General features: G+C 40.9%; 4 protein-coding genes across 4 annotated transcripts; 2 read left to right on the top strand and 2 right to left on the bottom strand.

Annotated features, from left to right (window-relative positions):
• Positions 1-1,113: 1,113 nt before the first annotated feature.
• LOC310928636 (F-box/LRR-repeat protein 3-like) lies at positions 1,114-7,663 on the top strand. The gene is made up of 6 exons (XM_083891265.1): positions 1,114-1,374; positions 2,727-2,931; positions 3,345-3,509; positions 3,644-3,766; positions 4,543-4,714; positions 5,977-7,663. The coding sequence occupies exons 1-6, from the start codon at positions 1,358-1,360 to the stop codon at positions 6,615-6,617; spliced, it is 1,323 nt and encodes a 440-aa protein (XP_083747391.1). The 5' UTR covers positions 1,114-1,357; the 3' UTR covers positions 6,618-7,663.
• Positions 7,664-8,520: 857 nt separating this feature from the next.
• On the top strand, positions 8,521-18,647 carry lims1 (LIM and senescent cell antigen-like domains 1). The gene is made up of 10 exons (XM_083891623.1): positions 8,521-8,660; positions 9,931-10,087; positions 10,235-10,301; positions 14,458-14,578; positions 15,406-15,555; positions 15,659-15,809; positions 16,885-16,977; positions 17,083-17,131; positions 17,223-17,298; positions 18,209-18,647. Exons 1-10 carry the CDS (start codon positions 8,632-8,634, stop codon positions 18,321-18,323), a joined length of 1,008 nt encoding a protein of 335 aa, XP_083747749.1. The 5' UTR covers positions 8,521-8,631; the 3' UTR covers positions 18,324-18,647.
• LOC310928554 (tripartite motif-containing protein 16-like) lies at positions 11,597-13,273 on the bottom strand (the record flags this gene model as incomplete). Its single annotated transcript, XM_083891134.1, has 1 exon — positions 11,597-13,273. One exon carries the CDS (start codon positions 13,271-13,273, stop codon positions 11,597-11,599), a length of 1,677 nt encoding a protein of 558 aa, XP_083747260.1.
• Positions 18,648-19,192: 545 nt separating the features above from the next.
• Positions 19,193-32,059, bottom strand: nkpd1 (NTPase, KAP family P-loop domain containing 1; the record flags this gene model as incomplete). The annotated part of the gene is made up of 5 exons (XM_083890869.1): positions 19,193-19,486; positions 21,633-23,071; positions 24,030-24,356; positions 26,776-26,892; positions 32,041-32,059. 5 exons carry the CDS (start codon positions 32,057-32,059, stop codon positions 19,193-19,195), a joined length of 2,196 nt encoding a protein of 731 aa, XP_083746995.1.
• Positions 32,060-60,948: the final 28,889 nt, after the last annotated feature.

Here is a 60,948-nt window from a genome sequence, read left to right as displayed (position 1 = left end):
TGGACATAGTAAAACCTAAATGGAAAACTAAGCCACACACAGAAAGAGAACAAAACCCATTCAATAAAAACTATAGGGAGGTAAATGAACATAGTTTTGTTTTTGTCGTTCAGAATTTTTTTCATTTCATTTCACTTTATTTCAGACACGTAAGAAAACACAACAATAAATAATAATAATAGTTATAATAATAATAATAATAGCCTTGAAACTGGATCTGGATCCTGCAACCTGCAAGATGAGAACACACTTAACTGAAGGGTTTTAACAGACTTGTTGGAACATCCTGATAATAATAAGTAATCTAATCTAGATGTAACAAAAACATGAACTAGTTTTTCTGCATCCTTTAAGGACAGAATGTTTGGCCTATGATTCCATCTACATTTTACCTGCTAATGACCTAATTACACAGATTTCCCCCCATGCAACTCCTATATTTATTATTATTAGTAGTAGTATTTGGCTGGAATAAACCTCTAGAACTAAGTAGTTACCTAAAGGTATTAGGTGGAATAACATTTTACTTGTTAATGCAGAAATCCAGAAAGAAACTGCAAACCCTTTTGATTTGATATAATTTTATATTTATATTATATTGATAATTTAAAAAATATATAATTTGGGTTATTTTTTGTATATATATATATATATACAAATGGTTTGCTTTGTATTTGGTATTTGACATGGTCTGACTTGTATACGATGCCATTTACGATGTCTGACATATCAATTAATAAATAAATACAGGAATACAGGAATACATAAATGCGTGCACCAATAAATGCATAAATAAACAAATAAATACAGAAATAAATAAATACAGGAATAAATAAATACATCAATAAATAAATGCTTTATATTTATTTCTACATTTATGTTCATCTACATTTATTTATTTCTGTTCACCTACATTTATTTATTTATTTATTTATGTATTTATTTATTGATATGTCAGGTTTCGTCCTCCATAGAAACTGCAGCCTCTGGTCATTCACGTCATTGGGGGGCGCTGTTGAGGAAACGTCAGGCCGCCTGAGACAACGGCCGCCTGTGTCTCCGGTACTGCAGAGAAAATACTTTTGGCTAGCTCACACCACAACATATAAACGCCATCTTTATATGTGACAGAGGGGGAAACTACAAACTAAACTGGAGAGACCGCAGAGTTGTAAAGACAAAGTGTGTCAGGCTCTGTGGACACGAACGCGCTGTTAAATCAGAATTTAGTGAGGTTTGTAGGCGGATCGTGCTGCTCTATGGTCCAATGTGTTTGACCGCTGCATCTCCACCAGCTCGTACGCAGTTCTCTTGTGTCGGTCCAGGCTGACGTTCAGCGATTTTTGACAAAAACAAGATGAAGGCGACAAACGGGTAAGAAAAGAGCCGAGTGCTGAAGTGCTGACGTTGTGGAGAAAGAGAACATTTGTTTAAATTAAACATCTGTTTCGACTTTACTGTCTCCAGATTTTGCTTGCTAGGTAGTTAGCAAGTATGTTGTGCTAGGCTAACTCTTGGTTTGGTTGGTTCGCTGGGTTTGTGTTGTGTAAAGTTAACCATCAAAGTGTGTATGTCCACACATACGCAGTGCAAATGCATTTGTTTTCACGTTATAAACGAACTTCTGTCCGTCGTGTGCGGCGGTAAGTTGAGGAGTGGGGAAGGAGGGAGGCGTGTCCTCCACTCTTTTACGTCACTTGACCCCTAGGAGAACTCAGAAATCAAAACACGCTGGTGTTCTATGGACAGTAACTATGGAAAAGCAAATGTGTCTCATATTCTAAATTCAAATGCATTAACAGAAATGCTTTTTCCTTTTCAAAATGTAGCTGCATTTTGTGACTCATAATCAAATTAATAATCAATATTAGGGATGTGAATCTTTGGGTGGCTCACGATTTGATTCGATTCCGATTCTTAGGGTCGATTCAACCGATTCGATTCATAATCGATTCTCAATTCAACCGATTCGATTCATACGATTCTCGATTCAAAAATTAATACAGTGCATAGTGTGTTAAGGCAAATTATGGCATCAAAACAATACCGTTTGTGTAAGATAATGTGATAATGTGATCACACAAAGGCAAACTTGAGACGAAAGTTAACTTTTATTCATTCAAAACAAATAAAAACTTGATTACTGTACAAGAAAATAAATTGCGTAAATAAAAGCTTAGGCTAGCTGCCCTTTTCTCCTAGAAGTTACAAAAACGAACTGTACACAAACCACACAAACTGGTGTTTGTGTGGTTTTTCAAAATAGAAACTTAAAAAACAAACAAACATGTTTTTTGAAGTTTATGAATCGATTCAGAATCGTGGATGATTAGAATTGCGATTGTTATGTGAATCCATTTTTTCCCCACCCCTAATCAATATTTCAAAATGCATTTTCATTTTCAACTTCGAGACTACTCATTCTGTGACTTCATTAAAATGATAAAGAAAATGACATTTAAGATTTCATTTACAACACATCATCCAGCAAAAAGGTAACAAAATCCAATTTGAAATGTCAAATTTGAAAATTTAAATGCATTAGCATAAATGCCCTTTCATTTTCAACTCATAACTCATTTTGACTCATGAGTCATTTGATACATGAAATTATAATCAATATTCCAAACTGCATTTTCATTTGCAGGATAATGACTGCGTAAAAGTAGGTTCAAGTGAATTAACAAATGCTGTCGATTTAGTCGATTCACCTTGTGTTCAAACAGGATGAAACGAGTTCACCAGGTGAATGAGCAGAAGGATGGAGGAGGCACCAGCGTTGGTTCTCAGGATACTCTTAAACGGCCCTGTAAGCAGAGGACTGACAAAGAAGTGGAGCAGCAAGGTTCCTACTGGCTGTGTCTGCCTCAGGAGATCATGCTTCACATCTTCCAGTACTTGCCTTTACTGGACAGAGCTTATGCCTCTCAGGTAAATGTGTAATACTTTTTCATCAGTGCTTACACATAGTGGATAATATTTGGCAGTATTATATGTAGTATCATATGTAAAAACACAATCTAAAAACAGGGAGAAGAAATGTAACTGTGAGGAAACTTACAGTAAAGCTCGAAAGTCGCGTTGGGTGTGAAAGCACGGCCTGGAGGGGCAGACCCCTTCAACAGAGGAGACAGGGATCTGAAAGGGGTGGTCCTCAGATATAAATGTTTAGATCTTGCCATGCTCTGGGTATTTCTTCATCTTGAACCACTCGTGTGTAGATTGACCTTTTCTTTGCAAAGAAAATAAAACCAAATGTTGCTGGTGAAATACAAATAATTTATCTTTGATTGTTTTAAAAAAACATTATTCTAAATAAGCAAATCATTGTGATGTCACTGCAGGTGTGTCGAGGCTGGAACCAGGCTTTTCACATGCCAGAGCTGTGGCGGTGCTTTGAGTTCGAGTTAAACCAGCCTGCCACGTCCTACCTGAAGGCCACACACCCAGACCTCATCAAACAGATCATCAAAAGGCACTCCAACCACCTGCAGTATGTCAGCTTCAAGGTATCAATGATAGTAAGACGGAAAGTGTTCAGTGAGGCTGTTTAAAGTCATGGAAATCTGCAGTGCTGTGAATTCTTATATCCTGTTCAAAATTAAAGTGGGGATTTTGATTTTCTTTCCCCTGTCCTCTTCAGGTGGACAGCAGCCGAGAGTCTGCGGAGGCAGCGTGCAACATTCTCTCTCAGCTCGTGAACTGTTCCCTAAAAACACTCGGGCTCATCTCCACAGCCACGCCCAGTTTCATGGAGGTTCCCAAAGTAAGATGACTCTTTCTTTGCACTTGCAATGTTTACACAGGGTTCCAATGTGCTTCCCCTCTTGTATTCTGCTCCACTTCACTATGTTCCACTGCTCCTCCCTGTCTTATGTTACTTGTCTTTTACAATAACATAATACATTAACGTTAGATAATTTACACTCACGTCACATCTGATTACGTGTCAACAGTAGTACATTAGTAAGTAGTATGAGTCAGTAAGAGGCTAATACCTGACTGGCGTCATCTTCATCAGGCGTCTTTCTCTTCTTAGAGAAATATGCAGTCAGCAGTTACATCATGGCATGTACAGTAGATATTAGCTTAATGCTATCAATTAGTTTACTCATGTTAGCGACACCCAGTTGGCACCGGGGCCCAATTACTTAACTTAAGCTACCGATATGTTACGTAACGTTAGCTGGCCTTCGATATTTTGCAAATGTCTATTTAACTCGTAAAATCTATTATGAGTTCTTCAGCTAATAAGTCTAACTTTTATCCGGTAAGTTGCTGCAGTCTCGCAAGTAATTAAATAAATAATGGCTAATGTCACGATATAGATAAAATATCGATAAATTCAGATATGAACTTTTATTGAACCTTTTATTTTACTAGGTTACATTGAGATTAAAGTCTCTTTCATTCATCAGTTAATTAAAGCAGCTGTAGTTTACAGTAACTTCATTTGTTCTATGTTTAAAATCATATAGGGAAGTGGATTTCTGTGGGTTAGGGTTAGTTTTACTCACTGTTTCTGTTTCTTCTGTTCACCAGTCTCACTTCATCTCAGCGCTGACGGTGGTTTTTGTCAATTCCAAATCCCTGTCCTCCCTGAAGATTGACGACACGCCTGTGGATGACCCCTCTCTTAAAGTCCTGGTGGCCAATAACAGTGACACACTCAAGCTGCTGAAAATGAGCAGTTGTCCTCACGTTTCACCTGCAGGTACATAACTGACAAACGGCTCTTAATCTTTTTATTTTGCTCAGCCCTAAGACTTTTGTCGTAATTTCTGCGTCAACCTGTCCACAGAGGTCTACTCCAGTCCATGTGATATAAATCCTAAGTCCTCATCCACCCATGTCCACATTCGTGTGGAACATACGAGTGCCTTCACATTTTGGGACCTTGGAGATCCTAGTCCTGACTGCTCATGCCTTATATAGCACCTCTACTTGGACACAGTTTTTAATTTTGTCCCCCTCTGTATTTGAGTTTGACACCGCTGCTTTAGCACAACACTTTCCAGTCCTGTTGCTGACTCACTATTGTTTCGAACAGACACAAAGAAGAAGACTAACAATGGACACTTGCTTGAAGTTATGAGAGGAGGTCAAACCTGTCCAAGCCATTGTTCAAAGAAATACAATAACATCAACACCTGAAATGGAATATGAGATTAAGTGCGCATGTGGAACACTAGACCAGGGTTCAGCAACTGCCGGCCCGTGGGCCAAAACTTGTCGTCCTGCATTAATATCCGACTATGAAAAGCAATTTTAAGACATTAATAATATTCCCTGGCAAATTTAAGTTATTTTTTAAACCAATTTTCAGCAATATTGATTATTTTAGATTAGACGGCAAAACGGCAGCAGAAAAAAACAGAAAAACCCTACCGGTTCAGAGGTTTAAAACGAGCTGAGAAAGAAATCTCAAATGGCACGGATGGTGCCAAACTGTGCCAAAAAAAGAGAACGCCTAGACATCTCTTTACTAAAACCTCTGTCATTTTATTCTGCTTCACTTCAGCAGCATCAGACTTTGCACCGCTCATGTCCACATGTTGTTACACAACCTCCATGTGTTTTTAAGATCCTACTGCATATTTTAAAGGTGATATTTGCTTTAAAATGCAATATTTTATTATCTGGTGGAATCTCACAAGTGTTATCTTTATTTTGATACCAAAATAATCCACATAGAGCTTGTAATTGCAGAGCTTTACTCTATTTAGTTTGGACATGTCATTTTCGAGCAGGGACTCCAAAAAGAGGGTCAGGGAAGAAGAGGTTACAATATGATGATTTGGCCTGGCATTAATTTGCTTAGGAAAACGTTGGTCAAATTTTCTTGCTGTCCCCTAATGAATGAATTTAATGTATGTGATTGTGGGCAGTATACACTCAAGTGGAAATGGAAAGGCCCAAAAAGGTTGTGTGGATCTATCACCCCCTAATTTAGATTTTTTTCTCTCTCTATCCTAGGTATCCTGTGTGTGGCCGATCAGTGCCATGGTTTGAGAGAGCTGGCACTCAACTACCACTTGTTGAGTGATGAACTTCTCATCGCTCTGTCCTCAGAGAAACACGTTCACCTCGAGCACCTTCGCATTGACGTGGTCAGTGAGAATCCGGGCCAACACTTCCACACCATCAAGAAGAGCAGCTGGGATGCCATGGTGCGCCACTCTCCTAAATTTAACTTGGTCATGTACTTCTTTCTCTACGCGGATGAATTTGGCCCGTTCTTCCGCGACGAAATCCCCGTCACGCACTTGTACTTTGGCCGCTCTGTCAGCAAAGACGTTCTGGGCCGCGTCGGGCTCACCTGCCCCCGTCTGGTGGAACTTGTCGTGTGCGCCAACGGGCTGCGGCCTCTCGACGAGGAGCTGATCCGCATCGCCCAACACTGCACGCAGCTGTCGGCCATTGGCTTGGGGGAGTGTGAAGTGTCCTGCAGCGCGTTTGTGGAGTTTGTCAAGATGTGTGGAGACAGACTGACGCAGTTATCCATCATGGAGGAAGTGCTGCTCCCAGATCACCGCTATGGGCTGGATGATATCCATTGGGAGGTGTCCAAGCATTTGGGCCGCGTCTGGTTCCCAGACATGATGCCAACCTGGTAGAGCTCTGGATGACTGCGTGGATTGTGCGCGTCTCCCAGACGCCATATGTACCACTTATCCTCCCCAAATACATGAAGAATTTACATCTCTGAATTTTGATAAAAACATACATGTTCACTGATTTAAACTCCACTTTGTTGTTCTGTGTAAAACAATATTTTTATATGGATATTTATGTATACATTTGTTTGTCTTGTTAGCACCTTGTTCCCTGAGCTAGATTTTATGGGGTTATTATGGGTCGTATGTTCAGAGTTCATAGTTTTCCATTCAAATTGACTCTGGGAATGACTTGGAAAGAATTGGAGGATACTGAATAAGTTGCAGAGAGATTTATGAAGATGTTTGACATCAAAATTAAAAATATAAATAAAATATACAAATTCCTTGTGTAGAAATTTAATTTGGAAAAACCTGACGTGAATAAGCAGCAGATTGTCATCATCACACATTGGTATTGGTCTTTTTAGTGATTTGAAGACAATCTAGTCATGTAAAGAGTGCAGTACACCATAAAAGCTAAAGTGTTTAGTTTAATTTTTGTCCTTTTAACCCAAATAATGACACTTTGTGAAAGTATGAGAACAACAAACACTTTATTTTAAAGAGACAATCATCATGTGTGTGAAGCTTGTTTTAGATTGCATTAACACTGGCAATAATACAGAGAATCCATGTTGAATCCCTTTTTTAAAGGAGAGCATTTCTGAATATGATGTCACATATACGTTATATAAGAATGATGTTTAAGCAGTTTTGTAGCCTTGTATATAATATATATATATTTAAGTTTTTTCCCTGGTAGTTTTTCCTTACTATGGTCGAGGGTCTAAGGACAGAGGATGTTACCAACCCTGTGAAACCCGTGAGACAAACTGTGTTTTGTAATTGTGGGCTATATAAATACAATTTGATTGATTGATACACAGCTACAAAACGTACAGTATATATTATTTACAGTATATATCTGCATTACATTACGAATACTAATTTTATATATTTATGTCTCAGTCGTGTATCTGTACAAGTAATGAATCCCATGAATGCGCCTGGATGCTTAAAAGAACTATCATTCACCATGCAGTACAGAAGGAAGATATATTCTGGTTTAGCATTGAAAAAATGTGTATAATAAATAATTCTGTGTCATTTGTGGCACTGACACTGTTCTGACAAATCTGTTTTATAATTGTTTAAATTATCACTTTTTGTTGGCACATTAGAGAGACAAAAATCTCAAAATTATGACTTTAAATCTCAAAATTACGACTTCATTTCTCATAATTATGACTTTCTATCATATAATTATGACATAATATCTCATAACTTTGACTTTTTATCTCATAATTATGTTGTATCTCATAATTTTGACTTTTTATCTCATAATTTTGACTTTTTATCTCATAATTTTGACTTTTTGTGTCATAATTATAACTTAAAATCTCAAAATTATGGCTTTAAATCTCAAAATTACAACTTCTTTTTTCATAATGACTTATCTCATCATTTTGACTTTTTTTTATCATATAATTATGACGTTGTATCTCATCATTTTGAGAAAGTATATCATAATTTCGACTTGTTATGTCATAATTATAACTTTTTATCTCATAATTTTGAGATTGTATCTCATCATTTCTACTTATTATCTCATAATTTCAGTTTATAATCTCAAAATTACGACTTAATTTCTCATAAGTGTGACTTTCTATCTTATAATTAGGGTTCGAGCACGACTGTGCAATAACTCTGTATTTCTCTATTCTTGTACGGGACTGTCTGTTCTTCCCAGGACACTTCCTGACTCTCCTCCCCGTGTGTGGGTGGGATGAAGCCGCAGCCCCCTGCCTGTGCCTGCCTGCCAGCTCAGGGCTAGTCTCCGGCTGGGAGGTGACAGGCGGGGGGGTGAAAGAAGAAACTTTGTTCGCTCAACAAGAAGCTTTAGCCCTCTCTGCTAGTTGTAGTCCCAGTTCGTCAATTTGTTTGGATTATAATCCCGTGGTGCTGAGAAGTGATGCTGGGTGTGGCGGGAATGACGGGCAGGTAATATCCGCGTTGCTAGTTTTTGAAGCAACATAAACAACCGATGCTAAATGGTCAGCTAGCTGTGGAGCTAATCAGCGAACTAAAGCTAATGTTATGTTAGCTTGTTAACGTGGTTCACGCATGCTAACCACAAATTAATGCCACATTTTACGGTATTTTTCAATATGTGTCTAGATTCAGGACAACATGTGATAGGTTTGCTCACATTTGATTTGATAATATCTACTTAATCAACATCAACAGGTAATACGGTATTGTTATTCGTCATTTTGGAACTTTATGTAAAGTGCGTGCTAGTTACCTCCAACTTCCATTTAAATCGCTAAACTGTTTTGCGAAATATCATTATTAACTTTCCCACGTCTGCAGCTTTCAAAATGTATTTAAGTGAGTAACGTTTAAGACTCAATATATGGAATGACATTAATGGGTAAAATTATTAACACACTTAAAAGTACGATTGGTTGTTATTCAATATATATATATACATTCAGTTGTGTTACTGTATATTTGGTTATTGATGACTTAATGAGATTTTTGTGTAGTTGTGTTTGTGGTCCTGCTGCAAATAACAACAACAACATGTTTTCAAATGAATCAATCTTCTTTTGGTCTAAATGCAAAGAATATCAAGATTATGGTCAGATGTAGGGGTGGGAAAAAGTTTTTATCAATATCAATGCCATTGTCGATTCTGCCTTTCAATCAAATTCCTTATCAATTCTCTTATCGATTCCTGAGTAGTTAATCGAATGAAAAAAAGGACTTCTACACAGTCTTCTGCACCAAAAGCAATCATTTTATTTTCAATCATTTATATTATAGTTTTTAAGACTGATATAATAAATAAAAAACAGGAATAGAAATGCTAAATTACAGCTTAATGCTCCCTCTCTATATTGTTATTGTAAATGAAGTAACAGTGTTGGTAACTGTAACAGTAACTGTTGGAAGTTAATCATAATGATAGTCATAATAAAATAATAAGGTATCTTGCAGCTCTAGTGTGTGATTGCGAAGGAAAGACTGCATATACTGTAGACTCTCCGCTAGTTTTCAGCTGAGAGACTCTATGTATTTACCATATTAGGTGATGATTGTGCAGTGTGCAGCATGTGTTACTAAGTCACCCCCGCACAACAGCAGCTGATATAAGGTCGGTAGGAGTAATGTGAGAATGAATAAACATCAGTCCTGCTTTGCATCCCAGTTATTTGTCACAGGGACTCATGTCCTTTTATGTATTTTCTTTTTTTTTGTCTAACAGCATTGCTAATGCCCTGGCCAGCGCGGCCTGTGAGCGATGTAAAAGTGGCTTCGCCCCAACCGAGAAGATTGTAAACAGTAACGGAGAGCTGTACCATGAGCAGTGCTTTGTGTGTGCCCAGTGCTTCCAGCAGTTTCCTGAGGGACTCTTCTATGAGGTACTGCGCTGACATTGTCGTCGCCATAAATTATTCAACAAAACATTGCAATCATGGGCTGCATGTGTGGTGATGATTTCTCTGCTTGTCATGCAAAATGAATCATTCTCTGCCAGTGAATGCACCTCAACCTTGTTCCCTCTACAGTTTGAAGGAAGAAAATATTGCGAACATGACTTCCAGATGCTCTTTGCGCCTTGCTGTCATCAGTGTGGTGAGTGGTACACACTCTCATTTATTCAGTTCCCGTCAAGGTTTGTGTTGAGCCCGTTGCCACTTAGTGGAGAAGAACACGTTTTGTATTCGTATCTATACAGACTATGTGAAGATTTAATTGAGTTGAACCGCAGTGGTGCTAGAATACATCAGGGTTGTGCGTCAAGTAATTATTTGATTAAAGTTTCCTTCTCATTTTTTCTGAGAGATTGAAGCTACACAAAAACAACTTTTGAACTCAGGCTAAATTAAAGAGAAAAGGTTTGCTTTGTGGGGTGAATATGATTTTCGTAAGAAAGCTTTTCTTATCATGATCTGAGGTCATTTATTGAACACCTAACGTTGTCACCATCTTTGCTATACCACGCTTTCACCTTCTTGTCACATCCACCGCAGTCAAACTCATTATGGCGTCACCCCTCTCCCCACGAGAGCTGAGTATCGCTGCTGATAAAAATCTTATCATGGTACACTTTTTTTTACATCACTCAATAGCACAAATCATATCAATGAAATCAATAATTATGTATGGCATGAAAATATGGCTTATAAATATGTGATACGAACGTTGATATTTGTTTGTTGTTTTTTATTTAGGAAAAAGAAACCACTTTGTTTTACCTTAATCTCAAACATAGATAAAATAAAATAACAATCTGATTTATTAAAGGTGAAGTAAGTAGTTTGTAGTGACATCTAGAGGAGAGGCTGAAATTTACAACAACTGCTCCTCTGCTCACCCCCTCCCTTCCCGGTCAAATGTCGTCCTTCTCGTCTTTCTCCGTGGTTTTGGGGGCGTACGGTCTCGTACTGGTGTTCCTTTATCCGCTGTAAAATACGTGTGGTCCTCCATTCTAAACGAGTAAAAAGATCCGCTCTCAGCCTCGTCTCAACGCTCGATTTGTTCTCTCAGGTTTGTCTATACAGGCTCCCGTAGAAACATGGCGTCTCGCTGCTAACAGTGGCAATGCAACAGCGGCCCGCGACCATGTTATTTTACATGACTTTTTGAAACACTACGAAAATGAAACAAAAACTATTATACGGCGACTAGACAATGCATGAGCACATAATATGTATAAAAAAGTGTATTTTGGGTCATATAAACCCATAAATACTACACAGTGTCCCTTTAAGACGATGAGAACATGGTGATATAATAAAATCATCAACACTGGATATTATGTTTGTTTGAATGAGCTCCTCGTTCATTGACAAGTTCACCAAAACATCAAAGAATCTGACTTGTACTTTGATACGGAAAACGACAACATCATGAGGCGGGTCCATTGTCTATTTGAGTTTACAGAACTCAGCTCTGTCTCCAGGGTAATCATAAAGAAGAACTCCAGCGTAGAGAGGCTGAGTAAACGTGGTCTGGACTCTGTGGAGCAGAGTCATGGTGTCAGAGACTCTGTAGAAGCACAGAAGACCTGCGCTGTGGTCCAGGTAAACTCCAACTCTGGAGGACAAACCGTCTGAGACTTTAGTCCAGATGCTGTTGTGACCAAACCTACAGCACGTTTGGTTGCACTCTAAAGTCCAAGATTTGTGATTTAATCCAAATACACATTCACTTGAATTCCCTGATCTGCTGATGTTCTTGTACGTCACTGCTACACGAACTCCTCCTCTTCCTGTCCACTCCACCTCCCAGTAACGACGTCCACTCAGACTCTCATTACTCATGACCTGCCAATTATAATCAGTGAATCTGTCTGTGTGGTGAGAATAAGACTGATTTCTCCTCATTATTGTTACGTTTCTGTTTCCCTCGGATAAAAACAGACGTTTGTGAGCTGTGTTTGGATCCAGTTTGATTTCCTGTGAATATCTGAGGAATTCAGCTCTGGTCCCTGGTTCTGGTTCTGTCGGTAAAACATCTACTCGAGCCACAGCCAGTGAGATGTTTGTCCACGTCTCGGTCAGGACGTCCTGCAGTAGATCTCTGAGCTTTGCCACAGCCGCTGTCACGTCCTCAAAGTGTCTCAGAGGACGGACGTTGATGGTGGATGAGTGTGTAGATGGACTGAGTGCTGACAGTGAGCGGTAGTTGAGGAGAAACTGTGTGTGGTCATGTGTGAGTGAGAGCTGCTTCAGTTCAGCTTCTCTCTTCTTCAGCTCGGTGATCTCCTGCTGAAGCTTCTTCTCAACGTCTCTGACTCGACTCACTTCTGTTTCCTGCTGGGATCTCATCTGCCGCTTCACATCAGAGCTTCTCGTCTGCAGGTGATGCATCATCTCAGTGAAGCTCTCGTCGGTGTCCTCCACTGCTTTATCAGCAGAGAGATTCAGAGCCTCCACCCCCCGTTGAAGCACCTTCACGTTTATATCTCGGTCCTGGAGTCTCTGCTGGACTTCTTCCAGACTCAGATCCAGCTGTCTCTGCTTCTGCGTCCTCTCTGCTGCAGCTGAGACTGTGTCGTGGTCTTTATGTTCGTCCACAGAGCAGAGGTAACAGATACTCTGCTGATCGGTGCGGCAAAACATCTTCATCACCTCGTCGTGACGAGGGCAGATGTTCTCCTGGAGGTTCTTGGAGGGCTCCACCAGCTTGTGTTTCTTAAATGCAGGTGATTGATAATGAGGCTGGAGATGTTCCTCACAGTAAGAGGCCAAACAAACCAAACAGGACTTCAGAGCTTTCAGATTCCTACCAGTGCAGAAATCACAGGTCACATCTCCAGCTCCAGCATAGCAGAGATCCGGAGGATCAGCGTGGAGTCCAGTCTTCTTCAGCTCCTCCACTAAATCTGCTAACATGACGTTCTTTAGGAGTTTCGGCCTCGGCATGAAGATCTTTCTACACTGAGGGCAGCTGTAGATCATCCTCTCATCCTCTGTGTCCCAGTGGTCTTTAATACAGTTCATGCAGTAGCTGTGTCCACAGGTAAGAGTCGCCGGATTCTTCAGTGGATCGAAACAGATGGAACAAGAGAAGGTTTCTCTCTGCAGCTGAACTCCTGCCATTGCACCGCCACTGTCTGAGTTTCTCAGAATCTGACCTCAACAACAGCCTCTCAGCTCTGGCTCTTCTCCACCTGTTGGCTCCTCCTCTTCCCATTGTCAAACTGCAGGTGTGAGGGGGAGGGAACCAGGGAATGTGAGCTCAGTGTCGAGCAGGCTGAACCACTCCCACTCTGACCTGGAGTGAACTCTTCTTAGTGACACTCCCTGGAAGAAAAAAGGTGGATGAGATGGATCTCAAGCAGTGATTCCCCAAAGTCTGGGTTAGGACCCACAGATGCCTCACAGGAGAATTTTTTCAAATTGGGAAAACATTTTCACAAACATGAGTTCTCTCTAAGAGACCAACGTTTCATGCGATTATAGATTTGTTGATTCTTTACAGTCGGGTACTCCCAAACATCAACCAAACAAAACACAGGACCAACCCAAAGTCAGGTGGAACCGGTTTGAGTCTCTCTCACACTGTCGGACAAACAAACAAAGTATTTTGTATAAAGCAGAATCTTGAAGTAGAAAAACGCCCTACCACCGGGCTTAGCAGGTTTTCTGGAGGTAACCCTGCAGTGACATTACAGCATTACAAACCAAAGCGCATTTGCAATATCTCTCAGAAAAATCGCAATTAGATATTCTCATTCAGCCTGTGATTTCACCTCCTAGTTTAATCTCCATACTTTGCAAGCAGTGTGTGTACAACCTCAGTATGCACGGCATCGTTTGCTGTGCTCCCCCTGTGCTGTTCAGACTGCACAATGGTACATGTGAGAATGTACACATCCCTGACCTTCGTATAGCGTTTGCGAGCTCAGATACAAGTGTGTCCTCCCAGAACTTTAAGTACAATAACATCTCATTAAGAACTACACATTTGTGTTTAGATCCCCCCCAAGATACCTTTTAGTGCAATATGAGATTAATTTAAATCCAGCTTGAGTGTATTTGGGCTGTGAGAGACATACTCTGATGAAATTAATTACTCAATTAAAATGCATTCAGCATTCAAGTGTCACTTTGAGAACACTATAGAAAGCACCATAGTGCACTGTAAGAACTGTCTGACTCCATAATGGAGAGCTCATTATGAACCAGTGCACTGTACTTAAAGAAAACGCTTGCAGGCTCAGGAAATATCTGAAAAGTAAAAGTTATACTTATTTAAATGACCCCTTTGTGTTTTCTCTCAGGGGAGTTCATCATCGGTCGTGTCATCAAGGCCATGAATAATAGTTGGCACCCCGACTGCTTCTGCTGTGACATTTGCCAAGCTGTGCTTGCAGACGTGGGATTTGTCAAAAATGCTGGGAGGCAAGTATCTCATCTTATATCAGACTGAAGTATAACAACAATTATAGCAACTGTGCTTATACACACATGGACCTGGGGACAGTTGCACTTATGGGACCTTTCTATGATACAGTTCTAGCACAACTCGGCCCCACTTAAGACTCAACATTTTTTTTTTTTGCTTTTCCATTAGGAATAGTACCTACAGACTTGCCAACCTCTACGCAAAATAGCGTAACCGATGCGTATTTAGACATTAAACTAAGCTATTACGCTGTGTCACATCTAACTACCCGAAAAGGGAATAACAGCAGCCCACAGGTTACAGTTTATGGGTCTAACTTTAGCAACTTTAGCCTACTGGTAAAAGACAACTTTGTCCCTGACCTGCAGTGAGGACATTTACAGTAAATGTCCTACAGCTGAGTAGTGCTAGTATTGTATATGGAAAAAGCGTGCAAGTGTTAACGAACCTTAGTAATGGCCTAAATCTTTTCCTCACTCTGAGATAAAAATTGATTGCACCACTTTTTCTAGCAATTATGTAGAATTTAGTAATTACTAAATATTTACATCTACCCAATAGGTGATGTAAGTCTAGCAAAACCTAGCTAGCTACATGAGGATGATGTTGTTACAGGAGGAGGAACCTGTCATCCAGTGCATCCCTTTCAGTAGGGACTTGCCCATTACTATGAACTTAGCTACAGTACTGCTAACATTGGAATAATTAAACTACAAGCTGCAAATTAGCTTGGTGCAACCCCTCCCTGGTGACTCAAACTCAATCCTGATTCTTCCTAAACACGACTCTGCAGTTCACTACATTGATTTCTCCTCTGATCCAGGCACCTATGTCGCCCGTGCCATAACCGTGAGAAAGCCCGCGGCCTGGGCAAGTACATCTGCCAGAAGTGTCACGCGATCATTGAAGAGCAGCCGCTCATCTTCAAGAATGACCCCTATCACCCCGACCACTTCAACTGCAGCAACTGTGGGTCAGTTGAACGATTTAGTCCAGCACACTCTTAGAATTACTTTTTATTTTTCATGTGAGAAATGTTTTTATATATATATATGTGGATGATTCACTGTGCACAGGAAGGAGTTGACAGCAGACGCCAGGGAGCTGAAGGGAGAGCTCTTCTGTTTGCCCTGCCACGACAAGATGGGCGTACCGATCTGTGGCGCCTGCAGGAGACCCATCGAGGGTCGTGTCGTCAACGCCATGGGCAAGCAGTGGCACGTGGAGGTTTGTAAACACTTCATACAATCATTTCCTAGAACGTGGCAGGCTGCTGTAGTCTCATTTGTCCCACCACAGTTTCACAATAAAAAAAAAGGTAGGGCTGCAACTACTAATAGGGGTGTAACAGTGCGTATATTTACCAATACAATTAGAGAATTAGAGAACCAGTTGGTTTGAGTGAGTGAAAGAACCAACTGGATGGTACGCTTCGTAAAGCGTCATCTCGCCATCACTACCTTTCAGTCCGCCCTTGTTATTCTTTCACTTTTTTCAGTGCTAAAAATGTAGCAGTGGATTCACACAGTGGTGAAGGGCCTAGCATTGTTGCTTCACAGCAAGGTCACTGGTCTGGATCGGTGTGGTTTCTCTGCGGGTACTTCAACTTCCTCCCACACTCCGTAAACGTGCAAATTAGGTTGATTATACGCTCCAAATTGGCCATAGATGGCGCTGCAAAGGACTGGCGACCTATCCAGGGTTTACACCACCTTATGGCCTCTGTCAGCTGGGATTAGCTTCTCGTGATCCTCATGTGGAGGATAAACAGGGTATCTTAAAAAGTCTTAAATCCAATAATTTGAATTTAAGGCCTTAAAAAAACTTCAATCTCGCTTTGAAATGTTTCTATTTTTGAGGATGCGATAACATAACTACAACACGGAACTAAAGTAGGTCACCTGTGCTGCCCGGGGAGAATTTATCGTGCACCACTAGCTAGTGTGCTGCGCGCGCCCAGGTGTGTTACAGCTTAGCATAGCAGCGGAGAAAACTTAATGAAAGCCCACAGCTCAGCCGAATTGCAAGTTCAACGATTTGTGGCTCCAATTTTCCTTCATGTCCTTTGTACTTTTTTGCCAGTATGGATTTGAAATGGGTCTTAAATTGTTTTCATTATGGTCTTAAAAAAGTCTTAAAAAGTCTTAAATTTGACTTGTAGAAACCTGCAGAGACCCTGATAAAGCAGTAGAAAATGAATGACTGAATGAAATGCATCAGTGTTTTTCCTGTCTTTTGGTTCACTTTCACTACGTTTCCCTCCTTTCCTTCCCTATCAACACTATTTCCTTTTGTTTTACAGCATTTTGTGTGCGCCAAGTGTGAGAAACCGTTCCTTGGTCATCGACACTATGAAAGAAAGGGACTGGCTTACTGTGAGACTCATTATAATCAAGTAAGAAAAACGGCACCATTGAATAATGTTTATAAAACCTGCTCTTATTGCTGAAATGAGGATGTCTCCCCTGATTGAACATCTATCGTTTTCCCTGATTTTCAGCTCTTTGGCGATGTCTGCTATCACTGCAACCGCGTCATTGAGGGTGATGGTGAGTATAGATATGATATGGCTCATATTTAGCACGTTATTTGTATTGTTTTACACATTTTTTAAATCATTTTTCCCCCCTCTGCTCTTAGTTGTATCTGCCCTGAACAAGGCCTGGTGTGTCACTTGTTTCTCATGCTCCACCTGCAACACAAAACTCACTCTCAAGTAAGTGGTGACCGATTTCTTTAACAGCTTCTTTTTCTGTATTATTATATAGTGTAATAATAACTACCACCTCTAATCATTATGGTGCTCTCAGTTTTTCTCCAACAGTCCTGGCTCTTCCCTCTGTAACTCTTTTCCTCTAATCTCCTCCTCTTTCATGCTTCACTCGCTGCGTCTCTGCTAATTCAGAGATAAGTTTGTTGAAGTTGACCTGAGGCCACTGTGCAAGCACTGCTATGAGCGCATGCCCGAGGAGCTGAAACGTCGCCTGGCTCCACGTGAGCGTGATTCCAAAGAGTGCAAGAAAAAACCCTCCGTGTGTCTGTAGGATTCTCATTCTTTTCCGCTTGCCTCTCCAGCCGTTTGGTTGGTTGCTTTCGCTGCTTTGCACTTTGTCTGTGGTGCATGTTGTTTACTAATCTGTCAGGACTGCACGATATAAATCATCTTCTTTATAAAACCAAGACTGCATTTGGAACTTTTGTCCAAAAATCAAGTTTGGTGTGTGGACAAGGTTACTTTTAAATCCTCAGTTTTCAAAAATAACCTCCTGTGTGGACTCGGCCTAAGAAATTGGAAAAGCTTCCATTGGGAGTTGTTTTTTTCTGAAATTAGACAATTGCCACCTTGCAGTAAAAGGGCAAAGCTATAATAAAGATAATTTCAGCGGGTTCTTTCCATAATAAATCAGGATTAGAAGATGGTGCATTACCTCCTACAACTGTGAGACCAATTATAATCTAATATAAAGTGAGGTGATGACGACTTTGAATAGACTTTAATCTGCACTGATAATAATATTTAGATTAAAAAAAGGAAAATCTGAAAAGGTTAATGTAGGCAGGATGAGAAGTCATACTTTGACATATTTAGCATTTACTGAACCTACACTTTTCTTTCATCGTTGCAGAAACAAGTTTGTGGAGTTTGACATGAAGCCAGTGTGTAAAAAGTGTTACGAGAAGTTTCCTCTGGAGCTGAAGAAAAGGCTGAAGAAGCTGGCGGAGGCTTTGGGACGTAAGTGAGCTTTGTTTCAGCCGGACATCACCGTCACCATCACTATCACCACCACCTATGTGTCAGCTGCTTTATGGAATGACAGCATAACATTATACCATGTAAAGTGTAATTCAGGGATCCATTAAAAACATTCTATGCATCTATGTATCCAATGCAGGCTTGTTATCATTTGTATTTTTTATGTATATTCCTAAATTTAATGCTGAGTCGTGTCTAAAAATGTCCTGAATTTCACATTCGTATTGGAACTAAACTGTGTTTGAAATATAAGTAAATACATTTGAAGTAAGTATATACATACATGATACCGTCACTCCCTAGTCGAGTTACCTTTATTAGGCAAAGTATGTACTTATAATGCAATTGTATTCTCTGAAATGATGGAATGGCATTGATATTTTTTGGCAAATTTTTGGTTTCAAGAGTAAAATAAGTTTTTTTTTTTATAATAAATGTAATGACTATAATGGATTTCCTTTGCTACTTTGACAATTTTATGACAACATTTTGATACACATTGTTTTGTACACATTTGCAGGATTTTTTTTCATATTTTGTTTGATTTGCATGAAATTGAGCTGTGAACGATCAATAAACTTTGCCTTAACACATGACGATGCATTTTAATTCATAAAATGCCAAATATACCTTGTACAAAAATACAGTAAAAATGAAATGATGCGTGCACGAATGAACGTCCTGTTTAAGTCATGCGATATGTAATTATTAAATGAATTTGATACATTTTCATTGAACTGAAAAATGGTTTATGGTCTAATGCAAGTTTCTTTTCACATTTCATCCTCGTTAGAGGTGAATCTCACAGTATATTCTCAAGTTTTTTCGTCTACGATACACACAATCATCGCTCCCTCTATGTAGAGCTGTTCGCTAGACTTGGGTTGGATGAGTAATGAAAGCCAACGTGTGCTTTGAATTTCAAAAGTTGGCTCTGAGGTTTGGAAGGCGCCGGCTGCAGGTTCTTGTACTGCGGCCGCAGGTGTGGCGGTAAACCCAGGAAGTGCAGTCTGAAAGTTGCCCACTCTCCAAAGGTCATCCCCAGGAGCTCTTTAAGGTCTTCTGAATTACCAAACAGCAGTGCCATCCCATTGAGGCCGTTGATTTTCACTATGTCGACGTACTTGCTGTGGAATTCCATCCTTTCCAACTAGGAAAAAAGAAAAAATACAAAAAACACAGAAGAGAAGAATTAGTTACTTCAGTAACTAGGAACTACCATCATAAAAACGTCTGTACCAAGTTTCGTTCATGTACGCTAAACCCAACAGGAGATGACCTACTAGCAACTTTTTTTGCGCGTCCGTTTTTAGCCACTCCCACTTCCAATTGTTTGCGCTTTTTTACCGAACCTTTTAAATACGTAATTTTTTTTACCAGGATTGATGCGGTCGCAAAAATCTGTGAGTTTTGGGGGCATGGGAAAGGCCTCAAACATTTGATTAATTTGCCAGAATAATAATAATAACTTTGCATTTCAAGAGGGTTCTTGCACAGTCGTGCTCAATCAGAATTATCCGTCTCTATTAGGCCCGGTTACCTGGCTCATTGATTGGTTAGGACTTGGTGTTTTGGTTTGGAGAGTGATTCATCGGTTTGATTTTAAGTAGGTTGGACAAAAAAACAAAAGATCTTCGGCCTTCGTGAAGTCTGAACAGCAGGGGATCACAAATTTGACTTTAAGGGGGTCATGGAAATGAGGGAGAAAGCACAAGTCAGAACAGTAATGCGTTTCTTAAGGGATACGGGTGATATTTTATAGGGTATAAGATAGGATAAATTTAGGGAAATTGTATGGTCTGATGGTGACCTATCTCTGGTTCACACTCCAGAGCAGTAGGGGGCGGTAATGCACCTGCACATGAATGCCAACAGTCTGAAAACGTGGGCAAAAGTGATGAGAGCGGATTTGAGCGACGGTCAGTTTGAGAACTTTTTGGAGACACGAGTTGATCTTCAGCTCGATGCGCAGCGCCGTCATCACACAACAGACCCACAACAACAAGGTCAGACCGAACAGAGACTCTGAAGCGTCTCATCAATGTCGTCACATGTATTGGAAATAAATGGGGAACTATTTGGAGTTAGTGGAGTGTGCTCGCTATCATCTCATGGATATATCCGTCCGCTGTTTTCATCGGCACCTCCAGCACAATTCAGAATGACCTGATTAAAAATTAATTAATTCTGATTCAGTGGCAGATGTGATGACAGAGGCAACGAGGGAGGAGGAGGTGAGGAGGAGGAACAAGCATTCTGTCTCCGTTACGGTGGACGAAACAGCTGACGTAAGTAACACCGCTCATGCGCCGTGCGTAATTGCGCATGGAGACGTATTTGCACTGCATTGCAACTTTTGTATTGCCAGCTTTGTGGAACTTTTTTGGCATGTTGTGTGTTTGAAATGTCATTGTAGTTTAGAGGATGCTCAGATATGTGAGATACTATTTGGGGCCCCCTATTTTTTCCAAACTCGAGGTAGAGATTCCTAACTTTTTCCAATTACCCGACAAACACATGAATGCATCCAATACATGCAAATAAAGACAGGTACTTCTAGTTTTAATACTCAAAAATACAATAAAATATGAATCTGAACTTGCCGTTTGGGGGCCCCCTGGTGGCTGTGGGGCCCTATGCAGATGCATAGTCCGCATATAGCAAAAAAACGGCTCTGAATGTAACCAAATATAATATAAAATAAAGGTAACTGCTCCGTAACATATTGCTAAATAACTTTCTGTATTTATTACTTATTTAAGTTAAAAATATGATGCATTATAGATGTAACCCGGTCCGCGATGGTGATGCTGTCACTCAATCGCCATGCATTGTGGGAAATGTAGTTTATGGTCAACCTTAAAGCCTTAAAGCAGCATAGACCTATTTTAACACGGATTTTTAAGACCAATTAATCACTCGCGGGCCACATAAAATGACGTGGCGGGGCCACATCTGGCCCCCCCGGGCCTTGAGTTTGACACATGTGGTCTAAAGGAACCCTGTCCTGTTGGTTTGAGCCTGACAGTGGTTTTAAAACTAGCTATTTGTCTCGACACAATGCTATGACCCGTGTGCTGCCGTTGTGGCTCTTTCAGTCGAAATCGCAAAACAGATTTCTCAAAAATCGTGATTGTGATACGAACACAAAATATGAACCCGTTATTATCTGAACAGTGTTAGTTAGGTTGTTTTCAGATATAAATAGTTCCATTGTTTCTGTCCATGAAGATAAAACAGAGGCTGAATGATCAAATGAACACCGAGAACAATAACATTTTAAAGCGGTTTCTTACCTCCTTACATACGTCCTCTGTGTCCATATTGATGAGCGTTGTGATTGGCAGAGGCGCTAAATCCCTCATCCAACCAGAATCCTTCAGCCTCGACGTCCCTCTGATCTGAGCCAGCTCCTTCTTGATGGTGTGATCCAGATTGACTGTTGCTACTTCAAGTATCTTCAGGTCCTTTACAGTGAACTGGAAATCCACGGTGAGAAACCTCTCGAATATCTCGGGGTCTCCGTCCTGCTCGAGGATCTCCTCGATGTGCTCGCTCATCACGTACAGCTCGGCCCTGGACTCGCTGAACACCTCCCACAAAGTCTTTGAGTCGTCAGCCTTGGCCACGGTGTTGCCATCGATCTCCGCTCTCTGGTGAGAATCTTCTGCGCACTGAATGATCCAGCTGAGGCGACAGGGCCACTGATTGGCCAACACCACCCACGCTGCGATGTATTCTGGACGGGGGAGCGGTTTCTTCAGCGCCATCATGATTATCACAGTCATTCGGATGCAGTTGATCACCCTCCTCATGGACGTCGCGTCGTCCGACATGTACTTGTCCAGATGTTTGTCATCGTTGGTCAAGACGCTCCTCACCATCATCTCCACCTCCTCGTCATTTACGTCCAGTGTCACTGCGGTTTTATCCATCAACGAATTCGTCTCTTCCAGAGGAACAAGCACCTCGGTTACATCTGATGTCTTTTGGGGCTTTCTTGATCTAATTTCATTGTTCCTAATGCTCATATTCTGGAGATGTGATGAATCGCTGGTGAGGCGTTGGAACAAGCTGTGTTTTGATTCATCGCTCAGCGGCGGGACTGTGAAGGCCAGCGTGACGATGCGGTTCAAAAGTGCGTACGCTCTGTCCTCTCGGCTGAAGCAGCCGTCCGCAAAGTTGACTTTCTGCACAATAACGTTAGGGTCTGTAGCCAGAATGGAAATGAATGGACCCTCCTCGTCGGAGAGAAGAATGTTGATCGCTTCCAGAACTGCAACGATTTTCTTTGGGTCACAGCGGTCCAGATTTGTGATTTTCAGCACCACTCTAATCCGTCGTCTCTCAAATATCTCCATAAACTGGACGAAGCGCGACATGACCCACAGTTCCTTCCTCACCTCGTTCATGAAACCCAGTTTGCCGCTGATTCGCTGGTTGTCCATGCCCTTCTTTATGTTCAGGTCCGGGCTGCAGAGGAGGTTCTTCACCATCTGAAAGCCATATCTGGCCGCGCTCGCTGCAGGGACGCCCAACGAGGCGATGACCAGACCCTCCAGCACGCCCACTTTTTTCTTCACGTCCTCTCCGGGTTTCGCCACGGCTTTGGGAAGGTCGCACGTCAGAAGGACAATCAGGAGGATCACTGGAACCGCGAGGACCAACAGGACGAGGAGCCACAGAGGGCAGCAGCAAATCTTCTTGGACCTCCAGTCTTTAACGCCATCCACCACTACCTTAAAACACACAAAAAAACACATTAAACACAGGTTCCACCACTGCCATATGAGAAAATGTCACTGGTTTGAATTCTGGTTTGGACAAGGGCCTTTCTGTGAGGACTTTGCATGTTCTCCACATGTGCACATGGGTTTTCTTTGGGTACTCCAGCTTCCTCCCATAGTCTAAAAATGCAGAGTTTAACTGGACTGCAGGTGTGAATGTGAGAGTGAATAGTTGTTTATCCTAATATTTACCTAATATTGAGTGGCGACATGTCCAGGTTGTTCCCTGCCTTTTGCCCTATGTCAGCTGGGATTGGCTCCCTCATGTGAAGGATAAAATTCTAGAAAATTAGTAAGTGATCCGGGTTACGGTGCCCACCTAGTAAATTCTAATGAATCTAATTTTCTTTTACAAAAATTCATCACCTTCAATGACAGACACAACATCTTGCACTGGCCGATAGGATACTCAGTATCGGTACTAGAGCTGCAACTAACGATTCTTTTCGTAATCGATTAATCTGTCAATTATTTTCTCGATGAATCGATGAATCGTTTGGTCCAGAAAATGTCAGAAAATGTAAAAAAAAGAAACCAAGAAAATATTCACATTTTAAGAAGCTAAAACAATCAGAAATCTGTTTTTACTCACGAAAAAAGCTTCAAACCGATTATCGATTATCAAAATAGTTGGCGATTAATTTAGTAATCGATTAATATTCGATTAATGGATTCATCGTTTCAGCTCTAATCGGTACAGTGGTCCAATATTAAAAATCCGTGGATCAGATTAACTGTCATTCCTCTCTCCAGTGCATACATCCACATCTTTAGGCTCTATTCCACCTGCCCCCTAATCTCACTACAGATTACACTATCATCTGCAATCAACTCAAATTCAAATTCTGTTGTTATTGTCAGTATATGTTTACAAAGCCTTTTTGATTATTCCTTTGATAAGTGCACTTACCTTCCTCTTGATTTCATCCTCTTCATTATATTGAGCCACGCGGTAGAGTGCGAGCTGTAATTTCCCAAAGTTCCACTGCATGGCCTGAAACAGTCGTATTACTATCCCGGCCCAGAGCAGGTCACTGCCTGCGAAGTGCCAGGCACTGAAGTCCACGTACACGAATCTGATGTCGCAGTGCTGCTGGTTCTTCTTCGTCTGAATGGGTCTGTAGAAGATGAGCCGACCGATGAGGGCAAAGAAGCCTGTGCATGAAGGTTTCACCGACCGAGGTCTTCCTTTGTGCTCGTCCTCGATCCTTTCAGCCTCCTCATCCATGTGCACTGAAATGATGTGAGGATGAATGATGTCAATCAAGGCAGAGAAATCTTAAAGCGGACCTAGACCAGAAGTTCCAATTAACGCTGTTTTTTAGTGTGTATCTGCGTCATTACCTTGTTTAAGAAGTCCTGAAGGTTCTAAACAAACAGTTCAGCCACTGCTGAGAACGCTGTGTTTTATTGTAATCTCGGGCTCAGCGAGATCTCTGAAAAAACCCGGTCCGGTTACGTTAACACCGGTTCTCCTGAACAGCAGATCGTCCTGCTCCGGGCACTAGTCCGGGCACATCCGGGTGCATACATTGAATCACAGAAGAAGAATAACATCCGTTGTGGAGGTGTTTCACGAGCGACAGTGTCTTCTGACTCTGGGTCTGACTCCGGGTCAAAGGTCGTCAAAGGGACTGCGGCGGGGAGTCGTGAAGAAGCTATTTTTAAACACTGTTAAAACAATGTTTTGATAATGAGGAGCAGTGCATCCTGATTGGTCCTCAGGACAGGCCGAGCGAAGCTGCTCTGTGCCGGCTCACAGTGCACACCGAGCGTCCACAGAGGCGGAGCTGATCACCGCCGACAACGCCGCTGCCAAACTATAAATACGTCATATCTTAACACACACAGCACATGTTTAGACTCTAAATGGCCAATTCCCAACCTCAAATTATCTTAAAACTGCGTTCCGTGACACAGAAAAGTGAGAAACGGCCACTGTTTCAACAACAGTCTTTCTCTCTCTTTCTCTCTCGGACGCCATTGCTCACTGTAGCCAAAAGCACAACAACCTTGCGCAGCGACACCTACTGATCGGGCGGGAAATTGCATCGCGTATCCGTCCACGACGCAGACGTATGAAGGCTCGTGGGTTTCCGTGGTAACGCAGGCGGATTACGCATTACGCAGTCGGAGAAGTATAATGTGGCCTTCAGGGTGTCTCGGACCGGTTGATTTGGTGTGCACCAAAGTACCGAGATTACATCCACACCTACGCAAACGAACCGAACTGAACGGAGGCACCGATCATGTATGGTGCGCACCAAATGCTGTAGATGTGAAAGCAAATGTACCAGGGATCAATTTATCCACACTAAACCTGGCCGATCACTGTGATTGCACCCTAAAAATACATGTTGGCTTTTGGTTTTCCTCTGCTGGGTGATATATTATAACAACAAGTTGGTGAATTGTACTTCTTTGTCTCTCACCAAGTGATAAAATAACCAGAGGCAAACACTGTGTTCAAGACAGGACAACATACTCTGTTTTTGCAGAAATACATAATCATGATGATGTGACCATCAAGTCTGTGTCCAACATCTGGAACACTATCTGTTAAAAAAAAAAATAAAAGCCTGTGACAACCTTGTGCTGCCAGACCTTCAGGGCAACACACACACACATAAACAAGCTTCAACTTGTCTTTTGTGTTGGAGCCCTTCTATACAGCTGCACATATTTCACTGAGACTGTTCAATGTCAGGTACGGCACAGAGAGGAAATAAAAAAAAAAACCCTTGTATTTTCATGTTTTTGACCTCACATATTTCTCACAGTGTGACTTCATTCTCTGATGTCTCTGAATTGGGGATTTGTCATTTCTTTTCTATTTTGTGCATGTTCGTTTTATTGCAAAGTGAACAAAAAAAAGCTTATTCATTTGCAGGACTTTAGCAGCGTTTATCTGCACAAATTGAATATGCGAAACATATGCATGTTTGTGTAAGTGTATATTCTATCAGTATATATAAAAAAAATCTTTAAAGAAATCCACCGTCTTGATTTCTAGATTTTATTAAATCACATTAGATTATTATTATTATTATTATTATAATAGATTGTTGCCCTGAGACTGTGTAACTTGTTGGCTGAGATTTAGACTTGTGACTAATATAAAAATAATAAGAATTAGCAATAAAATAAAAAAGTAAGCAATATATAAATACAAATACAGAAAATCAATAGTTAAGATAAAAAAAAATGACATAAACGACAAAAGTATGACGTGGGTGACCTTCAGAAATGTGAGTTTTTTGTCGTTAAAGGTGCCATATGTAAAAATGTGGCCAAAAACGGTTGCTACATTCAAATTCAAAATGCCGAGGTCTTTTAGGTTTGGTTTTCTGACGTAACTGGCAACCCGTGGTTGCTCGGCAGCTGAGACTCTACTGAGTGCAATGATTGGTAGACGGCGGTAGGTGGCGCCACATGCCAAAACATGATTTGCAGTCTGCAAAATATATTTTGTCTGTACTGTTGTTGTTGGTGAGTTCAGTTTGTTATATGAACATTATTCCTGAGTCTCTGTGACATATTAGGAGGATTTTATGGCCAGTTGATTTAGATTTATTACATAATGCACCTTCAATTAAAATGAGAATCATCCAGCACATAACAACAACAACAACAACAAATAAAGTTTACACACCTTCCATTTTTTCAAGAATCATGTTGGCTCGATTGTGACATGAAGAGTAGAGTCCTACAGTTGCAGGCGATGGAACCTTCGTCAGAGTCTTGGCCAAAGCAAACGCATAAATGTCCTCTGAAAGCAGAGCAGGAGAGACATGTGAAACATTTCAAACTTTTATTCACATTTATCATATGCAGTGACATCCCAGGTACATGACGGTTGTTCATTCTGAGCAGTTTGCACCAGTGCGACTGTTAACAGCAATGACAATTAGAATTCTCCGTGAGTATATTGTTATCAGACGACTGACTGGAGCTCTTTAAATACTGAATATTCATAACATATTACAGCCTGATGGCGGAGATGCAATCTGGAAAGGGTGAAGTCACCTCCCACCTCCAACAGCCATGACCCGCGAACGTACTCGATGGCTCTACAATAGCTGCTAGATGTCACCTCTCTGTCGTCAACGTGTTAAGCTCGTCACTAAAACAAATTAACACAGCAAAGCATTTTTACTATGTTTGAGATGTGCATTACATTGCATTAAGGGGCGCGAGGTTCCCCAGGCTGGAGAGGAGTCTGTGTTTACAATGGAAGTCTGCAGTCTGCGTGTCTGAATATTACATATGTGGGCTTCGGTTGACCAGAAAATGGACACCTAGCTCAAAGATTTGACCTTGTTTTTGTCAAAAAGAGGCCCCTCAAGGTGTGATTTATAGCAGGAGAAAATATAGCCTTTAAGAAGAGGAGACTTGCTTGCAATTAGTTAGTGCATCTTAGGGATTTGGCTGAAGCTCTCCCAAGCAAGCTGCAGATAAAGATCTCTTTGTTTGGTGAACAGTCTCGTGTCACAGAGTCTCATTCTGCATCATCATCATCTCATCACCTGTTCTTCTCAAGAAGAAAGAAGCCTGACTAAACTACACAGTTCTGAAGTTGGCCAAAATGGCGTCCTTGCCAGACGTGTCTGCACAGCGGAAGCAATTTGCTGACAGACTCTACTAGGGTTGCAAGGCAAGTTTATTTTCTATAGCGCCATTCTTGCACAAGGCAATTCATAGTGCTTTACAGGCAGGAAATACATTTGAAATTAAAACACAATCAATTAAATAAAAAATTAACTATAGAAATTAAAACTGTTTAAAACATCAAACAATTTAAAATCAAGCAGAAATGAATGCAATTTAAAATCAAGCAGAAATTAAAACACAATAAATTCAAGAATCAATTATGAAATTAAAACAATGCAATTTAAAATCATTAATTCATTAAAAAGGAAAGTTAAAGTGGTTAAAATTGGTAATAATATTAGAAATCTGCAGTAAACAATAATGTTTTCAACCCTGATATAAACAAGCAAGTCTAAATATATTCAATATCCTGCACCAAACTGACCGTGGGCCACATTCAGTACATTTACATGACATAATAAACTAGAAAAGCACTCGGAGAGCGCAGACATCCGCCACGGCAGCTCAGTCACTCGTTCCTGGTCCCGTTGCAGACATTTCCTGAAATTTCATCCAAATCCGTCTGTGACTTTTTCGAGTTTTGTTGCTGACAGACGGACAAACAAACTCCAGTGAAAACATATATGTAGTTAGTCCAACTGAAATTTTGAATCAACTTTTTTTTCAAAGCCGGTCTAATGGCAGGATCAGACGACATGAATTCAAGCCAATTTTCAAACAATTTGGTTGATTTAGTTGAATCTGGTCTGACAAGTTTACAGTGTCGGTTTTTCTGCCATGGTGATGATCATGAAAAGACAAAAATATAAAGTTTAGACTGATTAGTCTGTGTTTTGTCTTATTATTTATATCACTGCAGCTCTGAATAACATTAGGACACTAATTTTATGATAATGGAAAATAAAAATGAATCCCCTTGATGTCTTCTATTAGAAAAAAGTATGCACACGCTGTTAAATATTTCCCACATGATTATAAATTAACAAGGCAGTCAGACTGACTTCATCAGACATTAATGAACCACTTTTCTCTGCTGCAATTCACTCTGACATTTAACCCTCAAAAAAAATCTCACATTTATAAGTAAAAACACTCGCTCAGCGTGAAACATAACATTAATTCCTGCACATATTTACAGTGAAGACTTTAATAACTGAAGTATTTAATCGTGAGCATTACTTTTGGTTGTCGCTGTAACCAAAATGTAACCTGCAGACGTCGCTTTTTTATATGAAGTATTTTATTCTTGGTTGTGAGGATTATGCTTTTCATAGACAATAATGCTTCTTTTATATACAAACTGAGCAATGTGATATCCATCCATCCATCACCGCTTTATCCTCCACCGGGGGGTGCTGTGCCTTGTGCGGGGTACACCCTGGACAGTTTGCCCGGCCACATATAGAGACCAACCATTCACTCACACCTACTGTTAATTTAGAGTGACCAATTCACCTAATCCCCATATTGCATGTTTTTGGACTGGGGGAGGAAGCCGGAGAAGCCGGAGAAAACCCATGCCATTGTTCCAACTGGGGCTCGAACCAGGGCTCAAACCTGGTAATCTGGGTCTTCTTGCTGCAAAGGCGAGAGCGCTTACCACTGCACCAACCATGGGCCCCCAATATGATAACTAGCTTTATAATTTCACCTGGTATTAAGATCCGTTATGACAGATTCAAGAGCGCAGTAAAGGTCCTATGGTTCTATATTTGAGGACACGTGGTCACGTTCCTGAGCTGCATGACCACTTTATCCTCCACATGAGGGTTGTGAGGAGCTCGAGCCAATCCCAGCTGACGTAGAGCGAAAGGTAGTGCCACACTCTGCACAGGCGAACAAGGGCCTTTCTGCAAGGAGTTTGCATGTTCTCCCCGTGTGTGCGTGGGTTTTCTCCGGCTTCCTCCCACAGTCCAAAAACATGCAGATTTGGGGATTAGGTGAATTGGTCACTCTAACACCACGACCCTCCGGTGGAGGATAAAGCGGTAGATAATGGATGGATGGATGGATGTTTTTGGACTCTGGGAGGAATCTGGAAAACCTGGAAAAAACCCACCCACACATGCAAACTCCACACAGAAAGGCCCTGGATCGGCCCGGAATTCAAAACAGCAACCTTCTCACTGTGAGCCAGCAGTGCCAGTCACTACTCCACAGTGTCGGCCCAGCGAAGCAGCCGCTGCCACAATAATATCACTGATCACCACATGATTTATTTTTGTAATGGTTAAAATCTCATTTCATTCAGTGTGAGCCGAGCTTTGATTTACTCACAGATATTACACCGGTGGGAGAAGCCAGAGCCGATCTCATGCGGCCACGGCATCTGGCTGCATCCTAATGTCAGGTGTGAACAGTCACATCTAGCACTTCACACATATAATGGGATCACAGAGGATCGGGCTGTTAATACCAGGTGAAGTGAAGCCTCATAATCAGCTGTTATCCCCGAGCAGACGTTGCATCACAGTAGTGCAGTGCTTTTTTACTTTTATCCTATTCCTTTTACCTGTGCTGATATAATATATAAAGTTATAAACTTCTGTTTCCTCACAGTCTCTATGAATAGAGCTTTTAAAGTTTTGACACGAGGACACTATCTGTATGAGCTGAAAATAACATAGGTCAGACATTTTCAAAAATCCCTATTCTATGATTTTCTTTGTTGTTTTTTCAAAAAGTTTTTCCGTAAACAACTCTAAACGCTGCAGTACACATGTCAGACGTGTACATGGCACGTAGTACTGCTACAGAAATACACCAAAACTAGAGCAGACATGACACAAAACGTTATCTTCCGTTCAACTGGTTTTTTATGCCGCTGATGTCTCTTCAATAACTGCAGAGGTGCAGCTTGTGAACAGGGAAGGCAGCCAACTGCTTGGGGGCCCGAGCCGATAGGGGGCCCCCCCGACACTCTGAGCCTGAGGGCTGTTTTTACTGAAATGTGCAGTGAGCAGCCGTCTCCCCGTCCCCCTTAAACAACAATGACATCTCAGTAGGAAACCCCCCTAAAGGGGCCCCACCTCACTTTAACCTGTGTGAAGTTATCGTTCTGCAAGTTGGTAAATGAAGAGGATTATTTACAGTGTAATGTCTATCTTTTTTACTCAGTTTATATATGATATTTTCAGTTATTTACAGTATTTTATTGTTCTATATATTGATATTGTTTTATAATGTGGGTTCTTCTACAGTGTAGTGTATTTTTTTGCTATGTTTATATAGTTTTTTAAAAGCTATTTACAGTATTTTACTTTACATTTATATTTCCACATACTTTTTAATTACAAGGTTTTTCCATGTTTCGGAAAAAAATTATATTTTGAACTCATACATTTTTTGTTGGAGTCAGATTATTTGTAACATAATGGTGCTGAACACTGGTCGGAAGGAAGGGCCCCCTGGGAATTTTTGCTTAGGGCCCCTACAGACTCTAGAATCGCCTCTGAATAACTGCGTGCAGAACACTGTAGCGCCTTCTACTGGGCATAAACTGCTATAGCACACAAATGTCACCGTATTACAATAGCAATCATTCATTTCAAAAAACACGTTATCTTACAGTCCATCCATTATCTACCCCTTTATCCTCCACCAGAGGTGTCACAGGGGGCGCTGTGCCAATCCCAGCTGACATAGGGCGATAGGTTGGACCAGCGTCAATTACACTGGTGTAACACTCATATGTGGAACATAATTTACCAAACTGTCACCGTGTTTTCCTGAAGAAGACGCACAACTCCTTGGGGAATTGTTTATCAACATTATAAATCAAGTGAGTTATTTTTGCAACCAGCTAAATGTGCCCCCCTAGTGGCTATTCAGTATATTCTCATTTCCTTGTTGGCTTCAGAAGGGACTTGGAAGTGTAAGAGTTACATCGTCACTTTGGTGCGGTGTGTTTATATCAGAGAAAAGAACAACAAATACTGATGTGGATGAACCAGTTTGACAAGCGCTCACACTGATTCACTGCAGTTAATACGTCAAAGTCATTGCAGAAATACAACTATTAATGCACATTATCACCTTTCATGTAGGAAGGCTCACTGTTACCGGAATGTAAAACTGATTTATGTGAACTTTAAGTATTTAATCATTTATATATAAGCAGCAGAACGTGACACATCTAGGCCAGAGAGCACAGGTGAACGCAAATGAGTCGGTGACTGTGCGCACAAAGGTGATTAACACCTGAGCTCACAGTGTGTGTGCACACAGAGGCTGTTTGTGAAAGTGAAAGTAGAAGCAGAGACGCAGCTCGTAGAGCAGCGGGTGACGTTAGCAGCAGGTTTCTTACCTTTTGTCGGATTATACATGATGACTGTGTGCGGCTTTCACACAAAGTACTTATTGACCTGTGAAGAAAGAACGAAAGAAAGAAACAGCAGAGGTTTGAGTGCAGGCGCAGCAGAGGGTGTTTGTGTGTTTTCATCTGTGTGTGTGTGTGTGTGTGTGTGCGTAACTCTCTTTAGTTACAGGTCCCTCCTCACTTTCCCTATGTTAGCAACCAGAGATCGATTTCTTATCATGATCATTATTTATGGTGAGATTAAATATTCTTTAGTAAAAGACAATATAACACTGTTATAAATACTGTGTTAAGTTTCACAGCAACGTATACACTGGGGGAATGAATATTACTCTGCTGTGGGAACACTTTATTTTATTTTAAGGTTCTTTTTATTAGCTGTAAGTAATTAGCGATAATTCGCGTTAGCTGTAATTAGCGATTATTAGCGTTAGCTGTAATTAGCGATTTTGACTTCCGCGCTCACTGGGATGTCGCACTGCGCTAAATTCCTGGAATTGTTGTCTCGTGGAGCTCCGCTTTGTCCGTAAAACACGCTAGAGTGCTGGCGAGGGCAACAGCAATCGAAAACCAGAAGTCTGTGAAGTCTGTGAAAATTTCTATTCTTGTCTCCACAGTGCAGCACAGAGTTCTACACAAACTTCCAGCCTCAGAGGATTTATCTGTCCACTGGAAACATGTTATATATGACGACAATGTGCCTGCTAGAGCCTGCGAATGATGACTTGGAAGTAGAACCATATATGGTTCTTCGGCTTGTCCTCATAGGAGAACCCTTTTTGGCTCCAGGTGGAACCTTTATAAAAAGGTTCCACCTGGAACCCTTTTAAAACCCTTTATTCAGGAAAGGGGTTTTAGAGGGTTCTCTGGATCAAAATGAGTGTTACCAAGAACCGTTGAAAAACCCTTTCGTCGGGAGCAGGGTTTTTCCAGAAGCAAATGGTTCCAGTTAGAACCTCAGCCACTGTAGAAGGACCCTTTTGAAACCTTTATGTCTACACTCTTAGAAATAAAAGTGCTACGTAGAACCAGATAAGGTTCTTCGGCTTGTCCTCATAGGCGAACCCTTTTGGACTCTTCCACCAAGAACCCTTTTAAAACCCTTTATTTAGGAAAGGTGTTTTAAAGGATTCTCTGGATCAAAATGGTTCTTACTGGAACCATTAGCGTTCCTGTTTCTTCCAGGAAAGGATTTTTCAGAAGCAAATGGCTCCAGGTAGAACCTCAGCCCTTGTAGAAGGACACTTAGAACCCTTATATCTAAGAGTACAGGCTGAACCCTAACCCCATCTTAACCATACATGTCTTCACCTTAAAATGTAATCATTTACATTATGATTAATGATTTTTTTCCCCATAATGTGACTGTGTAAACACGCACAACATGAGTAATATCACATTTTTTACTTTGCCAGTCTCCCTCTTCACCAAAAAACCTGCATTTAAAATAAAAATAAAATAACAGAAGAAGTATTCAGCTGTTCTTCAGGGCCCTCAGGCACTTGTCCTGTGCTGTTGCAACGAAATCGACGACTTAACAGTGTTGATCCAGTTTAACTCGGTGTAAGTTTTAGTGCTTTTGTTTATTGGCTTATTAATATACTGTACGTCGCGCCTCTGCAGCTCTAGAGGAACACGTCCACGTGGGAGGTCAAAGTCTACGCACAACCACAGGCTATCCACAAACACAGGAAGTGACGGGGCAATAAAGCCAACTGCTTCAGATTTACGTCCTGATTCTAAACGTGTACAGAGATGTGAACGGTTGTGCTGTGTCAATGATTAGCTTGCTTTGTGGTTTCTTTTCCCTACTTCAGAAGAAAGTAAAAGAAAGCAGTGTGACACACGGAAACCCTTTTCTAATTATGTTAAGTTCCCATGAAACCTGACAGATCTGATGGACCACACTCACCTTGTTTTGTTGCAGATGTCACTCCTGATTTTTCAGCAGCAGCAGCAGCAGCAGCAGCAGCAGCTAAGGTGTGGTGAACCTTATATCAACACGATCTAACTGCTGTAAAAATCTGAAAGAGTGACATGAGAGAGGGGGAAAAAAAATGCCACAGGCCACGTCTATAGGCTGCATACTTCCCCAGAAGTGAGGTCACAAAGAAGATCAAATATGAGCCGGAGCTTTACGCCTTTAACACTTCACCTCGCAGTCTCTGCTCACACAGTCTGAGCGGTTTATACCTGAAAGCATTACAAGGCAGGCGAAAAAACGGCCCTGGTGTAAACTGACCAACATTTGCAATCCACAGAAAAAAAATGTGTGATTTCATGTCAAAGGTTTTGAGTTTGCTTCATGGACTGAACTCCTGCTTTTGGAATCCCTCAGGTTGAGAGAGAGAGAGAGAGAGAGGCTGGATTGCTCCTGCTTGGCCTGAACTGACATGCAGAGTAATTACAGAAGCAGCAGCAGCAGCAGAGTCTTTTTCTGCCCAGAGGAGGTTTAACAGGTTTAACTGGAGAATTTTTTTCTTTTTAGTTTTCATTAGACTTTGCACCATTTTTGTGTGCACGGAGCTCTGAAACAACACAAATACAGTAAATCAACGTTGTGAATCACTTCAGCATTGGTCTTACAATCATCATTTCAGATTATGTGGTCAGCCATAGCAAAACTGTCAATAAGTCGGCTGAGGTTATTCACAGATTCTGAAAGTGTGATTTCTAAGCTTTCAACAATGTCTAACACATGTAAATCAGATAATATTTGAAGAAGATGTGGTCATTTGAATGTAGGCACTGCTTAAACTGCTTAAGGGAGAATTTTAGCAGCCTCAAAAATGTACAGCTTCTGGGAGTCAAGAGACAGAATCCTCACATTTACATAGCACAACACAAAATAGTATAAATACATAATATGTAGGTCTATGGTCTAGTCTAGGCCTATATAAGCAGCAGCAGAAATTGTTGATAAAACATGTATTATATATGATATATTACATGTATGATAATAATATAACCTTTTCCTTCGGAGCACTAATGGTTACAATAAGAACCATTCTGATGCAGAGAATCCTTTAAAATACCTTTTCCTTAATAAAGGGTTTTAAAAGGGTTCTTGGTGGAAGAGTCCAAAAGGGTTCTCCTATGAGGACAAGCCGAAGAACCTTATCTGGTTCTACGTAGCACTTTTATTTCTGAGAGTGTAGAAATAAAGGTTCCAAAAGGGTCAACAAATAAAGGTTTCAAGGGTTCTTGGTAACACTAATGGTTCCAGTAAGAACCATTTTGATCCAGAGAACCCTTTAAAACCCCTTTCCTGAATAAAGGGTTTTAAAAGGGTACTTGGTGGAACCCTCCAAAAGGGTTCTCCTATAAGGACAAGCCGAAGAATCTTATATGGTTCTACTTAGCACTTTTATTTCTAAGAGTGTACCCTTGCACCTGAACAATAGCATGATCCTGGTTCTCTTAAACCTGGAGTGGAACCCTCATTCATGTTAGCGGCAAAACCTGTGTTTGTTTCACGTTGACAAATATCTGCTGTGAAAAAGGTCTGTTATACCAAGATTACACACACACACACACACACACACACACACACACACACACACACACACACACACACACACACACACACACACACACACACACACACACACACACACACACACACACACGCACAGTACTGCATGTACCAGTATGTGTATATAATATATATATATAAATGTACTGCGGCGAAAATGGTGAATTTTCATGTGAGTCGCTGTTGATGAAGTTTAATTAGTGCACTTCTGATTAAGATTTAAAGTGCTTGGCTTGAGGGAGTCTAATTCTGTCTTGACTCTGAGTACCTGATTGTTCAACTACTTTAATTAAGTTGATTGTCATCGAGAGGCTGAGGGTGTGTGCGTGTGTGTGTGTGTGTGTGTGTGTGTGTGTGTGTGTGTGTGTGTGAGAGGAAGAGCGAGGTTCTCATTTATTGCTTGGCCAGAGGTCTTTTGCTAATCAATAGTGAATGAATTGGATTTTATCTCCCCTTTTATGAACCAGCACACATCGCCCTTTCACCTTGCAATTAAGGTTAACGAATTCACCTTCATGATTAATCCAAGATGACTATCAGACTCGGATAAATTATATTTCAGGATTGGGAAAAAATCTTGAGTGGATTTTTCTTTTTCCATTTTTTTTTTTGATAAAGGCAAAGAGGGGAAATTAAACTTTACACTGTAATGTGATTTTAGTCGGTCGCTGGTTGAAAATATGCACACACACACACACACACACACACCTGGTGTGAACTGTGACGTATGTGATGGGGTTTTTTCCCCAGCTCACCAACAGAGGGCACTAAAGCACTGTGCATGAAAGCAAGACCGACCGTGACATTAGAACAGCAACAAGGAGGAGGTTTTTTTGCTCAAAACAGGGTGAGGCTGTGGGTTTGAGATGAGCCACAAGTTCCCCCGGGATAATCTGGTGAGTGTTTTATGTCAATCAAACACACTTAAGTACAGACAAACGCACAAAACGCATGTTTGCAGAGCAATACTTGTTTGCATTGCATAAATTTTTTTTTTCTTTGGAACCAGGACTAACCTTAACCTCACCTCTCGTCACCAGAAAAGCAAAACCTTAAACCTTAAATCATGACTCTGATCACACACACGAGACACAGGCATACATAAATTCCCATATACTATTGTTTCCATGTGAATGTCAAAAAGAATTCAGTGCACTTTAGTCGTCTTCTTCAGTCCACATCACTTCACAATGAGATTCCCTGTTAATAATGAGAGAGAGTTGTCACTTAGTTGGTTCAATAAATACACTGACACATGCTAGACAATTAGAAAAATAAGGTTATGTTGGCTCCTTTTAAAAACACTAAATGCTTAACCCTAACCCTTTAATCTAAACCTAATTCTAAGTATAAACTTAACCCATAAAGAGTCCTTTTACCCTGTTACAGAACATGAGGACCGGGCAAATTGTCATCACTTTCACAAAATGCCCTTGCTTGCTCTACAATTGTTGGTCCTCACACACACACACGCAAAGGTTTGCTCATCTATTCTCTTTAGTAGGGCTGTAAAGTCAAAGTCGACTAATTGGTCGACACACGCTCTGGCTCGACCAAAATTGTGATTGGTCGACTAATTATTATTTTTTTTTATTATTATTATTTTCTTATGGTGAATTTCATTCGGAGGAAAGTACCAAGTCTAATAGGGGTATTTTAGAGCACCCCTTCCGTCTTCAGAGAACACCCCCCTTGTTTTCCACTATTTTGGTTTAGTCCAGCCCAGTGGGTTGTTGTCGCTCCGTGGCTAACGAGAGACAGACAGATTAGCGTTGCTATTAATTAGACGTGAATTTTGAGCTTTTTATTTGAGGCTACAGTCTGTCCTATATAAAAAAGTAGATAAAAAAAAGTGGAATGCAACAGCGGCAGCGTCCCACTTATTGTGCTGATATTACTAGTTGACATAGTACATTATTTTCGGATATCACGGGCTATGGTACTGCGCAGATGAACGTAATGCAAAACGCTGTCAGAGCTGTCAGACTGTTGAACTCCAGCCGCGGCTGCAGGTCTTTTCAAATTTAAATAGCCGCGCTCGTAAAGCACCCCCCCCTCCCGAATAGTAAATTTAAGTCGAAATTTCAGGGCTTTAGTCGACCAAGAGTTTCTTTGGTTGATTACAGCCCTACTCTTTAGGACACAGTGTTGACTTCCATTCATTTAGACAATGCTTAATCCTAACCTTTAACTATACCACACATTAATCCTTAGCCCTAAACTTAACTCCAGTTTCTCAGAAACAAGGTTCTGTTGTGTTAGGATCAGGTTTTCATCACCGTGAGGACTACTGGTCCTGACAAGGTAAGTATTTCTACACACAGACACACACACACACAGGCACAAAACTGCCTTTATTCCTTATCCATTATTTCTAAGGGCAGACGAGCGTCAGTATTGACACGGAGCATGACACCAGCTTGGCTCTCGCCCAGCTCTCCTTGGCCTAATTGGCCTCGAGACCTCTTGTTGGTGTGATCTATCGATCAGCCTTACTGCGGATGCCGCTAAGTCGCGGGGAGAGGAACCGAGAAAAAGTTCCGACACGCTGAAATAAGCGCTGCCAAATCTGGGCATGATGTCTTAAGCTTTGTTACTCCCCGGGCAGAGCTGTGCACCAAGCAGAGATGATGATGGGGGTCTTCACCTCGAGGTGCAGGGGGTCCACGTTCTTACACACACACACACACACACACACACACACACACACACACACACACACACACACACACACACACACACACACACACACATATTCTTGTACTTGCTGCATACTGAGGGCCTGGTAAAAGTGCTGAAAAAGTGAGGACCAGCATTTCCACTTTATAAATCAACACAATTACAAATATCTACTTCATGAATGACATCTATAAAGAACTACTGGGTGCAGTACCATAACATGTCTGCAGGTGGAGCCCCAGAGCAAAAAGGGCTGGAAAACTTTTTCGATTTTTTTTTTTTTTTTTTTTGTATAATTTTTGGTCCAAAATTTTACAAAAACGTCAAACAATACTATGTCGACCAAAATGTAAAAAAAATTTTGACCAGAAATGTCATACATACTATGTTGTCCAAAATTTGAAAAAAAAAATTTGACCCAAAATTTGACAAAAAAGTCATTTTTGACAAATTGAGTATAGCATGTTATAGCAACCTAAGGAAGTGATTTCAATGAAAACAAAGTGAGGACCGGCCATAATGTCCTCACGCCGTAAAAATTACCTCACTTTGTTGGTTTAAAAACCCTCACTGGTCCTCAGTATGCCGCAAGTACAAGAACACACACACACACACACACACACGCACACACGTGGGATGTGGTACCAACAGCAAATGAAGGTTTCTGAATGCTTTAACCCTGTTCAGGATCTACAGACACTGCCTGCGTTAACAATCCCACCAGAGACGAGCGAGATGAGAACCTGCCTATTTTTTTGTTTGATACGTGTGTGGCAAATATTATGAGCGGGGGGGAAAAAGGAAGGAAACTGTGAGATGAGATTGCCCAGAAAGAGAGGAGGGTGAGTGGACCGGTGTGCATGCTGATCTTGTACCCATCATCCAATGCATTATTATTTTTCGCCCTGCACCTTCAACCTCCTGTCCGTGTTCTTATTCAGATCCCGGAGCCTGCACCATCATCTCATTCTCGGCTCTTTCTATTCTGCTCTTCCCCCTTCTTGGAGGAATCCAGCCGATCTTAGTGTAAATAGTGTCTCTGCTCATCTGCCTCTCAATCCTACCCTCCTCCTCTCTCTTTCCATATACATCCATCCATCCTTCAAATCCCCAGGAAAAAAAAAAAACCCATAAGAGAAACACACGGGGGCCCATGCCACCGCACAATACGTCGTAAAAAGGCGATGCATTCTTCTTTATGGGAAGCACAGATTTCCTTTCCTTTGCTCTGTATGTGTGTGTGTGTGAGATCCCGTACGGCTTTACATTTATGATGCATGACAAGACTTACAATTCTCCATCTTCGCGCCGCGCGCTGCGAGTAAGCAGAGCTGTCCAGAAGTCATGCCTGTGACAACGGGAATCATTATACTTTTTTTATTTTTCTCTCTTTTCTCTGCGTGGCTGCTGCTGCTGCTGCTGCTTGCTGCTCAGTATTCGTGGCCTCGCCTCCTGTCTTTATCCCAGTGTGAGAGCGCTGAGCGACCAGGTGCTCTGCCAGCTCCCTCTCTGGATGCTGTTGTTGTGGTACGAGTGTCCACTCACCAACACACACACACACATACACAAACACACACTCGCATGCCAAACCTTCACTGATCCTGCCTCCTGTTTTATTGTCAATATCAGCAGCGTTGGGGGGTTGTAGGGGTTGACGGCTGTTGACAGGGGCTGGATTGTGGAGGTGAGGATGATGGCAGCTCTCGCAGAGATAGAATAGCTGTATCTCGAGACCTCTTGGAGGGTGTTATTAGGCTGTTATGAAGTCTGCTCCCTGTCAGACATTCACTGAAGCACGGGGGGGGAGGAGGAGGAGGAGGATATAGCTGATGCGGTGCAAAGTACAAGTGCTGACTCTTTCCCTCCAACAGCTCACATTTTCTTTTTTCTTTTGTTTTCTTTTTCTTTTTTTAAGTCATCCAAGACAACCTGCAGTCTCCTTGAAAACCAAATGAAAGAATTGCTTGAATGTATATAAAAGGGCGCTAATTGTGTTTGTTTTATATTTCATGAATACGGACGCCTCGAGGCAAACGCCATGCACCGCGTCGCGACAGAGGAGTTGAAACTCAAAGCTCAAAGCGACACAATATAGTATTTCGGACTTCAAATAATGGCTCCAGGATTATTTTGGTGCATTAGTTTTACTCTCTTACTTTTCTTTCATTACAAAATATGCACAATTCAATCTCATGAGCTTCCAATCAATCAGACTCAACGCAGCCTGTAATCTATAATGATAATAATTCACCTCTAGCATGTGAGATTTGACAGACAAATGTTGGTGCTTGTTTACAGAGTTGTTATCATTTCCTCCTTAGGAAGACTTAAAATTCCCCCTTTTCACCTCAAACAGAATACAATATTTTTGAATGATTAAATCAATAGTTTTTTTTTCGCTTCTTAAAAAGTGTTGTTTGAAAATATAAGCGTATATAAGCGTATATTTGCTTCTGGTGTAGCCTCTCGTGGGCCTGGGCCTGCTCATAGTCGGATCCCTGTTTCTTGTGCTGGTTGCTTGTGCTGCATGACTGCCTTGTGTTTGCTTTGTTTTATTCTGTTTCTATTTTATATTAGTTTAGGTCTATTTTTTTATTTTGTTAATTTCTCATTCCACCTGTACGGAGCTCCCGAAGTGACATGAGAAAAAAAAAAAAATTTAAATCTCGAGTTTCAAAGTCGGGATCTCGAGTTTCCAAAAAAATATGAAAAAAATCGTCATTTATTTTTTTTCTCATGTCATGTTATTTTGGGCCAAAAAATGGGCCGCTTTCCCACCAATAGATCGTTTGCTTTGGTCTGCACCAGTCAGAAAAGTGTTACAATGTAGCAGACGTTTATTTTCACATATGCATAGTTCTAAATTAACCAAAATAGGCCGCGAAGACCATCGGCACCGGAACCAGACTAATCCCCACAACGGTCTGCGCTGCCGTAACGCGCCCAATGGGGGTTGACGCTGGGCAGAGGACGGTGCAAAACCGCATCGCTCATGTTCCGCGCCACCGGCGCGCCCGGTGGAAATTTGGGGTAATCCCGTATCTCATCTCATACCCATAATGCATTAAATTATACCGTTTCGTCCCATTTGGTTTGGTTGCTTTCACACCAAAGGAACCGTACCAAAGTAGAGCAGATAAAGCGCTCCGACACCACCCATTCAGTGTAGGTGTGAAATCGCCCCTTAATTCACGAGAATAAAGACATACATTTACGAGAATAAAGTCGCACTGTACTGCCGGTGTGTGTAACAATGGAAATTGCTGTCATTGTTCATGTTGTGCACAGACGTCTTAGAGTGACGGACAGGAAATGAAAGTCGGAGAGTTGACAGCTACAGTTTTGTGTATAGTCTGTTCATACTATTTGAATAAAGACCCAGTGACTAAACCCCTCTGAATGGCCCGCTGATGCATCCAACGATAACCCTGCAGTTCCGGCTATTGATGATATATTTATGATGGTGCTTTAAACATGAAGGCTTTCTTACTAATGGATTTATAAATTGGTGGAACAAAGAGTGTAGAAGAGCTGTAGAATGTCTCAACTGGTGGTTTGTTGAAAGGTTTTCTTTACATTTTACAGTGATGAGTTGTGAAATGACAGTCTATAACTGGTTGAATTGGTTATGTGAAGCAAAAGTGATAAAGAAATGCATTATATTTGATCCTTTATTTGAAAATCTTGTCAGCGTACCTTTATAGAATCACCCAAATTATGTCATGATGTTTGTGTGTTTGTGTTGACGTGGGAAACGTCCAAATATCTCAGAAGGAATAGCGTGTCGGGTATTATTAGTTTGAACAAAGTGACAGCACTAATACCTGTTGTCAGGTCGTTCAGAATATCCTGCAAAGATAAGTGCGCACCTGTCTTTTCTGCACATTAGTTAGAGAAAAAAAACAACCCATAATGTATCAGCCATTAGTACAAACAAATACAAGAAAGTTAACATGGACAATGTGGGAGGAGAGCGTGAGCATGTGGTTGACGGATTCAAAAAGAAAAACAAAGTCGGTCGGCAAAATCGATCTTTTGAGTGTATCAACAGCTCAGTGGGACAAAAGTCAACATTTCATTCCTGCTTGTGTGCTCTGGTTAGATGGTGTTTAACTCGACACCACAGGAGCGTTCTGCGCATTTCACCCTTTCTTCTCGGGTCATTATCACAACATCGTTGTGGATTTGTGGAACTGCAGGAAGAGGAGGAGAGATTCTCTTTCAGTCGGTTTATCACCGCAGTCCAGACTAAAATATCACTATTGTGTGCTTCGCTATTCATGCTGCCCCAGAGAATGAGTCAGAATTAGCAGAAGTTAAGTTAAGTTTGCGTGCAAAGGTTATACAGGTTCTTCGGCTCGTCCTCATAGGAGAACCCTTTTTGGCTCCCTTTTGGAGGGTTCCACCAAGAACCCTTTTAAATCCCATTTATTCAGGAAAGGGGTTTAAAAGGGTTCTCTGGAACCATTAGTGTTACCAAGAAAAACCCCTTCTTTTTCAGAAGCAAATGGTTCCAGGTAGACCCTCAGCCCTTGTAGAAGGAACCCTTTTGGAACCCTTATTTCTTAGAGTGTACACTACCAAGTGTCAAGTTTGGGCTCACTTAGAAATGTCCTTATTTTTTTTTATAGGAAAAGCACTTTTTTCCAATGAATATAACATGAAATGAATCATAAACACACTCTATACGTTGTTAGTATGGTAAACGACTATTCTTGCTGCAAACGTCTGGTTTTTAATGGAATATGTACATAGGTGTATAGAGGCCCATTTCCAGTGTTCTAATGGTACATTGTGTTTGCTAATGGTGTTAGAAGGCTATTGGATGATTAGAAAACCTTTGTGCAATGATGTTAGCACAGCTGAAAACAGTTTTATTTGGAATAAAAATCGTTATTTCTAATCTTGTCAATGTCTTTTCTAATCATTTTACAACTCTTTTGATGAGTAAACGTCTGACTTTTAAAAACACAAACAAAAATAGATAGAGCCCAAACTTTTGACCAGTAGTGTAGTATTTTAAAGGTGGAAATGTGGAAATCTAGCCTTCAGAAGCAGTGCATTGGAAGGCGGTAACATGTAACCAGACATAAATATTCACACGTGGCATTGATTTAAGCTCTTTTTTGCAGTTTTATTATTTATTATTTATTATACCAATGTTGTTACAATCAAACCAAAAAAAACCCCAAAACAAAACAAAACACACGACAATATCATTGTGTACGCTTCACGACGAGAATAAGTTGTTGGAACTATGACAACCGCTGAGCCTGCAATGTTGTTGTAAACGAAGAGGAATCATTTAGCGTTTTCTGTGAAAAGGCTATCAGGTTGCAATTACACTAAATGAAAGTGAGAAGAGAGAGAGAGAGAGAGAGAGAGAGAGAAGAAAGTAATCAGATTCTCTTGGTGACTGCTGACATGCAGCGTTAATGGCGTGCGCGCCAAATTTTCACAGATTACTAACCAGGTGCCACACACATAACAAGGTTTAAACGAGATTTGACACAGGTGTGTTGTATGTGTCGGTGTTCTGACAGCTTACATCCACCCATCACAGTGCAATTTGTCAAACTTGACTCCCACACAAGGGTATAATAAACACGAGCCGGATTTCATAATATCATCTTCTTATGACATACAAAGGTTGCGTCTCCTCTCCTTTAAAATGTCTTCTGCAAGGTCCTCAGATATCTGTGTTTACACACTGGACGCATTTCAGACGCTAGTCAAAGATCTGATAGGTGGACACAGAAAAACCTTTTACTGTAAGTGTGAATCTGATTTGTGAGACTCTCGCAGCTCATTCCAAGCCCACTTCTGTCAGCTGTGAGAGAGCCTGCTCTAATCCATTGTCACTGGGTGGATTCATTTGCATAATTCCACTTTTGTGCAGTCCCAGATCTCTTTTTTTTCCCCTGGTTTCCTCCTTCATAAAAAACAAGAAAAAGGAGAGAGCGAGAGAGAGAGAGAGAGAGAGAGAGAGAGGGCAGAGAATCAAGGCGACTTGTTGAGTGGAAAAGCAGAGGGTGGAACAGAAGGGCAGGGAGGAGAGAAGTGGCAAGAACAGAAAGGAATCAGTACTTGAAGGATGCAGAAATGAGGAGTGCAACGAGAACGGAGACACAATGAGTGGAGGAACAGGAACGAACACGTGGAATCAGATAGAGAAAGGAGAGGAAACCGCTGCTCAGCGAACAGAATACAGAGCAATTTTCTGTTACTTAAAACGTAATTCATCGACGTCGACAGTCTATTAGTCATGAATTGTGAGTGTGACACACCTCACGCCACACACACACACACATGTACACACACACTTCCTCCCTAGCATCAGCAGCTACACTGTGTGAATCCATGTTTGTGCAGTTATGGTGTCTGTGTGTATGATGAGTAAGTATGAGGCACTGCTAAATAAGATCAATATGTAGTTAAGGGGTGGAGCCACACCTCTCACAGTGCATTAGAATGCATCACTCTTAAAAAGTGTAACGCGGGGAGCTGAGCCGACAAAGAACAAGGACACTTACTGTTCAGTGGTTGTATTTATTTATTTATTTATTCATTTGCATTTTTGGACGAAAGGTCAAGCTACAATGAAAATGTCCTATCAGGAAAAAAATGACCAACAATAAACTGCATATTTATGTGCAAGTCGTAAAGCTGCACTCGCCTTACTAATTAAGGCTTTTTTTTTTTCCCATTGGGAGCAAAGGTCACATTGTTTCCTGTTTCCTGCCAACGATTGACAATGGTCTTCTTTTAACCATGACACTGATAGTTCCCAAATCATCACCATCACCGTGGTGGTGTCAGATCACACAATGTTATTTTGACAGCAGCTTTTGTGTTTGGGACATATTATGGGTAGGACATTTGTGTCTTTATAAGACGAAGTGGGAGAGGGCAGTCCCTTGTGGCGCCCCCGGTGTTGCAGACCAACCTGTCCGACACACAGTGATGCAGGCGCAGATACTGTGTCCAGCGAGGTAATGCAAAATCCAGGACAAGAGTGGGACCCTCACAGTGCTAGCCGGCTGGTCGAGATGGATGAGACACGGAGGACGGCATCCTCGACTCCGAGGGGGGGGGGGCTGGTAGTTGAACTGAAGGAGGTCTAGATGTGGTCTGATCATGGGTCGGAGCTGATCGAGGATGAGTCTCTCCAGGGTCTTCATGATGTGAGACGTCAGTGCCACAGGTCTGTAATCCTGAGAGCCACTGGGATGAGGAGTCTTTGGTACTGGAACCAGGCGTGACATCTACCCTCTGCAGGCTCAGACTCATCCTGAAGAGCTGGGGGGGGCACAGGCTTTGAGGACCCGGGGGCTTGCACCATCCAGTCCTGCAGACTCGCTTGAGTGGAGTCTCATCAGTTGTCTCTGGACCTTAGACCTAATGAGTTCATAGTCAATTCTAATAAAATATCTTTTTTTCCCCAGAATAAAATGCTATATGGAAAGCAAACTATTTAGAAAACATAAAAATAGCGTAGGTGTGAATGTGGGTTAGGGTTAACAATATTAATTCTGTAGTCCCTCAAAACCTGTACAAGTATATCTTTCTGTATAGCTAAACAGAGAGAACAGGGTGAAGCCACCCATAGAAACGACTCTGAGTAGAATATGACTAAGCAGGAATAAGCATGTGCTGTCCACAGCTGAGAGACAACACACTGTTCACCCTGCAGACCTGTGGCGTCTCTCTCTCTCACCTCTCCTAACAGTCTGTCCTGCTATAATCTCCATGTTATATTGAATATAATCAGGTGTGCTAATCGGGTCGTCATTAAGATAATTCATGCGGCAAATATATATGTCAACACTTGGCCCGAAATAGTGCAAGAGACCAAAAACTGTGTCCACACAAGTGTAAAAAACAATCAAACAGGTGTTTTTTCTTTATTAAGCCAAAATAGAGCTAAATGCTTAATACTGGTTTGTTTTTTTTCCAAAACCGGAGAGCTCTTTGAGACACAAATGGATTTTAAAATCCTCCTGGACATTGATGTAAATTACCTAGGGGTCGCTAGGCAAGGTTGTTGTGCTTCTGGCTACAGTGAGCAATGGCGTCCGAGAGAGAAAGACTGTTGTTGTTGTTGTTGTTGTTGCAGCGGAATAACATTGAAACAGTGTCTGTTTCTCACTTTTCTGTGTCACGGAACGCAGTTTAAAGATAATTTGAGGCGAGAAATTGGAACATTTAGAGTCTAAACATGTGCTGTGTGTATTAAGATATGACGTATTTATAGTTTGGCAACGACGTTGTCGGCGGTGATCAGCTCCGCCTCTGTGGACGCTCGGTGCGCACTGTGAGCCGGCACAGAGCAGCGTTAGCTCGGCCTGTCCTGAGGACCAATCGCAGCCCTTGCCGCCTCTGTTGTCCCTTGACGGAGTGACGGACACTTAAAAAATATTTAGTGCAGCCGGAGACGACGCAGAGGACTCTGCGTAACCTATGTAGAGCACTTTACGCAGGAGTATAAATTGGGCTTTAGGGGAAGCTTGAATAACATGCAGGATATTACAGATGATGTTTTTTGTGATTCTGGCTCAAAGTAAAACAGAAAAACTTACCAGAGTATTTGGACGTTAGCACGACTTCAATGAAACACGTGAGCACCCAGTGGCGTAAGTATCGGCGGTGCGTTCTCAGCAGTGGCTGAAGTGTTTGTTGTCAAACTTTAGGGATTCATAGACGAGGAAATGACGCAGATACACACCCCAAAAGCGACGTTAATTCAAGTTTCCGTTCTACTCCCCTCTTTAAACGCAACACGCAGGCTGTTGGAGCCATCCAAGAGTAGGCTTCTGTGCTCTCGTTTGCACCATGTTTCCACTGCCTCAAGTACCAAATGGAATCATGGATTTATTCATTCATATTTATTCATTAAAAAATATAACCAAGCACACTCATGTTTCTACAATGCCTCACATTTAAAATGCTAATGCTCACATGCTGTCTCGTACAGTGACGGGCCTAAACTGTCAGCCAGTGCTGGAACAAGCCTGGACTTCAGTGTTGGTGAACAATACCTGTGGGAGACGGAGAGAAACTAAACCAGAAAATCTATGACTCATAATTATGATTGAAAATTAATGTCCATAATTCACTGAGCGGAGCTGTTAGACACTGGGCAAAGGTCGGACAGGGCTCCACAGAGATGTCGACTCAAAGTATCGATTCAGTGATCCAATACGTTTCATACGCACTTCCTCTAATACAAGGTGCAAAACAAAACGTTGACAATACAATCTAGTTGGTTTTTAATGGCCCTGTTCAGACCTGATATTAAGATCCGACGTATCCTGTGACCACATATGATCGAATCTGGCTTCTTCCACTGTTTTTAATGTACAGGTGTGTCTGATGTTTTCATGTTTGTGTGTGCATCTGTGGCGTGAGAAACGGGAAAAGGGAAAATTGATGAATTGCAACTTGCATGAATCGTAAGTTCTACTTACGCTGCTGCAACATGAAATGAGATTTTAAACAGTAGAAAAAGAAGTTGCATTAGTACGGAGCCCCCGAAGTGACATGAGAAAAACAAAAAAATTGAGATCTCGAGTTTCAAAGTCGAGATCTCGAGTTTCCCAAAAGAATCTGAAAAGAAAACATTTTTTATTTTTTTTATTTTTCAAAAAAACAAAACATTTTTGATTTTTTCAAAAAAATTAAATTTTAAATAATTTTTTTTTCCATAATTTTCTGGAAACTTGAAATCTTGAGTTGCAAATCTTCCACTCGAAATCTCGAGTTTCTTTTGACTGGCAGCCGCTCAAATAATTTCAATTGCACCATGTTCAGGGCTTCTTTGGTTCAGCACCTTGGACAGTGGTGAGAGTGAGAGAGAGAGAGGGAGAGAGAGTGTGAGAGCGAGAGAGTGAGAAAAAATGCAAATTTTATTTATTTTTAAACTCGAGTGAAAAGTCGAGATCTCGAGTTTCCCCAAAAAATATGAAAAAAAAGTATGTTTCTTTTTAGGAAACTCGAGATCGCGACTTTGAAACTCGAGATTTCAATTTTTTTTTTTTCATGTCACTTTGGGCGCTCCGTACATTAGTACTATGGGTGTGGCTACAAATAAATTAACATGTGAGCGTGATCAGATCTGAGGGAACATTCACACGATAGATGTTAATAGCAGGTCTGAACAGGGTCGAAGTAGCCTGTGAACGCAGCCAAATCTGCCAGTGATTTGCTATTGCTCTGCAGACGTCCTAAAAAAAAGGGAACTAATCAAAATCACATCTGGTGTGCTCCAGATTGGTTTAACACAAGAAGCAACGTCTAGCAGCATTTGTATACATCCAATATGGCGACCACAGACGATAAGCTGTTTTTTGATTCAGCTGTTAGGCTTCCATTTTAAGCGACTTGATCCACAGCACTCCCCCAGGAAAAAGACGCCATTGATAGATAGACAGTCCTAGAAAACGTCAACATGCATATTTGTTGACATGTTATTGGTCTGAATGAGACATTTTTAGAAATTGTGAAGCAGTCTGGTGTTAGTCAGACGAGGGTCTAAGTGTTTGCAGCTGGGACCATATCGCATTAATGATGCAGTGCAGTGACATCGGAATCCCCTTTGAGTAATTGCTAAAGTCTGATTACATTAGTCTGGTGCTTTTTATGAAGTCATTTCGTTACAGAAGTCGGTGGTTTGCATTTGGAGTGGGGACGGCACCAAACAGCAGCCCTGTATGTTTATTCATACGAGCTCCGAGCCAAACTGAGCAGACCACTCATCAGTGTAAAAAGTGACTGTCTTCTTCTTCTTCTTCTTCCTCAGGCTGCTTCCCCCACCACCGTCATCATCATCATCACACCACAGAACAGAGTGTGTTTGCTGAGGCGTGGATGTGGCAGCCGCGGCAGAGTCGTCGCAGGAAAACCAATGTCGTTTGCCGAGGGTCTGGTCGTCTCTGTCATGGATCATCAAGAGGAGTTCATGATTATTACTTCCACTGTTAGGCCTAATGATGGAACAACAGGCAGGGGGCTAGTTGTGATTGGTAGTTTAGACACATCACACTTAGAACACCTGATGGTCGGTAATTGTCACAACACAGCGCAGAGACACAATCAATGTGACGTGATGTGCTGCATGCATATGCTGACGCAGAGGCATTCAGCTGCTATTATTCAGACTCTCTCTCACACACACAGGGAAGACATAATGGGCCAGTGTGGTTTAAATTCTCTTTGATGCCGTGGATACCCCCTGCTGTTCGCCATATTACGCTGCACACATCAAACAGGTTGTTTTGAGAAGAAAAAAGGGGATGATGACAAGAGCGCGGCTCGCTATTCAACTCCTCCCGATGCTTTTTATTCAAATTAAAAACAGGCTCCTTTCTACCTTTTTTCCTTTCTTTTAGTCTTTTCTCTTTTTGTCTCTCTGTTGCTCTGCCTTGCCTTTCTCTTTCCCCCCGCTCTGTGCTCTTTCCCCCCTCGCAATATCAAATTTGCCCTCACGCTCCCTGCCTCTTTTTCTCTTTGTAAGACTTGCATCTTTTTTCCTCACCCTCCTTGACAAAAACACACTTCTATAGATTTTTTCCACACCATTCTGTGCCCCGGTGCTCTGTCCTTTTTTTTTTTTTGATTTTTTCTGGTAAAGTGCCATCCCCTACCATTCTCTTTTCAAGTCACCAGGAGCTTGTCGCAGCGTGCCCACCCCCCCCCCCATCATAGCTGACCGTCCAGACAATGTCAGCGTGAGTCACAGTTCACAGATGATAATGACCCTGCCCCGCCGCTTTGTAACCACGGGGGCGCACTGAGCTCCTTTAACCTGCCATCTCACCTCCGTGTGCCCATGTATGCCAACATCAATGTGTGGTGTGCGAATGGATTTGTGCACCTTTTCCTTTGTGCAGAAGGAAAAATAAGCCTGGAAAATGCCACACATCCTCCCCCTTTGTGTCAATTTGTGTTATGTGTGCGAGCGCCGCCGTGTGTGCAAGTGAATTTACAGAATAATAATAATAACATATATTGCGATGTCTTGTCCATTTGTATGGATAGCGTAACGCGATCTCGAGCATGATCTGTTCTTGCCGCTGCACATGCGGCCCCTCCAAAGCCCTGCTAACCTTTCTCCTGCACACTCACCTGTCAATCATGCTCATCGCAGCATAGCAACACGGGGACTCTTGGCTCAGTTAACCCTCACAATTTACATTGGACTAAACCAACATCCCTTATCTGTTATTCTTGAGGTAACCCTTTGCCGAGCCATTATTAATCACGGCACACAACTACAGGAATATCTGTTGGCTTATAAAAACCTTTGGAATGTTGGAGCTGGTTATACTTTTAGATGCAGGAGCTAAAACATTTACATATCTATCACTTTACAAGTTTAATCATTCTCCCGCAGACAGAGGTATAGCTCATTGAACGTGGTTGTGTGCACAAAAAGGTCACTCTTATTAAAAGATGTTGTCGGTGATGCATATTGCAGGAGACGCATTACAAAACAAACACACTTTGATAGCGTTACATTCACTGAGCAGCTGGAATTGCGTGCGTGAGCGCAGACGAGAAGCGTTTGGGTCCAGAAATCCCCGGAGCTTGTTATTCTTGTAAATGTGTTGAAACTCATTTCCCTAAACATATTCAACAGTGGGGTAATGTCCAGGCCAACAGTGTTTTGACAGGTTTTTTTTTTTTCCAGGAGCTAAACCAATAATGGAGCATGCACACCCACTTGTGCGGAGGTGCTATTGCAGGTACACACGATATTTGAATTTCTTTTTCGTTTCGTCACAAAGCTGTGTCACTTCTTGGGCGTATGACCACATGAGACGCCACAAATATCTTCTCGGGAGAGATTCTCTGAAAATATCTGCTGCAGACACCAATATTCTGACAGTTGGCCTTATTCAGAGTGAGGTATTTGGATTAGTATGTTTTAATTGAATATTCTGCTCACATTCCCCCTTGAATAAACTAAATATCTACACAGTGCAAGTTTGATCATAATACACCATATCAATCTAATCATCGGTTAGTCAGAGTGAAGCCTTATTTGGGTTTAAGTTATCAGAAAGTCTGCAGTCTCTGTAGTTGTGTTGTCGTTTTTTCCACCTGACTATTATGATGGCAAATTTCAATTCATTCTGAGAATCTTTTTGTTTTTGAGACTAAAGTCAACTCACTGTCAAAGTGCATCAGGGCGAATGGATCATTTCCTGAATTTCAAAAATTCATTAAAATTATTCGTTTAGAGGTTTGCAAATATTTTCAACGGATCCTTGTTCAGGGTGATGCCGACTATTATGATGGTAAATTTCAAGTCATTCCGAGGTACTTTTTGTTTTTGAGAAGAAAGTCAACTCACTGTCAAAGTGCATCAGGGCAAATGGATCATTTCCTGAATTTCAAAAATTCATTAAAATTATTACTTAACATGTTTGCAAATATTTTCAACGGATCCTTGTTCAGGGCGGTGCCGATTATTATGATGGTACATTTAAAGTCTTCATGACTGGGCTATATAAATAAAATTTGATTGATTGATTGATTGCTGTTGCAATTTGAGGACAGTCCCTATGCACTCCTATCACAGCCAGCTGCTCATTTGGATGAAAAGGAGATTTTAGATGATTTTCCATCTTAATTTTGTAAGAAAAATCCACTAACAATAACATATAACGTTTGTCATGACATATAACAAACAATAAAAACAACAACAATTTATGCATATATTAAAGCGTGACCACAAAATACTTATATTTCTAAGTGAAAAAGCTGTTGTGCTTATGTATGTTTAGTGTCAGCCAGGAGGAAGATATAGTGTTGAAGGTGTCATGAAGTACGACCACTCAGAATAGATATTAACACTTTTAATGTACTCAGATACATCCAATGATCTGCATCCCTGTGAGTGCTGGGATGTTCCAGGGTTTCCATTTTAAAGGCAGGTGCAAAGTCTATTCAGAAGCACTGAATCCTAATGAGTGAGTTTATAGCTGTGCAAAATGCCATTAAAATCAATTCTGCTCAAATCGCTTTTTAACTGAATGCCTTTTCGGTTCAACGCAGCAGCCTCATTGCAGCTTATGCTTATCAAATTATTCTTGACATCTTTATTTCTGCCCCTATTAAACATTTAATCACTTAAAATGTATTTTTGGAATACTAGTGCTCTCGCAAATGGAGTCTTTGCTTGATCGACACTGTTCACTCTGTCAAACCCCATCACTTCAGGGTGGAATCCCACAGAAGAAAGAAAATGGTTGACAAAATCTAAACACATTAGTTCACCAAATACATTAAGTATATGTGAAATTAGTGTTAGCCAGTAATCTGAATCAAGCCGGATTAGGGTTAGGGTTAGCTGACTTTAGTCTCAAAAACAAAATGTATCTCGGAATGAATTGAAATTTACCATCATAATAGTCGGCATAGCCCTGAACAAGGATCAGTTGAAAATAATTGCAAACCTCTTAAGGAATAATTTTCATGAATTTTTGAAATTCAGGAAATGATCCATTTGCCCTGATGCACTTTGACAGTGAGCTGACTTTAGTCTCAAAAGCAAAAAGTATCTCGGAATGACTTGAAATTTACCATCATAATAGTCAGCATTACCCTGAACAAGGATCAGTTGAAAATATTTGCAAACCTCTTAAGGAATAATTTAAATGAATTTTTTAAATCCAGGAAATGATACATTTGCCCTGATGCACTTTGACAGTGAGCTGAGTTTAGTCTCAAAAACAAAAAGTATCTCGGAATGACTTGAAATTTACCATCTTAATAGTCGGCATCGTTCTGAACAAGGATAAATTGTCCATTTCACTTTTAATTAACTTAATTCCATCTGTTCTGCTGGAGGAATACTTTACCTAAATATGTGTTGATGCTAAACTTGTGCATAGTTCCGGTTTGCAGACGAGGGATACGGCTGACTACTTTAAAGCACAGCCTTGCACGTGTGTTGCATCACGTGTGTTGCAGCTGCATGGAACCGAAAATGAATGTAAAACATGGAAATCGTACAGGATTTGTGTGATTGTTCCTTGACAGCAGAATATTACTTCTTGGAACAACTCTGCCTCACGCTGTGCTTTGTAAAAGTAATGATGGCACAACAGTGCAATCTTGGTGACAAAATGTCATGTCAGTAATTTTTCCCCAGCTGCTTATCTGCTCGGGACTTTGTGTACTGTATTTGCTGCTCTGTCTCGCGCCAAATCAATTCACCGAGAAAAGGTTGAGATCTCTTCTCGTGAGCCATCGTTTTCCACCTTACAGGAGAGCCTTGGACGGAGATCAGACGACAGCGAATTAACTGTATGTGTCGTGACAGAATTAGTTCTACCTACACCATGGTCACACACATCTGGAAGCTTGCCCGGTAATGGGCGGGCAATAGAGCGAGAGACTGCGTGTCCTTTGGGGAAGATTAGTGCTACATGTACAAGACCGTGGAGGTACAAATCGCAGTTAACAGCAAAACAAATGCAAGTCAAACTAAACCGTTTTTTGCATTATTTCCATTAAAAAAACGAGATTCTACATAAGAAAGATTTGTTCAGTTACTCATGTGCATGAACATGGAACAGGAAAACTAATTACATACAATTGTAATGTAATTAAATTGATGATTATTTAACTTTTCAATGCCACCACCACAATAATAATTAACAATAATAAACACTTTACTTTGTCTTTAAAGACATATGAATAAATCTAATATGAATAGCACACCTTCTAAACAGTTTAATTAATTCACAATATTGCATCATGATATCACAAGTATACTTAATACTACTATTTATAATGCAAAATGAATGTGTTAATATCAAAAAACAGACATTTATTTGAAATTACATAAATAATACTGTGGACAACTGTAATTAAAATTTGTGCCATTCGTGGCTCGGGCCCTAACAAGTGTATTTATATATGTCATTGAATGTTGTATATGATACATTTAATAATGGGATAATTATTAATTATTACCAAATGTCTCATTATTACTGTTATAAAAAAGCATTTCTAGCAAACATATGTTATAGTCTATCACTTCAGCTGTGCCTCAGCCACACACTGTGTTTAAAACGGTGAGGTCGTAGGCCATGTTTCGTTAGAATAACTCTTTCATACAGCAGACATGGGTTTGCCATATGGAGGCTTCCATCTTGTGCCAACAAAGCGATTTCACTTTTTGAAGCAGAATTCTTTTATGTTTACGAAAAGCAATGGCTCCACCCACTCAAATCACATGGAGGAGGAGGAGGAGTTAGATTTTCAAAGTCAGTTGTGAAAGAGTGTCCACATCTTTGCTGATATGTAAAGGCCACAGTATCTTAATACACTAAATTAATGGAGGGGTGCAATTTATTACAACCATTAAATGAAGCTAATTATGAAAGAGCTTCACAGATCCCACTTATGCCGTTTTCACCAGGTAACTGTCAACCCACTAAAAACAGGCAATCAGTGCCGTTCCCATTCTCAGAGGTAGTTCTGCCCTGTGGTGGTTTTTTTCATTACAGCGCCACCCGTGCATGAAATGTGACGTCACAAACACGCCAGAAATAAAACAAGAAAACAACAACAACACAAAGGAGCGTGTTATTTTTTAACATATTTTCAATAATTGTTTGTTCTTAAAGCGCTAATAAAATAAATTAAAGTAAGGTTAAATAAATAATTGAGCCTTGTCCAAAGTTGTAAAAAACAAGGTTTACAATGACAAAACATATTCACACAAACCAAACTCCTATATTAACCCGGCATCAAACCGTAATTTGTAATGGACCGAATTGTGCTAGCTACCTCCTCCAGGAGGGTGATACACTGGTGCTTCTATGCTGCAGGGGTTCATGGTTTGAATCCCTGCATGACCTTGGCCTTTCTATGTGATCGGTTGGGATTGACCCTTTAAAGGGGACATATTATACCCTATTTCTCCACATTAGCCGAGTTCCCTGGTGTCCTCATGTACATGTCTGTGACATGCGTTGGTCAAAATACCATAAGGATTAAGCACCACAGCAGTTCAACCACCCTGACAAAACAGTCCTGTTCAAAACGCTCTGTTATCTCTTTAGGTCCACCTTAAAAAAAAGTAAAATGAAACTTAAGGGACAGGAAATGACATCAGCCACAGAGGCTACTGGGAGCTAACAGCAGTTAGCATTTGAAAAAGTGATCATTTGCAGGCTCTAGCAGGCACATTGTCGTCATATATAACACGTATCCACTGGACAGATAAATCCTCTGGGGCTGGAAGTTTGTGTAGAACTCTGTGCTGCACTGTGGAGCCAAGAATAGAACTTTTTGCAGACTTCCAATTTTTGGATACCTGCCACTCTCGCGTGTTTTACGTACAAAGCGACGCTCCGCGAGACAACAATTCCTGGAATTTAGCGCAATGTGACGTCCCGATGAGCGCGGAAGTCAACATCGGGTGTTTCATCTCCTGTACTTTTAATCATTTAAATCCCAAATAGAAGGATTTAAATGATTAAAAAGTTGATTTTGCATAATATGTCCCTGTCTTTAAGGATCAACACCATTATGCACTTTGACACAAGTTGGAAATGAGCTAAAAGCTCAGTCTGGTTCCACCACAAAACTGTACATAGTCACTGTCAACTAAAGTAATTCATAGATTTGTAACAGTGTAGTAACAGTATGGGTTTACTGCATGTTTTTAAGAAAGGACTCATGCAAGAGACATACAGTATACACACACACTCTCCTTCACTGTAACAGCTATACCAGGTTCAAGGTAGTGGAAGGTGTTTAGCCGACTCTGTGCTTATGCGCATACGTCTCATTCCTCTCAATAGTTCCTCATTATCCGGCCTGCTGGTCTTTGAGTTTGATTGATTGTTCATAAAACATGCATGACCCTCGTGAATTACTGTGAGAGAACATCCAATAAATTGTTTTAGATGGCTTATTACAACAGTGTTACTGGCCTGGCACATTAAATTATTTGCAATCCTGTAAATCACAGAGGTGATTTGAAAATAAGCCATTAAAGGCATCATGGTGACATTTCCTCAGCCTTCCAACAACATAACCATGTCTGTCACAGAGAGAATTTTCTCATCCATCACAGTCTAATTGGGCCTTTAATAAGATAGAGAGAATCAGAGGAGATGGTTGTGCAGGCTTGTGTGAGGAGTTTTTTTTTTTTTTTTTTTTTTAAATGAGTCATTAATATTACTCGCCTATAACAACGCAACTGTAAATATCTTAATTTTCAACTGTCTTCCCCTTAAATACAATAACCCAATATAGTGAAATAGCACCGCTTTGCCCACATTGCCCTGAGCATCGCTGTCTTGTTATAAATGATAAAATGTGTGCATAATATATACAATATATATTTTAAAAACATACAAAAATAGCATAGATATTGTTCATACAGTGTGTATGTTTTTTTCAGAATCTGACCATTTATATCATAAAATACATTTTTAAAACGTAATATATTATATATATATATATATATATATATATATATACCTGTTCTGAAAATAGAACAGATGTCAATGAGCTTCGTGGCTCTTCGGCATAGTGTGTGAACACTGATTATCATCCCCACTGAACTGAAGCGGGCAGCTCAATGGACTGCTGCACAGCCATTCTCCAGGTGCATTTAGTGTAGCGGTGGCCAAAGTGTAATAAAGCTAAATGCAGATCGTAATACAAACAAATGTCTACGATGATTAACGCCATCATCTCCGCACGACTCCGCGGGTTTTCTCAGCACAGCAGTGTTTACAGTAGCGCTTGTGTCGCCCGGCAACGGGACACAGAAAGTGAGAAAGTGAGAAAACGGCACCAACATTGCATCGTAATGTGAATGACTAAAAAGTCTCGAAGACTTGAAAAGTAATACTGTATATAAGCAAATGTCTTTATTTAAGTGGACCACTGCTGCATCACTCTGTGCACTGCCTCCATTAAATTCTATAATTAGTCACTAAACATTCTTGGACACTTGGTAACCAACTGTAAACTGTAACATCTCTGCATCGTTGGCTGACAGCTTATTATTCTATAATATTCTATAGGGGTGCAGCAATCCACTTTATTTCATTTCTGAGCCGATCCCGATACCTGAATTTGGATATATACTGATTCTATTCCAATATGGATGCTCTGTTTGCTTAAAGCTCACATAGAGTGGTCCTGTTGCACATATATGTTAGTTATGGAGGTCTACTTACATACATGAACTTGTTTTTATGGCCAAAAACCTCCTAGTTGCTGTAAACGAGCCGATAGAAATCCTCTTTTTTGACGCTGTTCCCCAGCCGCGATATTTCAGACTCAACTCTCACACCCAGAAGACAGAGTGCGTTGCGATTGGCCAGCCAGCGTAGAAGCTTCCCAACTGTCTTGTGATTGGCCAATACCCGGAAGTGACATATTCTCCGTTCAATCCATTGCACTTTTTGCAGCCAGCTTTGCAGAGCAGTCAGTGAATCACTTGTGGAGACATTTCAGCAGACACACACACACACACAGACGGATTCCGGCCCCATCCCTAATATTCTATACTGCTTTCAGCAGTTTGATGGGATAAATGCTCCTTGTGTCCGCCCCTCTTGGCACTGCTGTTGTATACACACAACGCTCCCTCAGTCAGGTCTGATAGTATTGCTTCACAGTCCTTTTGTCAATGAAATATGCAGCATTCAAAACATGTTGCATTGCCTCTGTGCTAATAGACCAAACAGAATAACGACAACATTTTTTTTTCCTTTTTAAAGTTACAAACTGCAGCCTTAAGTTTAGGCTGAGTATTTGCACATAAATACAGAGTTGGTCAGGCGTTTTTGAGTTGAGTGACCTTCTTTCATCCTCCCTGGGTCCCATGGGTGGAAAAAAAAGGAGAAAAGGTTCACTCTACTGCCTCCGACCTTTAGCTCCCATGGGGACACAAGTCATAGGTAGCATATGAAATAAAATTGGAGCACTGTGTGACACGTGTGTGTGTGTGTGTGTGTGAGGGACGTTCAGCAAGAGACTTGAGTGAGATTATCTACTGTAAGTGGCCACAAAAGTGTCAGGTTCAACAATGCACAGAGCTGTAGTAGCTGACGTCAGGCAATCCTGTCATGCACCAGTCTGAATCAAATAAAGATTACATTTTTGGCAGGAAGCCACACTTTTCAAATCCATAAAGGAATTCAAATTTTTGAAATTCAGGAAATGATCCATTTGCCCTGATGCACTTTGACAGTGAGCTGAGTTTCTTCTCAAAAACAAAAAGTATCTCTGAATGACTTGAAATTTACCATCATAATAGCCGGCATCGCCCTGAACAAGGATGCGTTGAAATTATTTGCAAACCTCTTAAGGAATAATTTAACTGAATTTTTGAAATTCAGGAAATTATCCATTTGCCCTGATGCACTTTGACAGTGAGCTGACTTTAGTCTCAAAAGCAAAAAGCATCTCGGAATGGCTTTAAATTTACCATACAGCATATACCAGGCTAAAAATGTGTTGTCAAATGACTGTTTCTATGAACCCTTCATCATGGCAGTCAAAGATGCAGCGAAGAATTCACTGTGCACTTTAAATCCACAGAGATCGACCGATAAATAGCAAAACTTGACAGAGTGAATATAACTTTTTCCATATCATGCTTTTTTACAAGAGTTACCAATTGGCTTAACCATGAAATCCATTGCTTGTGGGTTCCCATCACTCCACCTTCTTCTGCTCGCTCAGAGCACACTATTCACCTCCAAAGTATCTAAAATGATTTCCTGTTAGCCTGAGTCTGACTGAGTTTTGGCATAACATCTATCTACAATCTTCACTTTTATAATGAAAACAGCCGGCAAAGAGACAAGCTGTCTGACATATTGCCTGATTTATTGTGTTGTCTAGTATCTACATCTACTGAATAGAGGTGAACAGCGTTGTTTCCTGCCAGAGGGCATAACCTTGGTTGTGTGATATCAGTCGTCGACTGCATTCATGAAGAAGTGAAGAAGGTGGATATCTGTTGTCGGGGGGGACAAGTAAACGGCAGAAGATTTTCCCCAGTTCCCCAAAGATCCAGAGAGACAGCAGAGGTGGAAATAGAGACACCGTCATCTTCTTACACTTTCTCCAGTTTGAAACATGAAATCAAAGACTTTCTAATAGTACAGGGTCAAAAAGTCCAGGGTCAAGCGCTGCTTTACAGTCTGGTTCCAAAATCAGTTTTTTTTTTGTATTTGATTGAAGCTAATTTACTCATATTAACATTCAAGCGTTGTAGTGAATGTGGTTCGTGGAAGCACAGACATGAAAAGAGCCGTAGATGAAGGGAGCGGCGCCACGGAGAAAGTTGTGTACATTCACCACATACCTGCGTTTGATCCAAACCCCACGTCTTTGAAGTGTGTGTGCCTTTGTTTGGGGCCAAATTGTGTGTGTGTGTGTGTAGAGAGCATGGCAGGCAAATGTTGTCATTATTTACACTCACATGCACCAATACATTGCCTCTGAATATACAGTCAAACAGTCAAATCCACACATGAGGGAAAACGAAATGTGAAAACGTCTCCATCAGCTTTTAAAACGGTACCTCAGACCTTTCTCTTTTCTGACTCCTAATCTTCAATGCCAGTGTAAATGTTATTTATTTTATTTTTTTTATCAGATTGCAGTTTTCAGGCTGGGAAAGGAAGACGAGCCTCAAAAGTGCAAAATATTTTCCAACCACACATCGTCTATACCGCTTATACTCAAGGGGTCGTGGGGGGGAGCAGGGGGAAATCCCAGCTCACATGCTGACATCCAGACTTGTGGACAATTAAAGCTCTGACCTGAGAGATCAGCTCATGAGTGGACAGCGCTAACCAATGCTGCCAGCTATTTCCAATGTGTCCAACATGTCATACACTAATTAGTATTTGGATATGGACAGTAACTTTTGAAAGATTAACAGTGATTGTGCCCACTGTGCGAAATACAGGGGGGTCTGGGGGGGGTTAGACCCCCCTGATTAACACTCGAGACCCCCTGAAAGCCTCAAAGGCAATATTTGAGGGGGGTCTAAACTCGAGATCTTGAGTTTCCAAAAAATGATGGAATTTTTTTTTTCCAATTGTTATTTTTTTCATATTTTTTTGGAAACTTGAGATTAAAAAAAAAAAAAAAGTTTTCGTAATTTTTTTTTTCCTCATGTCACTTCCGGGGCTCCGTAATTTCTGGCTGTTTTAAAAAAAGTTGAGTTTTGGTGGTTCAATAAATACTCAAATTTTGAAATCAATGAATATCGTGTCTATTAATCATGATTCCAATATCAGTCAAAAATAATTGTGACTAATATTTTTGCCATAATGGTCCAGCCCTAGTTTAAACATGTTACAGTGCAATTGAAAAACATGTTTTTTCCCCTAAAGATCTTTGTCATTTCAGTTTTACATATGATCTACATACATAATACACTTTGCATGCTTTATTATCCTTTATAACCAGACAAAATGTCAATTATTTTATTTGTTATTGTGTATTTTTAATGTTTTAATGAATTGCTTTCCAAATGGAGCTGTGGAAAACACCCACACAAGCCCACATCTGACAGGAAAAATAGCCAATACTGCAGCGTGGCACCTGGGGTGGTGAAACAGTATTGTGCAACAAATGGGAGATGGGACCCCCCCTATTATTAATGGGTATTTCGCACACTG

Source organism: Microchirus variegatus (assembly GCF_963457635.1).
Source record: "Microchirus variegatus genome assembly, chromosome: 6".
In the NCBI taxonomy this organism is placed as follows: Eukaryota; Metazoa; Chordata; class Actinopteri; order Pleuronectiformes; family Soleidae; genus Microchirus; species Microchirus variegatus.
The sequence above is the reverse complement of the archived record's forward strand: the minus strand, read 5'-3'. Positions and strand labels throughout refer to the sequence as shown.

Bases quoted from the DNA above. Each gene is read 5' to 3' on its own strand.
- LOC310928636 (XM_083891265.1), top strand. The intron at 3,510-3,643 runs GTATCAATGATA...TGTCCTCTTCAG, and splicing joins TGCAGTATGTCAGCTTCAAG to GTGGACAGCAGCCGAGAGTC. The intron at 4,715-5,976 runs GTACATAACTGA...TCTCTATCCTAG, and splicing joins TCCTCACGTTTCACCTGCAG to GTATCCTGTGTGTGGCCGAT.
- lims1 (XM_083891623.1), top strand. From the start codon at position 8,632: ATGCTGGGTGTGGCGGGAATGACGGGCAG. The intron at 8,661-9,930 runs GTAATATCCGCG...TTTGTCTAACAG, and splicing joins GTGGCGGGAATGACGGGCAG to CATTGCTAATGCCCTGGCCA. The intron at 15,810-16,884 runs GTTTGTAAACAC...TTTGTTTTACAG, and splicing joins GCAAGCAGTGGCACGTGGAG to CATTTTGTGTGCGCCAAGTG.